Genomic DNA, 71,926 nt, shown 5'->3' with positions numbered 1-71,926 from the left:
CTCGTTCTCTCTTAGTGTTGTTCTTGCTAATCTCGCTCTCTCTGGTAATGTTACTAAACATGTTTATATCTCTTTATGACTTGTTTTGTAAATGTCTCGCTCTTTCTTGGTGTCTCTCTCGCTAATCTCCCTTTCTATAGTAACGTTACTAAACATGTTTATATCTTTTTATGACTTGTTCTGTAAAAGTTTCGCTCTCGCTAATCACGCTCTTTCTAGTACCGTTACTTGATATGTTTATGTATCTTTATCATTATTTCTGTAAATGTCTCGCTTTCTCTTAGTGTCGCACTCACTAATCTCACTCTCTCTTACTTAAGATGTTAGTAAGACTACACTGACAATTTATATACATAACATGTAAAATTATATTGAGATTTGTATACATCACATGTAAAATATATATTAATAATATGGAGTGTTCGCCTACAGGTGACATGCCAACTACATTCTATAGTCACTCATATTCTTCTAAGTGATTACAGAATGATCATTACCTGTCACCAAATGCTCTAAAAATTTGATTGCAAATATTCCATAATCTGGTGACTCCTGTTGTGTGTTCATAATAGTAGGTCAGGATATTTTCCAACGAGATGTTTCTATGTTCGGCTTCCAACGTTTGAAATCACAGTAGTGAAATAGCGATGGTAGGGTGTAAGTCAATGATTCAAGGCGAGACTCCAACTTCTTCTTTGATGTCATGGACGGTAGTGAATCAAATACGAACAACCAACCTCTATTTAGGACAAATGCAATCAAAATCCAATGTTCATCGATGTTTGTTGCCGTATACACAAAATCCATATCTGACTACTTGACGTCAGTTTTACCTATGACATAATCCTTATACGTTTCTTCTTCCCCTCATACTACGATAGTGTGCAATGTCGACTTGATCTTAATCTGTTTGTAGATCCCATCTTGAGCATTAAGGTGACTCTTTATAGTGAATTCAACATTAAAAACACGTAATAATCAACCAATGTAGTTCTAATTCATAAATGCAGTAAATGGTTATTGTTATTCCAATTGGTAGGATGGTGAACTTATTCATGCACATCTTCGGTCGCCTGTAAAATTTATCTTTTACGAATCGAAATAGAATATTTAGGGCCTGTATCCAGAATAAGGTATATATTAAGAGAGAGAAGTTCACTTATTTAATTGTAAAAAGGGACAAGGATCGTAAACTTACGTCACACTCAACCCATGAACTTGTTCGATCAATTCTTGAAAAAATGACTTGGATAATGATCGAAATGCATTTTCTCGAACCTCGTGGTCTATATTTGTATCGGCAATCCAATTCATCATTTCCGTAAATATAGCAGTTGGAACCTTATATGCCAAGGAGTATTGGACCGTCGCTTTAAACAGTGTCGTAGGTACTTCAGGGAGAGTGTATTTAATTGATGGACATTCCAAGGGAAGTTGTACCTTACTTTTCTTCTGTTTTGTTATTTTCTTCTTTGGTTCAGCCGAAGGTTTATACTTGTCAACAATCTTTCTCTTACTAGTGGTTTTTCGACTCTTGAACATAACCTACATAAATATAAAAAAATGGTGAACATGTCGAATAAAAAATATAAAAGGCAATGGCTCTAGTAGACATTGTTTTTTTTTCAAAAGGTAGAGGTTGAATGTCCTCTCTACTCATATCTAGAGGTGGAAGGATAGTAGGAAAGGAAACAGTTGAGGTCTCGAGGTGAGAAATAGGCGAGGATGCGATATTAGGCTTTGTGGGTGGAAAATTGATAGGTGAGGTCGTGATATCAGGCTTTGCTGGTGGAAGAGGAATGGGTGATGTGGATGTATCAGGTTGTACAGGTTTGTTGGGTGACCGAGGTAGAGTTAGGGTGGGTGACCTAGGTAGAGACTGGATGGGTGACCAAGGTTAGGGTGAGACATGTGACCTAGGTAGAGGCTTGATGGGTGACCTAGGTAGAGGCTAGATGGGTAACCTATGTAGAAGTTGGGTGGGTGACCGAGATAGAGAAGGGATGGGTGACTTAGTGGCATCGTGGTCTGTCTGTGGAGTGGGTGACCTCATAGCCTCAAACACCGTGGAACCCTTCATAGACTGTAACAGAGACATAATGACTGAAAAATTGTGCTTTGATGTCCCTTATGTTTCCCTCGAGGTTTGATACATAGCCATCGAAACTCGATATTGAGCTGTCAATACTCTGTAAGTACGAATATACAGAAGGATTAACATTGGCTCCCTCCTTGTTTCCTGAAACCTCAGGCTCACAACGCTCATCCTCAGGCTTAGAATGCTTCTCCTTAGGCTCAAGACATACATGACCCACCAACACATCATGAAACATATCCTCGCTGAGGGTGTAAATGGACTGGTGGATGTTTATGTCATCATCAGACTCGTCATCCCTCACTCCACCTTCGGCATTATCCTGCTCATCACTATCCCTACCTTCTGAACTATCCTCCCTATTCGAACGACCGCAACTTTCTGAACTACTAGAACTTCCTAAACTCCCAGAGTCAGAATGTACTTGTCTTACAATCGGTGTATCAACTGGGGTGTCCCGGAACGCTTTCTTAGCATCGGACATGACAAGACCCTTTTTGACTTTTGTCTGCATTAAGAGTCCAACCCAGTAAAATGATTAGTGTCAATTTAACAACCAAATAAACATATTGTGGGTAGATTACACTTACATTTTAAGACTAAAAAATGTCTATCTTGAGTACTTTGAATGACACCGAGTGGGAGCATGACCACCGTAATATACGAGGCACAACTACCTTGCTCTTTCGAGCGACAATGTTCCCTGCTACTGATGATAGGATCTCATACGTCCATTCCTAAATATGACACAACACATATTTATAACTATGTTAATGTTAAACCAAAGATAAAATTATGTTGAGGAACATCTACCTGGAATGCTTGGGGAAATCCATGCAGCGAGTACTTCACAACATAATTTTTATTTTCTCTCACCTTCTCCTTGTATAAGCCAACTTTATCATTCGCTGCAGTCTTGAGGGCGTCGAGTGTTCTCTCATATTTATGCTGGACTTGACAAAGAATACAACCCAATAGTGTGTGTGATGCATCGTCGAGATCTTACTTAGAACAAGATTCAATATGAATTCCTTGCGTATGAACAAAGGCATGAAAAACAGCAAGAACTGAAAATAAATGTGACAGTTAATCAAGTATTGATTAGTCAACCTACTGCTAACTATGTCTCTCTGGATAAATCCAAGACCTCTTCTCCAAACAATTTCAATCCTTCTTAAGGAAATCGTGGAACAACAACAACAACAATAACAACTCTTTCAGTAGAGAAGGTGGTAGAAACAAAAGTAAGGGTCATTATTCTCCCTATCCTTAACAAAATAGGTAAGCTTGTCAAATCTGTGGCAAGTATGGACATAGTGCTATTGTTTTTCGTTACAGATACGAAAAGAATGATTCTCTAAACACTACCAACATTTCTCCTACCAACCAACTAAATCCCACAGCTCTCATGGCTTACCCAAAAACTATTCAAGACTCCTCCTAGTATCTAGACGGTGGGGCAAGTAACCACTGATTTGGAAAGAATGTCTTTAATGGGTAATTATTCTGGCTTAACAACTATTATGGTTGGAGGTGGTACTAAAATTCCCATTCTTGCTTATGGTAATTCATATTTACCAAGTAAAAGCATTTATGTGATACTTAAAGACATTTTTTATGTTCCTTTTATGAGGAAGAATTTAATCAGTATCTCAAAACTAACCCAAATAATGATGTTCTGGTTGAGTTTCATGATGTGTTTTGTTTTGTTAAGGTAAGGAAGTCCAAGAAAATATGCCTCATGAGGAAGCTTGAACAAGGACTCTATCGCTTGGAAATAGCTTCATCCAAAGCCTCAACCAACTACTCTATGAATAAGGAACTCGAGTTGTGTATGATAACTTGTAGAAATACAAGTTATTCTGCCTCTTTTATCTAAAACAATTACAAAAAAGATCTGAAAATGCGACAACTTGATAAGGAATTCATGAAAATAATTGCATCATGCGATCATACACACACAAAACCTAATTTGTCTACAAAAGGTTAAAAATCATAGTTTGTTTAGTGCAAAAAATCTGCTGATGCGATCGCATGAGTTCTTAACGCCAATATATGATCGCATACTTGGCCAAGTCGGTGGTTTCAGATGAAGAAATATGGCACGACATATGGGTGGTGGAAGTCAAATCAAAGGTCAAGTTGGTAGCTGATAAGAAAGCTTCATTGTAGAACAAACGAACTTCTGATGCGCACCACGACTCGTTTCTCTATCTTTGTTCCCTATCTTAGAGTATTTATATCGTATAAACGTTGAAAAACCTTTTTTCTCAATATGACGACATATTCAGTCCATATCTCATTCATCTTTTCTATTTTCATTATGGGTAGCTAAATCATTCATGGGTTGAGAAGCATTTAGCTAACATGAACTAAACAATATTTAAACCATGCATTCAACTTGTTTTATGCATATTTATTGAAATGCTTGAATAACTCGAGAGATTATTCTAAGTAGATTAAATCTAGGTTCGAAAGAACTAGAGATTTAGAATTCATAAAACAAGAAGAGAGGTTCTTTAAAAATAAAGAAATAGCTTTTGCAATATACACTCATTGCATGCATCCTAGAAATAGGATATTGTGGCCATGTACGCTAAACTGTGTAGGTTATAACATCGAGTGCACTGCTTGAACCCATGATTTATATATTTGCTTAGAGAATGTTAGTGAATATTCTTCTCGACCATACTATCTCTCATTTGAATTTCACATTCATCGCATACATTGTTTCACTTGAAGTGAAAATCTCATCGCATCCATTACTAAAATTAATCTTAGCATTAGAATAGCATAAAAATCCATCACATGTTTAGTGTTCAAATTGCGTCAAGATCAGAATATTAGTTGTCAATGCATTCACAACGAAGCAATCCCTAAGTTTGACCATAGACTAACCAGGACTCTTGTTGAGCTTATACTTGGGTTTAACTAGATAAAACAGTGCGTTAGAACCCAATTTTCAACATTCATTTCATCGCATAGTATGAACGCATCAGTGTATCTTGGTGAAGCCACTGTTTTGACGAGCAACTCACATCACAAGCCTTTTGAGAATTTGCCTTCTAGGACTTAATATGTTTTTTTTTTTTTTTTTGTCTTGTACCAAGAATGCATGGCAAAGGTTTGACCATCCCTCTTCAAGAATATGAAAACAAATTCTAGATGCTTGTAATGTTTCTGTCAAAAGTAATGAAAGTGCTGATTTTTGTGAGGCATGTAAACTTGGAAAATCTCATCGGCTTCCCTTTTAGACATCTGATTCTCGAACTGATAAACCACTAAAACTTATTCATACAAATCTTTGAGGACCAGCCCAAGTTTAATCCACCAATGTCTTTCAATACTACATTGCATTCTTATATGACCATAGCAGATTCACGTGGATTTATCCCCTTAAAGCCAAGAATGAAGTTGTAACGATTTTTCAGCAGTTTAAGCAGTTAGTTGAAAATTTGTACAACTCTCCATTAAAACTCTTAAATGCGATGGAGGAGGAGAGCTTAAACCAATGATTTAGTTTGCCAAAATCCATGGAAGTTAAACCAATCATTCAGTTTGCCAAAAGCCATAGAATTCTTGTCCAATTATCATGCCCTTATACATTCGCACAAAATGGTCGTGTTGAAAGAAAACATTGTCACATTTTTGAAACTGGCCTTACTTTCTTGGCCCAAGCCCGTATGCCCCTACATCATTGGTGGAATGCCTTCCACACGGCTACTTATCTAATCAAATGGATGCCTTCACCTGTCATTCATCATCACAACCCTTATAGTATTATAAAGGGACGTAGACCCAATTACCAACTTCTTAGAACCTTTGGAGCAGCATGGTATCCTTGTTTGAGACCTCTTTAGCAACACAAACTTGACTTTCACACTGAAAAGTGTGTTTTTATTGGCTACAGTGACCATTACAAAAGTTAGCATTGTCTTGCTCCAAGTGGGAGAGTTTATATCTCTAGGCATGTTTGTTTAGATGAAGAAGAATTTCCTTATCTCACCATCTTTGCCAAGGCTCTCATGCCAACAAAACCACAGCTGATACCATCCTATCTTGGTTGCCTATTCCTTCAAATAGACCATCCCTTAATCCCTTTTTTAGCAGCCTGATTCATCATCTCTCACCTCTGCAAACACACCTACATTCTCATCTCCATCAATCCTTCCTAATTTGTCGCAGACTCCTTCACTCTCTCCCTCCTCTAACTTAAATCCTCTACCCTTATCTTTTTCCCCCTCTCCAAGTCTTAGTTCACTATCATCTTTCCCTTCCATTAACTAACACCCTATGACCACCAGGGTCAAATCTGGCATCACTAAGCCTCGTCAATTGCTTGGCTACCTAACTCAACTTACTTCCCTTCCTGAGTGGTCTCAAATGGAACTTACCCTATTTCGGGATGCCTCCATTCTTTCAGAATGGCATCAAGTCATTAGATGTAGAATTTCAGGCCCTTCAACACAATCATGCATTGGATTTGATCCCTCATTATCCTTCTCAACATGTTGTCGATACTAAATAGGTGTATAAAATCAAACAGGATGTTGATGGACATATCCAACGTTATAAAGCTTGTCTTGTGGTTAAGGGGCTATCTTCAAACTCCTGACATTGACTATGGTGAAACATGCAGCCCTGTCATTAAACCTTCGTCTATTTGGGTTGTAAACAAGCCCCCCGGGCTTGGTATGAAGAATTGAAATATTTTCTTCTCCAGGGCAACTTCACTTAATCAAAGGTTGATCTCTCCTTGTTTATGCATCACTCCTCACGGAGCTCTTTATTTTTACTCATTTATGTTGACTAGTATGATATTATGTACATTGCATTTGTTGCATAAAGGTTAAAAAAAGAATTTAATTATAAATATTTAATAATACAACTATAATATATGAATATGAGAGTTTTATTTTTTCAATAAATCATGAAGAAACATTCATAAAAATTTTGAAAGTTGGGTGAGGAAAAATTAATCGTTATTATAATTGAGTATAAAATGTATTATAAAAGAATACATAAATTAAGCATGTATAAAAGAATATATAAACTAAAATATTTTGTAGTATTTTTTTTTAAAAAAAAATGTGATAATTCATCTCAGTAAAAAAACTATATATTTTATTTTAATCGGGATGATTTGATTATCTTCCTAATTTCAAATTTCAATATGAACAAAAATATTATTATTATTGTTGTTTTAAATTCGTGGACACTTGGTTTAAAAAAATATATTTGATATTTGGATTTGGATTATTTGATTCTCCTCTTAATTTTGTACTTTCCTTGAATTTCGTGATAATTATATCTAAGCTATTTTGTTTTATTTTAATTTTGATGATTTTATTATTTTCTTAATTTTAAACTTTGATTTAAACTATTTTTCTAATTGCATGATAATTATTTTTTCTTGACTTTTTTATTGGATGATTTGACTATCCTCCTACTTTTAAACTTTAAATTAAAACCAAAATAATTATATTTGCCTTTTTTTAAAATCGTGATAATAGTCTCTTAGTTAGTTTTTTTAATTATTTGATTATCTTGTTAATTTCAAACTTTAATTTAAACTAAGATTTAAAAATAAATAATGTGATAATTTTTTCTTATTTAATAAAAAAAATTGTTAGATGATTTGATTAGTCTTCTAATTCAAAACTTTAAATTAAACCAAGACATATATATATTCTTTTTTTTTTTTTTTTTTGGATGGAATGATTTGATTATTCTCTTAATTTTAAACTTTAATATAAACTAAAGTATTATTATTATTTTCGTTATAATCTTATCTATATTAAATTTTTTAATTGATTTGGATAATGTGATTATCCTTTTAATTTCAAATTTTAATTAAAACAAAATATTATTGTTTTCTTTGTATAAAATTTCATAATGATTCTTTCTTAGTTGAAAAAAAATTATTATCCTCCTAATTTCAGTTTTTTTCAAATTTTAGTTTCAACAAAATAATTTTTTTATGCAAACAGAAATCCTAAAAACTTGATATCTTTTAATTTACAACGATTTTTTTCTTGATTTTAAACTTTACATCAAATTATTATGATTTGGTATGTGCTCACAACAAATATGAAAAGAGAAAGAAAAAAAAAAAAGCATGTAAAAAAATAGTAAAATTTATTATAAACTCCTAAACTCATTGATTGCATTTACAAAATTAGAACATGAAAAGAACTACAAAACCATTAAAACAATCACTTTGTTGGCTTCTAAATTACTTGAACTATGAAAAAATTATTGAATCTCAAAAGAAGGTATTTTTACTCACCCTCTTCAATATGTAAGGATCAGTATGTAAATTTGTTGGGTGTATAAAAAAAACTAGAAAAGTATATAAAAAGTTAGAATAAACTACATGTTTTTACAAAATCGAAAAGTGAAAAATTTTGAAAAAGAAGATATAGATTAAATAAAAAGAGAGAGAGAGTGAGGTGATATCTTCTTATAGAAGATAGAAAAATATTTGAAACAGACAAGTTAAAAGAATTAAAAGAAACATTGGAAAAAAAATGTTGCTATTAAAAAAGAATTTAAAAATACCTACAACAAAATTTCTAATAAAAAAAAAAGTTATAGAGAGTCGGTTAACAAAATTAAAAGAAAAAAAAAACAGATACCTAATGGAAAATGAAAGAGTTGAAATTAGCTATTTATAGAGAAAATTTAGATCTCAAATCATAATTTGATTTTTTTTAGGTTATTAGAGATAAAATGTGATTTTTTTTTTCAACAAAAACATCGTAAATAAGAGATAAGAGGATAAATGTAATTTATTTTTATATTTATTTAATTCGAAATAGATATCAGAGATAAAATGTGATTTAAAAAAATCGTGAATAAGAGATTAGAGGATAAAATATGTTTTTCTTATAAAAAAATTCTTATTTAAAGAGAAGTATAGATTATTAAAGATAAAATGTGATTTTTAAAATATTTTTCATGAATTAGATATTATAAAATAAAACATGATAGTTTAAATTTCTTTTTCCTTTATTTAATATGAAGTAGATATTAGGGACAAATAATAATTATTTATTTATTTATTTATTTTAAGATTTGAATGCATATCCCAATGATCATCAACTAAAAAGGGAAAAGGGAAAAATCAAATGTTTCTTAGCCCTCTTAGATAGTATAGATAATTTTATCTTAACAAAAGTTCTTCTACTACCTTACCGATGCTTTTGTTTTGTAGCTTCGGGATGTTGGGATGTTTTTTCCATCAAGGACTTTGGCCAACTTCATTACTTTCTCGGGATTCAAGCTCACTTCATTGATAATTGCTTGAATCTCTCTCAACTAAAGTATATTGAAGATATCCTTAGTCGGCTCAATTTGCAACATATTAAACCAGCCCCTACTCCCATGGTCTATGGCAAGCAACTTTCTTAACATGATGTGAGCCTATGGCCCATCGCAACACTATTGGTTCTATCCAATATTTCCAGCATACTCGCCCTGGTATTGCGTTTGTTATCAACAAACTCAACCAATTCAATCAAAATCCGATCCACCTTCATTAACATGCATTTAAACGTGTCCTTCGTTACCTTCAAGGTATTCTCCACCTTGGGCTCTCTTTATATCCTGCCTCCACTCTTTCTCTTTTAGGTTATTCTGGTGCAAATTGGACCTCTTCTCCTGATAATCGAAAATCTGTTGGTGGATACTTTTATCTTTCTTGGCTCTTCTCTCATTTCATGGAGTTCCAAGAAGCAAGTTGTCGTTGCACGCTCAAGTGTTAAGTCTAAGTATCGGGCTCTTTCTCAAGTTGCTTGTGAGTTGTTGTTGCTTCACACTCTCCTAATGGATCTTTGAGTCCCTCTTCAGTCTCCCTCCATCAATTGGTGCGACAACAGTTCTGTTACTGCTCTTACTCACAATCCAGTCTTTCACGTTCGTACTAAACATATCGAGATTGATGCTCATTTTGTTCGTGATCAAGTTCTGTCCAATCAACTCGTGATTCGTTATGTTCGTTCTCAAGATTAATTTTTTGACTATCTGACCAAATCGTTATCTCCTCATCCGTTTTTAGGTGCCTCGTGACAAACTCCACCTTTGTTGCTCTCCCATACTTCGTTTAAGGGGGGCTGTTAAAACATGGCCATTCTTTGCCACTTTGCAACAACTGTTTGCCTCTATGTTTAGCTTTCCTGTTGTATCTTTAGTTGCTTCTTTTCTTTACATTTATTAGTAGTAGGTAATTAAATCTTTTACCTCACCTAACCAATCGAGTTTCCTCCTTTCTTTCTCATCTGGCTTTTACTAAAATTGTCTTATGACCTGACATACAAAAATTTTGAAAGAAAACTCTTAAGAAAAATAATGTTTGAGGTACATCTCAAGATACACTTATCTTTATACATTCCACTCTTATGACACTCTCATTGAGAAATAGGAATCCATGTTATCAAAGGATTTCCTACGATTATTTCTAGTATGGAATGAATCAATCATCCACTTTGGTATCTTATTGAACATTATAGGAGGTCGAATTTTGATTTTTGTTAAATTATTTCAGTATAATTTTTCATGCCTAAAGTGATTTCTCTTTCCCCTTCAAGTTTACCTACTACGGTACTAGCAAAACAAAATTCTCTTTTACGAGAACGCTAAGTATCACTTCACTATATATATATATAACATATAACGGAACCTTTTTTTTTTTTTTAAGACCGACTCGCAGAAGAATTATGACCTTATTCTTCTAGGAAAAGAACTAAAATATTAAAAAAAAATTGTAAGAATTTACAGTATGTCAAACAATGATTCATAATTTGATGTGGAGATAGGTGTAATATAAAATGCATCTAACTATTTTCTATCATAAAAAATTCACCTTGAGATATGTTTGCCATATTACCTTTGTTTTTATAAGTTATATTTTAACATAACAAGATTTCAAGCATTGGAAACTATTATTTACATGTTTTAGGTTTCACTTGTTTTGATTCACCTCTTTATGAATATCTTTGTGCTAACACTTCTTTGTTAGCTATATAATTCTAGATCATCAAGGTACTAAAACTTTTGTGTCCATTGTTAAATCAATTTCGAATTCAATATAATACAAAAAGTCGTTTTCAATGTAATTTTATTAGTCATAGAGCAGACTACATTTGGGGGACTTTAATTCTTATTCTATAGCTAAAAAAAATAACTTCAGAAGATAGAAAAATTACATTACCCTTTACCCTTTTTAGAAAAATTACATTACCCTTTACTCTTTTTAGTATTCAAGTTTCAAAGAATATATACATTAGGTCACTATGTATTTTCTTAGTGCTTGAGTTTTTAAATCAATTCTTAAGAGTTTTTAGTTCATTTACAACTAAAAAGTAACCTTTTGGAAAAATAATCCAAATCCAACTATTTTAAAAAAATTCAAAAACTAAAACTAAAAGTGTATGTTTCGAAAATCCAAGACTAGATACAAGATCTTTTATTTTAATATTGTAGTTGGTAAAAATATTTAGATAATAGGGTGACTTCGAAAATATTTGAAAAAATATAGTGTCACACCCTGTCACAGATCACCCTACCTGAACCTAAGATGAGATGTGATAACAGTAGACCCCAAATGTGCATGGAGCCTACCATCAAAATTACATGCTTGCTTGAGATGTATATAATAATTCATGTGGGCTCTAACTTGCACCTTAAAACATGTCTCTACTACAACTTATATAACACGTTAAACTACTAACAATGTAAACAACTCAACACCCCAGTTATTTACAATAATTTTACTTTTAACACGAACACAGTACATACAAAAGTAGACATGCAGAACTATATAGGACAGGTGGTAGATGTCACAAAATCAGCTGAAAACTCAAGAAGTGCTACCTGGTAGGAAAAATAAAGGAAGAAAGGTTGAGCTAATAAGCCTAGTGAGTGACGGTTTTATTAAAAAAATACTATAATAACAGTATGAACAATGATTGGAAACCCCAAATAATAGAGATAGAATATGTGCAAATTTTTAACAACATAATTTAAATAAATCAACGGTAAATAAATAAACATAAGTAATTGTTGTTGAAAACATAAACATGCATAACAAAACTTGTCACTAAAATTAGTACCCAAATATGGCCATACTATATACAGAAGAACTTGACGTATATAGTAGAGAACATGGTCATACTATACACCGAACAAGCTCAAGATGCATAGCAGAATAAATGTGGTCATACTATTTACCGAGTAAACTCAAGGTAAATAGCAAAGAAATATGGTCATACATACACGCAGAGCAACCTCTAAAAGGCATAGCACCCCGCTACATGGCCTAAAGCCTATGTGTGTACCAATATGAATCCCAAAAACCTCATGTATATCAGACCTACACTACGAAAACACATTCACGTGAGTGCAATGGGTAATTACCATGGTACAACTTTAGTGAACTAAAACTTAAATCTTAGGACATGCTTGCCACTTTTGAACACTTAAAATCTTCGATACATGATTTCATAAAAGACATAAAACATATCAAACATATTTGAAAATTACAGTTATATTTAGAACAATAAAAATCTCATTAAAATTATAGCATAATTAACAAAAATACAAACACTTCACTTGCTTGGAATCATAAATAATGGTAATTTCAAAAATTTCCTAATAGTTGTTAAACAATAAATAATGTTATAAAATAAACCATTCACCGAACGTTTTGGATCGTAAAATTTGGATCATAAGCCGCTTTGATCTCAATTTGTCCTGGAATATTAATTTAGTTATTGGAAAGGTAATTACTTATTTGATTACCTAAAGTCAAATAAAATCACATTAATATCCACCATAATCTCAAACTCTCCCTCCTCATTGAATTATATACTTTAGAACTTAATTTCCCAAAATTTCTCAACTTCCTAAATTTCTTCCTCTCTCCACTTACTTTGCCAACAAACTCCAATTTTCCTTCGTTAATTTCTCTGTTTTTACATTCTGTCTCTCATGCCAGCATCTTCTTCTCCATTTTATTTCCCTCTTTTTCATTTTTTTTTGAGTGATTTCACCTCCATAGCCGAGAGCTTCTTCATTTTATTCATTTTTTTTAGTCGAACAACTAACCACACTTAATTTTCAATTTCCTATGCAATTTCCTTATTAATTAACTCTTTGGTTTTCTTCTAAATCTCCAAACATAACCCATGTGAACCCCCTTTTTTTTTCCAAAGTTTGAAGACAAATTAAGATTTTAATTTCCATTCCATATTTGAAACATCAAAAAAAAAAAAAAAAAACTCATAAACAAATAAAAATTTGTAAATCAATATAAAAATCCCATAAAACTTAATCTCTTTCAACTTTTTATTTTCATAATTTTGCTTTAAAACTTACCTAAAAATGAAATATCCACCCATGGTCTTCTTCAATTCCCCTCTTTCTTCAAGATTCTTCCTCACTTTCCTCTCAAGCCCATAATTTCCGTCCAAGGTTTGCATCTTCCCCTCCCTTTTAAAGTTTTCATGGATCCCTCAATTGGTTTAATTTTATTTATTTAAAAAGTAAATATACAAAAGCTAAACACCCTCCTTCCTTGCCACATGACACCTACATGTCAACAGCCCCTCCTCAAAAAAAATTCGGCCATAACTTATTATTTTCTTTTTAAATTAATTTTGTTTTCTGTTGCTTTTTCCCCCATCCAGCATCTCACTTCTTACTTTTCGATTCTTTAAGTTTACTTTTTATTTAATTTAATTATTTTTAGTTTTTAACTCAAGGTCATTAAATGGGTTCTTGCATATAGATAAATTAATAATAAATAGATAAAGGTCGAGCTTTGAACCTTTATCCCACCTAAATCAACAACCTTTAATTTACCCAAAAAAGAAAAAAAGAAAAAAGAAAAAAAAAAGCATTTAGCCTATTGGTAGGGTTGGCAACGGGGCTGCGACGGCATGAGGCAGGGGGCTTTCCCCGTTCCTATCCCCACGCCTCCGTCTCTGCTAATTGAAGGTGGGGATGTGGGCATGGATTCCCCGTCGCGGGGACCTATCCTCCAATTTTCCTGTTAATTTTTTGATGGCGACAAATAGCAACAGACAAACTCAACGGCGACAATAACTCGATGACAACAACAACATCAAACAAACTCGATGGCAATAGTAGACAAACTCGGTCGCGAAACCTCAGATTGACGGTGAGTAGAGCAAGATTTGATACTTGATGTTTGATCTGATGTGTTGGTTCCTTGAAGATTGAAATTGAAAGTGGGAGGAAGAAAAGACAAAAGAGATGGGGTTTTCGTATCCCCAAATGAAAATGGCTCAAGGTTCAAAAGCAACGAAACTTGGCACTTTGCTTATGTCAGCAACATGTGAATTTACCATTTTGACTCCAAAAATCACACTTGATCTGGCCTAATGGTTTGATCGCTCTCGCTTCTCGATCAGGTTTTTTACTCTCTCTCTTCTAGATCTTGTTTCTCTCACCTCGATTTACGATTTGGCCTAATGGTTTAATCGCTCTCGCTTCTCGATCAAGTTTCTTACTCTCTCTCTTCTAGATCTTGTTTCTCTCACCTCGATTTACGATTTCATTGTGCTGCTCGATCAAGTTCTTCACTCCCTCTCTCTTAGATCTCGTTTCTCTCTTTCCACTCTAGATCTTGTTTCCCTCTCCACAGTTCATGATTTCTCTTTTATTCTCTCCTCTCTCTAGATCTCGCTTTTCTCTCTTCTCTCTCAATCTCGTTTCTCGCCCCTCCATCTTGTTGGGGTTGATGTCTTAAATCAAGGTTGACTTTTGTAGCTTAAACATGTATGTAGAGACATACAGATGGATCATGTTTAAGTGATAACCTAAATGGTTTGTTTTAGATGGATTAGGCTGGATACCTTATCCTGGTGACACTACTAATATGGCCCACTTTGTAGATGTTACAATTGTCGTAAAGTGCTATAAATGATCTGATCTTGATTATTCATGTAGAGATATATGAGCGGGGGCGTTCTATACAAAAGAGTTTATATAAGACTGGACCACGAAATGAATAATCTCATTATATAATGTCGTTAATAGTCGAGACTTACATTTCACCAGGATTACCATAGGTGACATGACGTGAAACCTGAGTGAGTTGTGAGCTCCTGCCTATGAATGCAGTCATTTGATCAGTGAGAGTGGTCATATCACCAACTCAATAAGCCTATCATTTTGGGGATTTGTCTGATTGGGGAGCTAGAAGTACAATTACATAAGACGAAATTCACTCTTTCCCTAAATTTCGGAGTAAGTAAATAAATTGCTCCCTTAAGGGCTGATTTCGAGGCTTGAACAATGTGGCGTCACGCCCTCTCTTGGCCCGAAAGGGTTTTGGTCATAGTTGAACTATGACTTATTATTCATTGGAGGGATCAATGGTATTTAAGGAGTTAGATAACAAGGGTAAAACGGTAATTTTGACCCAACTGTACTTACGAGCAATTTGTTAAGAGTCATCACACCGTTGACTAGTTATATCCTATGGACATAGAAATATATCTATAGTGCGAAGAGTGCAACTGCCGGTCTTTAGTGGAACAATCAACAATTAATGGATGTTGAATAATTTAATTAAATGAGTTTAATTAATTATTCAAGTACCATTGGAGCTTCAACCCATAGATCCATAAGGTCCCCTTTGTAGCTCAACTGGGATTATTAAGAATTAATTTTGGATTAATTTGAATTGTTCAAATTAATTGAAGATGTGATATACTTAATTTAAAATAATTATATGTGATCATTAATATAATGTATTTGATACTTTATAATATAAAGTACTTGATACATTATAATGTATTTGAGAGGAATTAAATATTTGAATATGATTCAAATATTAATTATATGGATTGGATTCATATAATTAAATTTAGTATGAATGTGATTTATATTCAATACCACAAATGATTGAGAGAATTTAAAACTACAGGTTATATTATATTTGATACAATATAAAAACTATAGGTTATGTGTCATATTTGATATAACATATAGTTTAATATATGATAAGGTAGTTATCATATGTTTATATATAAATTAAATAATTTATTTATTTAATATATTATTTGAATTTTAATATTGGGAGGCAGTTGTAACTTCCTTTCCCCTTAATTCTCTCATATCGTGGAAGTGGAAAAAAGGGATTCAGTTTTTATGATTTTTTATCTTCTTCATAGAAGATTGACAGTGACTCTCTGTATGTGTGTGAATCTATCCCAATGTGCTCTCCATAAAAGAATTCCTCTCCTCTCAAATTTTTCCTTCCTCTCCCAAAAGTAGCAAAGCCTACACCTCCTGTCAATTCTCTACCCAAAAAAGAATACAGAAGGTTCTTCTTGTGGTGATGTCCAAAGTTGAGTTGTTGCGTTTTTTAGGCATTCATGATCATGACTATTCGTGACCTATTGAGAAGGATTTTTGTGAAGATTTTGATTCTTCAAGGGTATGTGATTTCTTACCCTAATCTTTTCTCTTATTATTTTCTAAAGCATGTTGTAATTTTTGATGAATTGCATAATTGTTCTCTGTAACTTAAAGTTTCTGTGAAAATTGTGAATTGGGACAAATCCTGCTTCTGCTGCGGACCTCACAATTTCTTCAATTGGTATCAGGGAGTGGTTCTTGGTCCCAATTTTTATTTTCTAAAATTAAAATTCAGTTGGTTGGTGGTTTTGCATTCTGTATTTTGTTCATATTGATGATTTGTATGGAATGGGAATGGTTTGCAAATGTGGATAATTTCGGGATTGGTCTTTAGATTTACTGATTTATTTTTACAATTTTGGTTTGTAAGGGTCCAGTGTTTTGAGCATAATTAAAGCTATCGAGTCTGTAATTCATCAGTCTTGAGTCATTCGTGCTGATCTGGGTTTTTTCTAGAGAAAACGAGGCCCAAATCGGAGAAGAAATGAAGCAAATTGCAGCTGTACAGTGGACAACTGTAGAGTAGCGTTGCAACGCTAGGTCACAACGTTAAATGCTCTAAGACGGAAAGCTTTTTCTGGTTCACGCGCGGTTCTGTTCGTGGTTCAGTTGGTTTACGTTCGGTGTGCTTGGTTTAAGCAGTTCGTGGGCGGTTCAAGTGTTGAGTGGTCCGGTTAGTGCGATTCAAGACCTGGTTCACCTGTTTTTACTAATTTGACTATTATTTTGTAATAGTTAGTTTTTCATTAATTAAATTAATATGAAGATTATATTAACTTAATTAATTGCTTATGAGTCCAATTTTGATCCAATAATTGTTGTTTAAATTATGCATTTGATGTATGGTTTAATTTTATTTATATATGTCATAATGTATGCCATATAGTAAAATCCCACCATAGGTTATACATCATTTATATTATAAATATTATAATATATAATTACATGATTTAATTTTATAGCATGCTCATATATCATATAATATAAGTGTTATAATACATGCTTGCATGCTTTAATAACATAGTCATGCATCATTTATATTATAAGAGTTATAATATATAGTTTGGATGTATGTATGTATGTATGTTATTAATCATTTCGTTACTTTAGTATATAAGTGTTATGTATGTTTAGTAATAAAATGGGAATTGGATGATGCATGACACTACTTTAGATAATCTTATAATTATTATAATTTTATTAAGTATTTCATTCGATGCAATGTATGATTTTAATTTGTTTTATTTACTTTATAATTATTATAATTAAATGAAAGTATAAATTAAAATTAGTAATTCAGAATTGCGTACAAACTTAAGTTCAAATATTTTTTTTAAATAGTTTCAAAATATGATTCATATAGACCTAAGATCACAAAATTTCTAATGAGATTGGAAATTAGTTTGATCTTTTAATCAGTTTAATAGGATTAAATTGGTTTTAATTAAAATATTAAATTTGTAGCCAACATATCTATAAGGGACCTTTTGTCTAAGGTTAGTTCTATCTAGGCTGGAGTATTTAAGTTGACGGAAACAGAACATCCCTACCAGGGAAAGGTCAATTCGATAGATTTGCTACAAGCATGCAATTATTGATTAAAGTTTATTAAAATGTTTAATAAACATCAATCAAAATTGTTTAACTATCCAAAGTAAGTGTTGTTTTTGGGCAAATTTAAACAATCACTTAGTAAAATAATTAGCCGTATTTTTTAAGTTAAATTAACCCTAGTTAAAACACTCAGTGGGAGGAAAATGGGGTATATGATACTTCATTTTTCCTTTTCACGTCTTTCCTTCAAAGTTCACACCGTGAGATCTATACTCGACCTCAAGGCACTTTTGCTTGTGTCCTCCTACGAATGGTGTTTGTATAGGTTGATATCAAGGTGAATGAAGAGAGTGTTTATAGTAAGCGAGAGCAAGACGTGTATCAACACATCCCGCGGTTTCTGTCATTAGTTTGTAGTAAATTTTCATGCTTGGTCTCGAGGCACCTTTTCTTGTGTCGCCCCTACGGATGACATTAACATTACTCTTTACTCAAACTCCAAAAATGGATAGGAACGCTTTAGTTTTTGCCCTAATCGGTTTTTTCCTACGGTTGGCTCATTGGGCAGAACTCTAGAATATAAAATGAGGGGTTACACTTACAAGAAAATGTTAAGCTAGTTAACAGTTTATATACCGAACAATGGTGACTAATATTTATAGTAACAAGGAGTTGTCTTGTATATTAGTTGAAATGGTCTCATTTCAGTGAAGGGGTACTTGATCACCCTAGGGTGGTTTTTACCTTATCTCACTGAAACATCATTGCAAAATAAATGTCACATAGGGTGCATTAAGTTATTTTGCTAAATTTAATTGGTTTTTCCAAATGGGTAATACTTGAATACTAATATAAATAAATTGTATGTTTCAACAAATTTTACAAAAATGACTTCCACAACGTTAAATATGCTCGTCGCCGATAAGTTAATAGGTGATAATTACATCATCTGGAAAAACGAATAACACTATTCTAATCATCAATGACCTGAGATTTGTCCTGGTGGAGGAATGTCCTCCAGTACCAACTCTAAATGCCGCTCAAAACGCTTGAGATGCATACGAGTGTTGAGTACGAACAAATGAAAAGGACCGAGCGTATATCTTGACAAGCCTTTCTAAGTCTTGGCCAAGAAGCATGAGTCTATGATCACTGCTCGTGAGATCATGGAGTCCCTACGGGAGATGTTCAGACAACTGTCCACTCAGCTCAGGTATGACACTCTTAAATACATCTTCAATGCTCATATGCAAAAAGGGGCATCTGTTCGAGAACACATTCTTAACATGATGGTCCACTTTAACGTGGCAGAGATGAATGGGTCTGTCATTGATGAGGTCAGTCAGGTTAACTTCATCTTGGAAACTTTACTTAAAAGTTTATTGCAGTTCCGTAGCACTGCGGTTATGAACAGGATTGGCTACAACTTGACCACTTTGCTCATCAAGCTACAAACTTTCTAGTCCTTGATGAAAGTCAAGGAACAGAAGGGAGAGGCAAATGTTGTCTCATCCTCTAAAAAGTTCTTCAGAGGTTCGACCTTGGGACCTAAGTCTGTGTCTTCCTCTTCCAGCACCAAAAAGTGGAAGAAGAAGAAAAATAGAAAAGGGAAAGCTAACCCACCAACTACTGCTCAGGAGGGCAAGAAGGCCAAGGCTGTAAAGGGAATCTTTTTTCATTGAAACCAAGATGGACATTGGAAGAGGAATTCTCCCAAATACTTGGCAGAAAAGAATAAGACAAAGTAAGGTAAATGTAATTTACTTGTTTTAGAGATCTACTTAGTGGAGAATGATGATACAACCTGGATAATAGATTCAGGTGCCACTAACCATGTTTGTTCTTCATTTCAAGGAATTAGTTCCTAGCGGTAACTGGATGCTGAGGAGATGCGATGCATATTGGAAATGGGCACGCCGTCTCAACTAGGGCAGTAGGAGGACTTCGGGTTACTTTACAAAAAAGTTATATTTTGTTGGACAATGTATATGTAGTTCCTGATTTAAAGAGTAACTTAATTTATGTAAAGTGTTTAATTTGACAAAATCATTCTGTACATTTTTTTTTTAGTAAAGCATTTGTTTCGAATAATGGTATAGAACTTGGTTCTGCTAAGCTAGAAGACAATCTTTATGTACTAAGATCGTTAGCAACTAAAGTTTCCTTAATATTAAACTGTTTAAGATTGCGGTAACTCAAAATAAAAGACAAAATAATTCTCTTAGGGAAAATGCCCATCTTTAGCACCTAAGATTAGGACACATAAATCTCAATGGGATTGAGACACTGGTCAAGAATGGACTTCTAAGTGAGTTAGAAGAAAATTCTTTACTTGTATGTGAGTCATGCCTTGAAGGCAAAATGACTCAAAGATCTTTTTACTGGAAAAGGTCACAGGGCCAAAGAACCCTTAGAACTTGTACATTCAGACCTCTGTGGTCCGATGAATGTTAAGGCAGGAGGAGGGTTTGAGTATTTCATCACTTTTAATGATGATTATTCTAGACATGGGTATGTTTATCTAATGCAACATAAGTCTAAAGCCCTTGAAAAGTTCAAGGAGTACAAATTTGAGGTTAAAAATGCATTAAATAAAACTATTAGAACATTTTGATCTGATCGAGGTGGAGAGTATTTGGATTTAAAATTCTAAGACTATTTGATAGAGTATGGAATTGTATCCCAACTCTCAACACCTAATACACCTCAGTAGAATGGTGTATCAGAAAGGAGAAATTGAACCATGTTAGACATGGTTCGATCTATGATGAGTTATGCTACTTTACATGACTCGTTTTGAGGTTATGCAGTATAAACTGCAACTTACATTTTGAAGTGTGTTCCTTCCAAAAGTGTTACTAGAATACCTTTGGAATTATGGAATGTTCATAAAGGTAGTTTATATCATTTTAGGATTTGGGGTTGCCCAACATATGTTCTTGAGGCAAACCCTAAGAAATTGCAACCTCATTCAAAATTGTGCCTATTTGTAGGTTACCCTAAAGGAACAAGAGGTGGTTACTTCTATGATCCTAAGGATAATAAAGCCCCGCAGTAAAATCTTGTTGAATGAGTTTTCCAGTGAAACTACTGAACCTTCAACAAAAGTTGTTGAAGTTGATTCATCTAGTAGGTCACTTCCACCTCAAGTGTTGAAGGAGCCTTGACGTAGTGGGAGGGTTGCGAACCCGCCTATTTGTTATATGGGTTTAACAGAAACCTAAGCTATCGTAGCTAATGAAGATGTTGAGGATCCATTGTCTTACAAAAAAAGCAATGGAGGATGTTGATAAAGATGAATGGATCAAAGCTATGGATCTCGAAATTGAGTCTATGTACTTCAATTCAGTTTGGGAACTTGTAGATCAACCCGATGGGGGTAAAACCTATAGGTTGCAAATGGTCCTACAAGAGAAAATGAGGTGCTGATGGGAAAGTGCAAACCTTCAAGGCTAGACTTGTGGCAAAGGGTTATACCCAAGTTGAGGGAGTCGACTTTGAGAAGACTTTCTCACCTGTTACTATGTTGAAGTCTATCCAAATACTCTTGTCCATTGCCTCATATTATAACTGTGAGATTTGGCAAATTGACATCAAGACTGCTTTTCTGAGTGGCAATCTTGAAGAGACCATTTATATGGAGCAGCCAGAGGGATTCACAACCCAAGGTCAAGAGCAAAAGGTTTGCAAGCTTAATCGGTCCATTTACGGATTGAAGTAAGCTTCTTAATCTTGAAATATAATATTTGATACTGCGATCAAATCTTGTGGCTTTGATCAGAATGTTGATGAGCTTATGTTTACAAGAAAATCATCAATAATTCAGTAGTTTTTCTTGTGCTGTATGTAGATGATATTCTACTCATTGGGAATAATGTAGGAATGCTAACTGAAATTAAGAATTGGCTTGTGACCCAATTCCAAATAAAAGATTTGAGAGAGGTGCAGTTTGTTTTGGGCATTCAGATCTTTAAGGATCGAAAGAAAAAACGCAATAGTCATGTCTCAGGCATCGTACATTGACAAGATGCTTGTCAAGTTTTCGATATAGAACTCCAAGAGGGGTTTACTCCTTTTCAGGCATGGAGTTATTTTTTCTAAGGAAGAATGTCCTAAGACACCTCAAGAGGTTGAGAAAATGAGACGGATCCCCTATGCATCAATTGTTGGTAGCCTAATGTATGTGATGTTATGTACTAGATCTGACATCTGCTATACAGTGGGGATAGTCAGTAGATTGTGGAAAAGACCTCCGAGATATGTGGAAAAGCATATTGCACCTCCTAGAAGAGTGGTACAGGTCAGGCGGCGAAGAGTACAAAGAATACCATCAAGAGGAGAACAACGCAGACAAATAAAATGTGGTAGGTGTGGGAACTACGGGCATAATCGGAAAAACTACAGTGAACTACTGACGACCAGGCGACCCATTGACTCTAATACAGATGATTCAAATGTCGGTCGATTGTAGTTGTCTATGTGCCACTTGTCTTTGTAATTGTCTAAACACCACTTGTCTATGTAACTGTAACATTCTATGTGCCACTTTAATCCTCAAAATTGTAATTTTTTATGTGCCACTTGTCATTCTGGAAACTTCTAATGTCTCGCTTATGATTTTGATTACTAGAGTTTGTCTATTCATGAATCTCTTCAGATATCTCACTTTATAAGTTTGATTACTAGAGTTGGGCTATTCTTGAACCATTTTGGAAACTTCTCGCTTTTGCGTATCTCGCTCTCGCGCATCTCGTTGTTATTCATCTCGCTCTCACGCATCTCGCTGTTATTCATCTCGCTTACGCTTATCTCGCTTATGCTTACGCTCATCTCGCTTTTAATTTAACTTGTTGGCAATGAATCCCTTTTATGAAGTGAGCCATACACATGTCTGGTCACCTATAGAATTTTTCTTTCATGAACTCAAAAATGATATTTAGGGTCTGCATCCAGAACAAGATATACGTTAGGAGAGGGTTTATAACTGTATGTACTTGGTAAAAAGGTCAAGGATCGTAAACTTACATCACACTCAACCCATGACTTGGTTCAGTCAACTCTTAGAAAAAGGTTTTTGATAGTGGCTGAATTGCATTTTTTCGAACCTTATTGTCCATGTTCTCATCGGCAATCTAGTTCACCATTTCCTTCAATGTAACGGCTGGAACCTCATGCTCTAAGAAGTATTGGATCATCGCTTTAAATTGCATCGTAGGTACCCCAGGGAGAGGGTACTTAATATTTGGACGATCCAAAGGAAGTTGAACCCTACCTTCCTTCCCTTTTGTTATTTTCTTCTTTAGTTCAATGGGAGGTGTGTACTTATCAACGACCTTCCTCTTACGCGTTGTTTTTTACTCTCGACCATAACCTACATAAATATAACAAAATGCTGAACATGTTGACTAACAAATATGAAGAAAGAAATTTTTGAATCACATAATGATCATACCTATGAATCGAGATGTAAGATGTTAGAGGAGGTCGTGATATCGAGCTGTACATGTGGTGGTGGAGGTGGGATCGGTGGAGGTGCGGTAGGTGACTTAGGTGGAGGTGGGGTAGGTGACTTAGATGGAGGTGGTATAGGTGACCTAAGTGGAGATAGAGGTGGGGTAGGTGACCTATGTATAGGTGGTGTAGGTAACCTACGTACAGATAAGGTAGGTAACCTACGTACAGTCGGGATGGGGGACATAGTGGCATCCTGTGGAGTGGGAGACCTCGTCGGCATCGTGGAACCTTTCATCGACTGTAATAGAGACAAAATAGTTGACAATTGGCCTTTCATGTCTCTCACGTTTGTCTCTAGGTTTGATACACGGGCATCCAAGCTCGATATTGAGTTGTCGATGCTCCGTAGGTAGGCATATACATCAGGTTCAAAATTGGCTCCCTCCCTGCAACCCGAATACTCCGGGACAGAACACTCCTCCTCAAACTCAAGACGTACGTCACCAACTACCAGTATATTATGAAACATATCCTCGCTGGGAGTGTAAGTAGGCTGGTGGATGTTTTGGTCCCCATCATATTCTTCATCCCTCGCTCCACCTTCTGAATGACCCTCTTGTTCACTTTTCTCACCTTATGAACCCTTATTATCTGAACCACCATCACTATTTGGACTACTAGAGCTCCCTGAACTCTCGGTGTCAGAGTGGGCTTGTCTTACCGCCCGTCTATCAATTGAGGCGTCCCGAAACTCCTTCTCAGCCTCGAACATGACAAGACTCTCTTTGACTTTTGTCTGAATTAAGGAACCCAGTAAGATGGTTAGTGTATATTTAACTACCGAATAAACATACTATGACTACATAGATTACACTTACATTTTCATATTAAAAAAATGTCTCTCTCAAGTGTTTTGAATGACACCGAGTGGGAGCATGACCACCATAATATACGAGGAATCGCTACCTTGCTCTTTTGAGTGGCAACGTTTCCTGCTATTGATAAAAGGATCTCGTACGTCCACACTTAAATCCAAACAACTCAAATTTATAACTATGTTAATGTCAAACCAAAGATAAAGTTAGGTTAAGGAACATCTACCTGGAATGCTTGGGGAAATCCGCGGAGCGAGTACTTCATAACATAATTTTTATTTCCCTTCACCTTCTACTTGTATAGACCAACCTTGTCTTTAAGTGCGGTCTTCAAGAAGTCGAGTGTCCTTTGCCAAATGATTAAATCCCAATCAAGAGAGTTGTAGTAGTCTATGTCTTCAACATCATCAAATAGGGTATGATCCATAGCATTCTTCTGCTTGTTTTTACCCATCATTGCAACCTTTGTGTAGTATGCTAGGGTAATTTTTACTGCATCCTCATCATTTTCAAATACCAATTCTTTATATTCTTCTTGAAGCAAATGCAAGTGGAATGCGTCTGAGGTCAACCGACTACCAAAGCACTTGATAAAAAGTTCATGTGAGGACTTCTCACTCCGTCCAACTCGCACAAACCAGTGATCAACAAAAAAGTCATCCTTCGAAAATGTGACGACCTTTCCTCTAACAAAGAAACTGATTGAGTCCATTCCTGAGTTCTTCACTTCCCTCAATAACATATGGTGGATTAGAGGGCTGTTGAATACAAGTTCAATGTCTAGGAATCGACCAAAAACTGTTCTCTTGAACATCTCTAACTGCCTTTCGGTGAGCTTCTGCTTTACAATCTTGTTGGCATTAGCAACATGGGCCATGCAAGTTACTTGCCCGAGAAACCTATCAACTTCACGAATTTTCAAAGATTTCGACATCTTAAATTACTCCTGTATTGTTCAATGAACATTCAATTTATCAGTTAATAGGTCCGTACTAAAAAATCACTAACAAAATATACTGTAAAAGTCTCACTAATCTCGCTATCTCTCGCTAGTCTCGCTTATCTCACTCATCTCGCTCTAGCTTATCTCGCTTTCGCTCGAATCGCTCTAGCACATCTCGCTTTCGCTCGAATCGTTCTAGCACATCTCGCTTTCGATTGCTCGAATCATTCTAGCACATCTCGCTTTCGTTCGAATCGCTCTAGCACATCTCGCTTTAGCTCGAATCGTTCTAGCACATCTCGCTTTAGCTCGAATTGCTCTAGCACATCTCGCTTTAGCTCGAATTGCTCTAGCACATCTCGCTTTAGCTCGAATCGCTCTCGCACATCTCGCTCTCGCAAAAATCGTCCACTAACTTGTCATCTAACTACATCTTCTTCGTCCTCAACAAATGCAGAACACATTGAAACCCAAAATAAAAGACCGATCAAACAATACCACCTAAACAGACCCTAAACATGGAAGACAAAAATTAAATTCACTAACCCAATAGAGAACTTCGGTTATGATAGTGATGGTTTTGCAGAGCGAGATGAACGACACTTGCACGTACAACAATTTTTTTCCCCTAATTTTTAGTGGAGGGGGATGACCGTTGAGTTTGAGTTGAGTGCTATAGACTAGAGGGGCATTTTTGTAATCTATTCCTATGATGACGTAAGCAGAGGGTCAATTGACATTATTTTTTAAAAATGGGTTATTTGACATTTTGGACCCTAAAATTGGGTCATCCGTACAATTTTCCCATGGACTTTTCCACCAGTATCCACCTTCAATTCCATTATCCTCTATGTGTTTGGTGTTAAGCTTAGAGGAAAAGGTGTATTGCATGTTGAAATGGAATAGCTTCAATATCTGTCAACTGAGAAATTGAGATGGAACATGAATTTTTCTGAGATTTTGGGGTTGAAGAAGAGTTCTTCATACATGTACACCAAAATCATTTTTCTTCTCCAAAATTCCCTTAAATTCAACTCATTTTGGATCCCACATTCCAAACTAAGGTCTTAGAGGATAGTAGGGAAGATCAAGTGGTGGTCTACAACATTTTGGAGTGAAGATTAAGGCTGAATTTAAAAATTGAAGAGTTCTTCAAATGTATATCTTCAAAACCCTATTTTTAGTTTATGAACATGCTTGCTTAGTTGCTAAAATTGATGAAATTAGAGTGCTTAAGATCTTAATTGCTTCCGCTAATTGCATGCTAACTCTATCAACATATTTATCTAATGATCGTTTAAGTTTCTCTAACCGATCGTTTAGAAAATACTAAACGCTCGCCTAGGCTTATCTAAACAATCAATTATGAATGAATACATGATCATTTAACAAAAGTTAAGAGATTGTTGAACAAAAGGTGAGAGATCATTTAACAAAAGGTAGGCACGAACCTTAAACTGTTAAAGCTCGAATCAACATGCATTCAAGGAGAAGAGTCACATACCTTTCAGATCACGATAACGGTGGAAAATGCATAGAAACAACCGACGAAAAGGTGGCCAAACGCTCAGATGAAGATGAGAGGCGGGAGAGAAAATAGGAGAAACCTGACAGCAAAATCGCACAATGAGAGAGATAAGCAAAAAGTGTGAACAATCCTTCGTAATGACATCTAAAGAGTTTTTTTAAATTAGGGGTAAAATTTGTATTCCACATGGACAAAAGCTTGGTCATAGATAAGTTTTTAGGAAAAGGTCATCCATAGAAAAGTTTTTGGTTTTTGGGTCATTTTGTGAAATTTTCCTATTAGAAAACTACAATATTATTCTAAATATTTTTAAAAGTACCACACTTTCATAAAATATTTTACAAAATTATAATATAATTTAAATTTGACCCCAAATATATGTATTCCTAAACTTTATGGACTAAAAAAGTATAGAATAATAAATTATATAGTTTAATAGTTTTGTCTAGTACAACAATGCATAGATAGGAGATTGAACCTTCAATCTGAAGAATGTATGTCAATATTATCGAGTCGAAGTCACTTTAACAAATTATATTGTTTAATAGTTAGTTTTATAGTCCATTTGAGTTTAGCTTTAATTGCTTCTATTATCTAGAAAACTTATTCAATATACAACAATAACTTTAAATATGTTGCTTCAAAAAAAAGAAGGAAAAAAAAAAAACTCTAGATACAAATTCGAGGTAGGTTCTATGTTTGTATTCCTCGAATGATCTCTATGCATGCGCGTTTGCTTAACTGGGCAACAAGGTCGCTCGCTTCAATGAGTCTGTGCGCACTATTAGGAGTTGTTCGCTTTTCTGCTCCGTCGTCTTTGTTTATTACCAATTTCAACGCCTTAAATAGAGCATCCATCAACCGAGTCTCCACTGGAACGAAGTTTCGGGCCTACAACACCATGGCTTCATCCATGTCTTCTTCGCCTAACACCAACAAAGACCTCTCAGAGGTAGTAGAACAGCTCCCCAAAATCACTGCGCCGTACGGCTCCTGGAAGTCGCCAATTACTGCTGACGTTGTTACTGGTGCCTCCAAACGACTTGGTGGTACTGCTGTCGACGGCAATGGCCACCTTATCTGGCTTGAATCACGCCCCACCGAGGCCGGGTAACGATATCAATTCACTCCCCTCTTTAGCCATAGAAATGATAAAATCGCTCGAAACATTTTGTTGCAAATAAGTTCAGATATTCAGATTCGTGAAATTCCGTTTAAAATGGTTCAGGAGGGGAGTGCTTGTTAAGGAATCGGAAAATCCAGGGGATGAGCCTAGTGATATAACTCCAAAGGAGTTTTCAGTGCGGAACACGACGCAGGAATACGGTGGTGGTGCATTTACGGTGGCCGGAGACATCGTTGTCTTTTCCAATTACAAGGACCAAAGACTTTACAAGCAAGCTTTAAATTCAGGTGAACTAACAGTCGATTAATCTAGACTTTTATGTATTATACGTGATGGAATGGATGTCCTAGACTTGGTTCTTTTGACTGCTCACTGCCCTGTAAATAAGAATGTGATGTGAAGGACTGATAAGTTAAGTTTTCACGCAAGCAGGTTCGCCTCCGCAAGCACTAACTCCCGATTACGGTGGGCGATCAGTTAGTTATGCAGATGGCGTGTTTGATTCTCGTTTCAATCGTTTTATTACCATCCAGGAAGGTACGTTTTTACGTATAGTGTTAAGAATCCTCGAATTATGTGTTATCAACATCTTTATCATTGAAATTTTTTACTTAGACCACTTGTATAGTCATGCTTAATTTATTTCGTTTTGGTAGATGGACGTCAAAGTAGCTTGAATCCAATCACCACAATTGTGTCAGTGGAACTTGACGGCAAGGATATTAATGGTACGTATATTTTCTCTTGCGCGTTCAAAATTTGTTGAAAGTTCATACATTATTGGTGTTTCTGAGGAATTCAAATTATTGACTACATAATTAGCACCGTAATTTGTGCTAATTTTGGGTATGACTTTCAGAACCGAAGGTCTTAGTTGGAGGAAATGATTTCTATGCCTTCCCACGAGTGGATCCTAAAGGGGAACGGATTGCATGGATTGAATGGGGTCATCCTAACATGCCTTGGGATAAATCAGAGCTCTGGGTTGGCTACCTTTCTGAGAATGGGTTAGTTGAACCATCCTCCTTTGTTGGTTGATCTTACTCTTCTAAGGCGTCTCTTTGTTTTGGGTGTTAAAAGTTACTTTTTCCCGTCATATATGATTTCACATATTAATTTTGTTTTCAATTCTAATTTCTGTTAGAATGCATTAAAATTCCACTAGAAAATAAATTTGATATGCTTGTAATAATAGTTCTCTTAATAGAAGATAGTTATCTCTCTGCCATTCTGAATTGTATAATGTTTTTATATCTGATATGGTTTAAAACTGAAGTTCTGGATTATGATATCGGTGCTTTTGATGCTCTTGCAGAGAGGTCTATAAACGAGTCTGTGTTGCTGGTGGTGATCCAAAGCTTGTGGAATCTCCTACTGAACCAAAGTGGTCTGCTCAGGGTACGTACATTAGCTTTTGAAATGATCAAGGAACTTGTAGTCAGCTTCTTGGCATCGCCCGAGATTGCTGGAAGTAAATTTTCTGAAAAAAGCTGTTAGTTACTTGGATTGGTTCTAGTGTTTCCGTGTCATACGCTACAATGTGTAAACTTCTATATGAGGCCAAGTTAATGTCATGCATGGCTGATGATGCCATTGTCTTCTCCATAGATTTTTTTCCCTGCCTTGGAAGGGCTGTGGATCTTTTACTTAAATGATTCAATTTTAGGGGGTTGTGCTTGGATTTCTTAAACTGGCTATCATGGCTGAACATAATGGTTGAGGTTATCTTAGTTTTTATTTATATATTTTGGGAATGTGCAGGAGAACTATTCTTTATTACCGATAGACAAAGTGGGTTTTGGAATCTCTATAAATGGGTAAAGTTTTCTTTTTTTCGTTTTCTATTACCTGTGTTTTGTTTCAATTGCAAAACAAAACATGCATAGTCTAGTTTGTTTTTCAAATCAAGTAGACAAAAAGATGGTTCCTTTTATTTCATTATTTCTGATTGCTTAAAGTTGATTAATCGTGCATGCATTAATAAATGAACTCTTTCTAATACAAATATTACATTTCCTCGAGAACACACTGAGATCCTTGAGTGAACTTTGTGTGAATACACTTTTGTAGGGTGGATTCTTTAATCATATCATGTAGAGTTATTTTGAAATTGCTCAGGCAAGCAAATAATGGGAAGAAAAAACTAGGTTTGATAACCATTCTATTATCAGATCGTTTAATATGGGCTTTTCCACTACTCTAGCTTTTCCACCCTCTTCAGTTGGAGAGGTCTTTTGTAATCCATCACGGGGGTTTTTGGCACTTTAGAAAGATCATTGATATGGGCATCCTTTGCATTTAGCTAACTACCTGGTTCCATGATATAACTATCGCCACTTGGAGATAATGGCACTTCTAACTCTTGCTTATTATGAAAATAGTTTGAGGCTAACAATGAGGTGGCTCCAATATATTCTTTAAGCGCTGAGTTTTCCCGACCCTTGTGGGTTTTTGGCACAAACTCTTATGAATTCTTAAGGATAAGTGTTGGGAGAAACATCTTAGTCTGCAGCTACAGGTGACTGAAGAAGTTCCTATTTGTATGCTTTGTGCTGCGTTTTTTCCTCTTAAAGTTTTGAAGATATTCAACTACTTTTCCTGCCATGGTGCCTGCAGACAGCAGGGGCGATCATATCTTGGAGTTTTGGATGAGGCACAAAGCTCACTATCCTTGCTCGATATCCCATTCACAGATATTGAAAATATTGTAATACTTTGAGATTTTAATTGGAATTGTCTTAAGGATTTTTTTTTCCCAGTCATATTCTCTTAATATTAGATAAACATGTATGTGCTTTCAGGCTCTGGGAAGTCATTGTATCTATGTGGAAGGATCTTCGGCACTTCATCCATCATCTATTGCCAAGGTTGTTTTTCTTTTTCCTGCCATATGGTGATTTCCATTTTCTTTGCACTGCCTTTTACCTTCTATATTGCTAAAATTTCAAAAGCTCGTCATAAAACTTCGGATACAATACTTTCTGCCTGTCTTTGACATTTGACAATCCCACTTTTCCCATGCAGGTGACCCTAAATGAAAGAACCTGGGAAGTAGTAGGTTTCACTATTATCTGGTCATCTTCACCAGATATTTTGAAATATAAGTCGTACTTCAGCCTTCCTGAGTTCATTGAATTTCCAACTGAAGTTCCCGGTCAAAATGCTTATGCTTACTTTTATCCACCATCCAATCCTCTATACCAGGCTAGTCAGGATGAAAAGCCTCCACTGTTGTTGAAAAGTCATGGTATTCAATTTCGCGGTCATTAACCTTTCATAGTTAGGGGAAATCATTCAAAACATCAACCTGAATTTTTTTAAGATGTTTTGCCTATTAAGTTGGGTGTTGGAATATTTGCCGTTTATTTTAAAGGACTTTTAAAATATTTGTTATTATTTAGTAAGAGACAGGAAAAAGAATGTTTCGTACTTGGCCTTAATGAAGTGCTGCAAAATTAGAATTAATTCTTACTGGCATTTATTTCTAGTTATGGCATATCTCCTTCTGCAAAATATATATTTGATAGATATTCACTACAGGAGGGCCGACTGCTGAAACACGTGGAAGTTTAAATCCTGGCATTCAATACTGGACTAGTCGAGGCTGGGGTTATGTTGATGTCAATTATGGTGGTAGCACTGGTATGTTTGCAACCATTTCATGGCTGAATTTCTGTGTATGTACATGGCTGAGTTGCCTCATAATTGCCAATTAGTCTCTATTGAGGAATAATTATCGTAGTTAACATAGTTATTCACTAAGGTTTATAATTTGGCTATATAGGTTATGGGAGAGAGTACCGAGAAAGGCTTTTGAGGCAGTGGGGAATTGTTGATGTCAATGACTGCTGCAGTTGTGCAAGATTTTTGGTGGCACCCTCCTACAATCTTGCTTTCTTTAGAACTATTGTTTTCATGATTAATTACTGATACACCTTTCTAACCTTGAGTAATAGCAAATGATATTGTTTTCTCCAGGTGGACTCTGGAAAGGTTGATGGAGAACGGTTATGCATAACAGGGGGCTCTGCTGGGGGATATACCACCTTAGCTGCTCTTGCTTTTAGGGATACGTTTAAGGCAGGAGCTTCCTTGTATGGGGTGAGTGTCTAGTCTTATGCTAATATGGTATCTCAGACCAAAATTTATGATATAAATAATGCTCATTTTGTTTGTTGTCGAACAGTGTTCCGTTATACTGCTACTGCCTGCATTGAAACAAAAATTAAAGCCTATGGTGTAGTACGATATGATTTTAAATTTTAACTTAGTCGCCCATTGCCAAAACCAAGTAATGGAAGCATCTGGTACTTATAGAAGTTTAGCTACAACGGTTTGCTGGTGATTTTATTGTTTAAGAAGAGAGATTCCAACTGTTGATTTTCTACGACCCACTACTTTTCCAATTATGTTGATGTTATATATTTTTTTGTCCCAATGATTATATGGATACTTGTTCATTTAGCCCTTTCCTTTTGGTCATAGCTCATATATTTATGATCCGATGGACTTGCCAGAGTGGTTATCGGGTATCAGTAATAACCATGTGTTTCGGCCCGCACACGGGTTTGAATCTTGTCACACATATATATTTATGTTTGCTAAAATTTGAAACTATATACTGTGCAACAGTTGATTGATTGTAGTTCCCATGATCTTTGAATAGATAGCTGACTTACGCTTGTTGAGAGCAGATACACACAAGTTTGAATCTCACTATATTGACAATCTCGTTGGTGAGTTAAAGAAACAAATAAAGAATCTCGTATTTAACTGCCTTCTCATTTGAAAAATTTGAACTCTGATCCAATTATAATGGACTGCAGGGAATGAAAAAGATTACTTCGACAGGTCACCAATCAACTTTGTTGACAAATTTTCTTGCCCCATAATCCTATTCCAGGGATTGGAGGACAAAGTATGCTGATGAATCTTTTCTTTTTCTCCTAATAACGTTGACGTAAAGCATGAAACATTATGGTGATGGAATTTATTTCTTCATGGTAATGAAGGCCTCTGGTTTGATGGGTTTTACACTTTGTATTGAATTTCCAGGTCGTACTACCTAATCAATCTCGTAAGATATATAATGCACTGAAGGATAAGGGCTTGCCTGTTGCTCTAGTTGAGTATGAAGGAGAACAACATGGTTTCCGCAAGGTACATGCTACTGCATCTTTTGAGTGATACTTGAAGAGTTTTGGCATTGAGGTATAGAATGCTAAGTTTGTGTATTTAATACAGGCAGAAAATATTAAATTTACCCTGGAACAACAAATGATGTTCTTTGCACGATCAGTAGGTCACTTCCAAGTTGCTGACGATATTAACCCAATCAAAATCGATAACTTTCACTAAGGATCTCACATGCTGGTATGTATGTTTGGAAACCTTCTACTTTGTGACTTGCATGAAATAAATTTTTTGAGATCTTCTGTAATTAACTGAAACTCAGCATTTGGAGTAACTTTGGTTGGTCTAGAATTTCTTTTTCCATCTGGTTGAGGGAGCCATTTCAAAATTTCTGCATGTAGCTTCATGTCACATACGTGTCACATGATTGTAAAGATCTTCCTGGCTTTTACAACCTCTCCTTCATAGTATCGTTAACTATTTTAGAGCCGTATCTCCCAAGCTTTCTTTGGGATCATGAATAGAATGACCCCATCTTCTAAAACAAAGATTTATTACAATTCTTTTTAGGTACCAATAATCACCTATTTCAAGTTATAAATTGTATGCATTTTGCAAAATTTGAAATTTGGCTTCAACGCTATTGTGGTTGAGGAATGCGCTAGCTCCCAAATAACACGTGATGGAATTTATGTAATGTTACCTACGTGTTTTGACAAAATCATCTAGATTAAGTGCTCTTTTTATTTATTTATTTTTTACTTTCTCATTTTATTTTATTTTATTTGTAACTCTGTGATCTTGCAGACTAGTTGGGGTCATGTAAATTTATTTGGATTGTGTTGGCTTTCTTGCTACAAGTCCATTTATTTACTCTGATGTCGATACGATAGAAGTTTGGAATCGCTTCAAACCATGATGGATGTCTTTGATGGGTTTTATTGCTTTATCTCCAATCTTTTGAAGGATAGTTTTATTGGATATAAACATTTTCATTATGATTACAATTTTGTGAAACTACAATTTTCTTTTTTATTATATGCATAATACTTTGATAAGTCGGGGTATTATTCTATTTGTCCCTTCTATGTATTCCCTTTGGTTGTGGAAATTTCTTTGAAAGCTTTGTATATAGTATTCATGTTTAAAATTTAACCTGTCTTTTGGTAGGGTTAGAGAAGCAAATCAATTACTTGTTTTGAATTACGGGGAGGAGTTACAGAACTGTCAATCAAATCAAACTTTGTTTTCAAACGAAAGTTGGAAGCCCCTAACAGCTGACTACTCTCCTTCCTACCTCACAAATTTTGTGCCTACCAACTTCCTCGTGCATCCTATCACTTTTATGTCCTTTTTTCCAAAGTTATTATGCTACACCCTTTCAGCCATTCTTGCCCTGCTTAGTGTCAACAGCCTTCTTCGAGCATGCGTAAAAATTTACATATGGTATGAGCTTTTTGTTCATTTAGTAGATACACTTTAAAGTTATTTCTATGGGTGCCACTTGCCTTGAGTTTCTCTGGTTCTTTGGTGGAAGTTTGGGGGACTAAGGAAGTCTTTGTGGAAGTAGCCTTTTTCTTGCAGTCTTTCCCAGTGACAAGCTTCAGTTACAAAATATAGAAAGTAGAATGAATTGCTGCCAAGGCGAATAGGTATGGTATGAGCCTTTTGTTCATTTAGTTGATACGCTTTTCTGCTTATCCAGCTTCCCTGTTTAAAATTCCACATCTCCTGTATTTGTCTGCAGTGTTTTTATTAATTGTTGGAGTAGTTAATTACACTCCTAGGTCTCGTCTTGTTTCTGTACAACTGGGCAATAGAGAACGTTGGTGAAGAAGCTTGACCATAACGAATCAGTAATGGAGGTGGTCTGTCCAAAAGTTGGAACCGAGTTACCTTAGTCAATACATGAAATTAAATGTTCATCGGTACTCTGCCGACAATAAGTCTACAAGCAATGTCCATGCTCCAGAAAACCGCCTTTAGTTGTCCACCTATCTTTTGGTGATAAGTCATGATATTATTGGATTGGATACAGTCCCTTGACGATTCGAATGCTCATCTAGAACTTGCTCATGAACATCTTATCCTTGTTTGAGACTGCGGGTCTAGGAATGATGTACAGCCTAATGATCTCCTACAAACAACGTAGTAATGGAAGAAGCAACATAAGGTTCTTGATCGGGAGAAAGTAAGCATATTTGGTCAAATAATCAACCATTACTAAAATAGTTTTCTACTGCCAATTTTGGGAAATTCCCCGGTGAAATCGATAATAAGGTGGCAGCCTAGGTACATTATGCATCTTTGGTCAACTTTTAATTTGTTTCATTTTACTTTTTCTATATGGAGTTCGAATGTTATCATAGTTAGGAATGCATCAAAAATCATTAGAAGATTAATTGAATTCCATGTTGTTGTCCTGGAGATCAAATCAGTTCAAAGCAAATGGACTGGGTCAGATATATGTATATGTGTATATTTGCCTTAACCATTCAATAGAATATTGTTATTATCGAGAATTTTTCTTCCATTCGAGCATTTGGTATGCTGTTGAATGGCACATCAAAAAGTAAAAATGACTCAATTTTGGTCAATGTGGTTTCTTTCTAGATGTTGAAGAAACGAATGAAATTTGAAAAAAAATAAATCGGAAATTGCACTAAAGATGGATTAATCCTGGATCCATCAGCGGGAGGACCTAAAGTTGGTATGCATATGGGATGCTGGATTGAAGAGGAGTCCTCCCAAAATCCCCTTGTAGGGCAGGAAAGTCTTCTTCTTGTCCTCTGATGCTGCTTTACTCAATGAAAAATGTGGCTCATAGATTGAAACTGGTCCATTTCTGCTATTGTTAGACTTGAAGCTCGTATTCTTAAAATCTTCTTGTTTCTTGTATACGGTTGAATATTTCCTTAGAGGATCTTTTCCAGTTCCTCGTCCTTCAGATGCACTCCGGAACAGGTCCTTTAGTCTCCATCTTCTATTACCCTTAGACGAGGTGGAATTGGTACCAGTAGCAGAAGGAGATCCTGGAGTCAACCTCAGCTGTCCAACGTTGTTTTGTAAAGGCTGTTTCTCATCCCATTGAGATGAAGAAACTCTATCAGGAGAGAGCGACCTCACCGCTCTTCGGGAAGCTGAGGACGACAAGGCTGGGTTTCTTCCTCTCCCTCTCTTCTGTTCCTTTTTCCTTTCTGTTTTCTCATTTATCGTTTCTGTTGGATCTTTCCTCCTTTCTGTAGAGTACGCATTCTGAAAGATTTTATTTTGTTGAGATATTGGTGATTGTGGTGGTGTCTCTAGTGGTCGGATTTTGCCATCATCAAATAGCTCGTCGGCTGAGAGTGTGGTTGCCTCCAACTGTTGGCAAATATCAAATGCAAAATCGTCATCCTCCATTTCTGGTTCATCCATTTGGGAAGATTGCAACTCATCAAAGCCCCTATAAAACTCAGACACATGCATTGGACTAGAGGGTGCGCTGTAGAAGTAATTTCCAAAAACTTTAGTTGTAATTGGAACAGTCGAGATCGTAGATCTACCTCCATGGAAATGGTAATCCATGCTTGGCGATGGTGCTGCCACCTCCATTCTAATGATCTTCTCTGACCCCCCCTTTCTTTCTTGCCTCACTTTTGAACAGAAGACAGGCAAGATTGATAGAGAAGCAATTCCAATAGACCAAGCTAGAATTGCCAGTATGTTACTTGAATGAAGAAAAGGAAGGCGAATAAATATGTTGCGGAGTTTGTTGACCACAAAAAGGGAAGCAATGAGGTAACGTCTTTATGGGCAAGTCACACATTATGTTTTTCTTTATACTTGTATGCACGTGTGAACACATGCAATTTATGTATGAAAAATTTAAAAAAAAAACGGGGCTTCTGGATTTAGGATTGTTGGCGAGACTAGACTTCAAAAGGGATACATTTTCAGTCAAGTAGATGGAAGTCGTGCACCTAACAACTACAAGTGAATGATAAAAATTTGTAAATTTTGGTTGGTAAAGGTAAAGCTATTCATTGTCATTTAGCGTTTCTTATTACACAAGCATGACGAAAGCCTACTTTATGTTTTCTAGTTCTCACCATCTCCAAAATGGATCGAACTTAGTTTATTAGTTTGGTACCTGCCTCACCCTCTTGATGGTTATTGATCAAGGAATTTCTGGCGGTGGAATATTTTCTTTGTAAGATATAAACTTTAATATGGGAAAGAAAAATGGTTTGTAGATATGAACTCTTTTCTCGTATGGTTCATATAATATACTATCCTATTAAATTTTATCGAACCTATAGATCCTATTTATATTTTTATTTTGGTCGAGATTGACCTCGTAAAATAAGGAGTATAGCTTTTTTATTTATTAGTATGTACCAAAGTTTATTCACTTGTTTTTTCTTTTATGTAGTTGATTGTATTATGGGGAACGTTTAATTGATTTTATTTTTGTTCTATAGAAATTATAAGGGTAGGTTTGATTTTCAAACTTTTAAATTGTCAACAGGTACTTGGGGAATTCACTTCATATGAAAGCAGCACAAAGGGAAGATTGTGTTGGGGGGAGTGATTTGAAAATCTTGAAATATGATTCTAAAAGATTTTGATAAATTTTCAAATAGAGTGCCATTTCTTCCGTTGCAAATTAATTCAACCAGGGAGTTTTTTTTTTGAAGATGTGTTTTAATAAAATATCTGAAAATTAATGGGTCAGCCTCCGTTTTAGACTCGATCATTCTTCTAGATGGGGGAAGAGTGGTTGAATATTTTAGTCGAAATTGCATTCCATTCTAATGTTGCGTTTAGGTGGCTTCAATTTTCCCATTGGTTAGATGAGGTGGCGAAGTTACTGATTGCCATGTATCATAACTTTTTTAGCTGACCATTCAGTTCATGCGGACAAGCAGGCAAAACTAATTGGGCCAAGTGGGGGCGAAATGGGCCTTGGCCCACATCCTGAACCTTGGAATTTGTGGGCCGACTCAGTCCTTTTCAGGTACCTACTTCCTTTGTTGCCTGTTCTTATCTTGGAATTTCATCTTCTTGGCCCTTTCGGTCAAACCAATAAAAGTCAGCAAGTTTAGACATATTTGGTTCATTAAGGCTTGTGTTATGCCATAGAGTTTAAGCCTGTGTTTGGTTTCTAAGTTTGTATAATTGATGGGCTATATGAAACTTGCATTTTATACTACGTATAACTTGATATATTAATGCAAGTTATACAAACTTAAGTTTCTATAAACTGTTCTTATATACAATATCCAAACATTGATTACACAAATCTGTGTACTTCCTAAGGCTAACTTTAGATTTCATAGACCAAGTTTTAGGGCTTTTAAAATCTCGATCTTTGTTCTTGAGTCAAAATCCCTTTTTAGGGCAATAAGATTATTTGACGTACTAAAAATTTTAAATCAAAATGAACATGGAGGAATGTTCAAGACTATATAAGAAAATGAATTAAAAGTCATGAAATTGAATTCAAGTGACATCTCAAATTTGTATGAAATTTAAATTTGGTTATTTTGTAATGTTTGAGAATTATTTTGAATTTTAGGATTAAATTGAATTATTAAGAAAGGAAAACTTCAGTTTTAAATTTTTGAGGGAAGAATTTTGAATTTTAAGTTTTAAGTTAAAAGGGAGAATCTGGGATTTACTTCCATTTTAATTTAATTCGAAAAATTTAATTAAAATTGGGAGTTTTGGTTTTTTTTTAAAAAAAAAAAAAAAAAATTAAATTTGAAGAAGATAATTAGAATTAAATAAATTGAATTGAGATAATTAGTTTAAAATTTATTTTTCAAAAAGGTTTTGAGATTTTAAATCCAAAAAGATTGTGGATTTGAAATTAGAAAATGAAAAGGAAAAAGAAAGGGTTTTAAATTATTGTGTATATTTCTTTTATATGAGGGTTGAGTTAAAAAAAAAAAAAGAAAAAAGAAAAGGAAAAAGGAAAAAAAAGAAAAAAGAAAAGAAAATTTCTTTTCCCGGAGACCCAACGTTTTTTAAGCACCATTTGGTTGGCAGGTTTTTGCATGGAATTTGTTCACGGTTTTCACCTCTTGTCTGAGAATGGGTTATTTCTAGGCATTCTTATTTTCCATACAAGGTTTTCTATTTCTTCCAAAATTATGGGTTTTCTTTTTTCCCTATTTTTCATTTTATATATGATTTCTCTTTGAATATAGTTAACTAATTAATTAATTAATTAATATTAATTTAATAAAATGATATAAATATTTATTTTAATAAATCAATGATATATTAAAATATTTACTTGACGTATTTTTATAATAAAAATTTATTAAATGAATACAATTATTTTTTTACCTAAATTATTAATTTATTAATTAATAATATCTTAAATATATTTAATTAGTAAACTAGAGTTAATTAAATTTAGTTTAATACTAAACTTTATTTTCAATAATAATAATTTATTGTTTTATATTTTTTAATAATCAAGTAATTTATGGAGATTATTTTTAATTTGATAATTCATTAAGAACATATAATCATCACTGATTATTTATAAAAAGTTAATTATTTATTGTGATTATTTTTTATTACTCCGTTTATTATTAACATATCATATTTACAAAATACTTTTTAGTATTTGTTATTAATATATCGTATTTTTAATTTCATTTTCTCACCTTTTATATAATATATTGTCCATTTAAATATATTTTTCTTATATTAATTAATTAAAAGTAAAATTATTAATGTTGAACTTAATTAATAATAAAAATGATTAAATGTTAGATTATAATTAGTATGACGTTCATTAAATGCATTAACTGGTTAATTTTAATTATAAAATTATAAAAATATTTATAGTTATAATTATAATCTTCAAATATTTATAATTAAAATTATTATTGATTCATAATTAATTATTTTTTTTATTGATATATTGTATATTATTTATTCTTTAAATTATTAATCTATTACAATTATAATAAGATTTTGATGTTTAATTTCATAAACTAAACACAAACACAATTTTTGTTCACACAATTCTAATTGCATTCCCATGCACAACCAAGTATAGTCATCTTTGATTTCTAGATATTCTATTCTCAGACATTTTATTTCTAGACATCTAGAAATTCTTAAACGAAATGGCCCTTTACTGTAGTAGAATAGCAGCCCTAGCTGCCAGTCCCCATTGTTGTTCGTCGCTATTCGCTGGTCGTTGATCATTGTTGCAAGTCTCACCACTCTAGCTGTCGTCGAAGTCCGGACCACCAGAACTTCACCCCACGGTGTGTGTCATTCATCCCAGATATGAAGTTTCCTCAGTCACTCACCGCCACGATCATAGTTGTCGATCGTCGTTGCTTCTACTCAGCCGCTTCACGCTGCCACGCGTCAGTCCAGCCATCCGAGTTGGCCAATAGAATTGAGTTTTGGAATTAATTTTGGACCAAGCCACATTTTCAGTAAAGTAAAATTGGAAGACCTTTGAATTAATTGGTTAATTGGAGTTAGACCCAAAAGATTAATTTCAATATTGGATTTATTATTTTAGGTGTTGTCACACTATTTGACTACATCAAAGTGGTGCATGTCCAAGGGCGCTAGTACATGAAAGAAATGTACTAGGTTGGTATGTATGGAAGAGATACATACCTAGAGGGCACTGTGGTGTACGAAAGAGGTGCACGCTCAATGGGTTATGTGTATATGAAAGAGGTGTATAAATAACCATGTGTATAACAAAGGCGCACATCTCGATACAACCAAAAAGGCTTGAGGTGCACGAAAAAGGTACATGCTAAGTGGGTTCTGTGTATACAAAAGAAATGTATACATAACTATATGTATGAAAGAGGTGCACATCCCTACATTCATAGAGAAGACATGAGGTGTATGAAAGTGATGCATACCCAAAGGGTTCAATGTATGTGAAAGAGATATACATTGGGCTTATTGTGTGTGAAAGTGACATGCGTCTAGGAGAAAGGCAAGAGTGAGTCAAGTAAGAGAAATTTACAGGACCCACTAGTATAGAGTCATAGTTCATATTGCATTTATTGGACATAAATGCTTAGTCTGACTTCAGTAGTGGAGTTAATTACTGAGTATTTTATACCCATTCTTTCTCATGTTTCTTTTTCACAAAAAAGATAAGAGTACACCAGCGAATGACAGGTGGAATCCTTGATCAAGCCACTGGGACCAATCATATGCTTCCGCTCATGTTTTCAGGATTTTATGTTTTAAAATTTTTAGTCTAGATGTTTGAACTTGAAGTTCTGGTATTTGTGCTTTTAAACTTTTTATGAAAATTTTCTAGTTTTGTTTTATGGTATTAAGGGTACTGTTGATTAAAAATTGGAAAACATATATGATGCATGTCTTGTGCTTATGCGTTCGTATCCATGCGTCGGTGGTCATGCGGTGGAATGGAAAGTATGCGTTAATCTCGTATGTAATGACCATGTGTTCCTATCACAAGTTTTCTTGCCTTCTTGTCAAGTATAACGAGAACGCAAATTTCTCGGGTGATCCGAGGTCGAACTTAGGGACTTGTAACTCAATAATGTTTGTAAAGCAATGTGTTTGAGGTGATGAATAAAAGTGAAAAGAAGAAGTTAATGGATTACACACTACTCCTACTTCTAACTAAATAAATTGAGCGATGGAAGACTTGCGATGAAAATTGGTAGATATGCAACAACTGTTAATGCATATTAATGTTTATTATCTTAAGTCGCTCGAGAAATTCCAGCTCGCCATACTAACGCATCGCACACCTCTCGGTGGCCAGCCGCATGCCTATATCTCTATAGTGAATGATTTCGTTGAGCATAAGACCGTGCCTATCTCTAGGAATAATGCATACTCTGCTTTAGTGCGTTCCACCTCTTACCTTCTTAGGCAGTTAGATGCGACTAATTAGCTCATAGAAAAGCATTGCAACAACCCATAGACAAGTGTTGCTACAACCTTACACCAAGCAAAGAGGATTAACTCACTATACTCGCACAACGCACCTCTTGGTGGGTTGCTACATGTGTCTTATCTCTAGGCTATACGATTGAGTATGCGATCGCCTTTGATAACTAAACGATGAAGGTAAACAATGATAAAGATAAAGAAGACGAAGAAGATGACGTTGAAGGAATTAAGATATGCATTGATTACAAAATGTCTTAATATCTTAAGCTAAAATGTAATACAATACAGAGACCAGAGAAGAAGTGAAATGTTCTGTGTCAAGGCTGCTGGTGGTGTCATGGATGAATGTTGGAGAAGTCTCTCTCGAGCTCTATCTCCGGTGAAGACTCCAGTCGTCATTCGAAATGGGTTGTGGGGGTGAAGAATCCTAAAAAAAAATCTCGCTCATGCTCTCATCTGTGATCACAAGCATCTGCCTTAAGGCAGAAAACTCGGATGTTTTGAAGTGAAGGTCCAAGGTGCTATTTATAAAGCTCAAACGCCGATAGCCTTCATGATTGCGTTCTGCCTCACTGCCACTTTTATCACGGTATGGGTAATGTCAACATCATCTTATCTTATTGATACTCCCAAGGTATGCATTCGTGCTTGCTTCTCTTGAGGTGCCAACGCATTCCATCTACCTTTCGAGCAGACTTCTATCGATCTATGGACGCAACATCTCATGCGGCGAACTTAATCAACTCATGTGTTCAACCTTGCGGCGGTCTGGGATCGACGCATGCGATCAATTTCTATAATATCTGCAAAAATGAACACTCTGACCCGAAAAAACGCATGATATAGGGTTAGTGAGGATTTTTGGCGCTGATTGATGGAAGTTCACTTTTCACATGAATTCTTAGTATTATCAACGCATATTCTGCTTTTTAGCCCTCATAATTCTAAGTAAAAGGCCACAAAAGCTTGCATTTCTATGAGCTATTAGGTACCCTGTTAAAAGAAATTTAAGTTATTTACTTTTATTAAAGTTATTTATTTCATGGTATTTAGTTGGTTTTGACCAAATCATGGAAAAGTGTCGATCTTAAATGCATGCATGTCTATAGTAAAGATCTAGTTTAAGTCCTAGGGAGTCGGGCCGTTACAAGTCATGTTTATTTTAGTAAGTATATAAGTATGAAATGATGGTGTTCAACTAAGAATTCTCTAATTTATTGTTATTATTTTTTAGTACAACAGAAGGCAGGGGATTCAATAGGGATAGGGGGATTCGAACTACAGATCTTTTAGTTATTACTTGTTAACACATTCACATGCGAATTGAGTTATGCTTGCTTAGGCTTAAGAGTTCTAATTTACTATTAAAGAAAGAAATCCTGTAATACTTTCTTCTTCTCACAGGGCTATTTACCTCAACAATAGTTCTTATTTTACTTTAATGTAATTTGACCATAAAGATTTTCTATTTTTCTCTTTTGATATCCATGCTTGTTCAAGTCAATTTATACGCACCTCGTAATCTCACGGGACAACCCACTTAATCCTTCAACATTGGGTGTCAAAGAAACTTGTATGATATTAAATCATAGATAAATGACTACCATGAGTTGAATTCATCTCCTCTTAATCCTTTATCAAATTTAATGTCATTTATTTAGCATTAAGTCAACTTATAAGGGTTATAATTTTAATTTTCCTCTTCATGCGACCGGTTTTATTTTAAGTTCAAAATTTTTACTTGAAAACCACTTTTAAGTTTTGCACGTAGATTTTCTCCCACTCCTTTTACTCCAATGGAATGCCGGTAATTTTTCACGATGACCAATCACATGTCGTGGTTTAATAGCTTGACTTCTGAAGGATACAATGTTCAATGTTCTTCGCCAAATCTCAAGAGACAACAAAATCAAACACTGCGTCCTCAAACATTAAACTATTCACCATTTTTCTCATCTTTTGAACTCTGTACGGATAAACCTAATTTCAAAAAATTTAAATAGATGAGAACAACAAAACTCCCCAAGAAGAATTCAAGATGGGCACCTTGTTGATTAAAGCTCAAGTAGACAAGTTTAATCCCAAACTATTATCAAACGAGATCTATAAATTGTTAACACTTTTTACCTGCAGTGTCGTGTTTAATAATATCGATGTTTTACCTCTCACGGGTGAGGGAGATGGGAAAGAAATTGACTTGGAAAGAATATGAGTGGTCACTCTCATGCTTTTAACTTTTATTTGAACTGTGTAGTGATCACACTAAGCAGTTTGTTGTTGCCCTTCAATATGGGTGTCCATTGTGTGTGGTGGGTGAGGTTTGCCCATTTTAGGTAAAGAGGATTGCAAGGACCACTCTACTTGATTAGAATCTAATTTCTTCAGATTAAGACAAAATTGAAACCTCTTCCTCAGCTACCATTCCTTTCAACATACCAAAACTTTGAATCTTCCAGCTTTGTGATTGGATATTTAATCTATATCTCTTTAGTGGGGATGACTAGTTTAGATTCCTTCCATGAATTCTTCCATTATGTACAAGTGGTGTTCAGTATCAACCTTTTCCAAAATTTTGAAGTTTTTGGTATAGGTTAAAGGATTTATTAGACACTTACAAAGACAGCTTATAGGTTGAGTACTTTACTTGTATCTTACCCTACTAAAATAACACACTTGCAAAATGTTACCACATCATATTTCAAAACCCACATCACTGGCATTGAGATTTCTTCTGGATAGAATGAATTAGGAGTACAAGCGAGTGTATTTTAATATCATATTTTATACTAATTTAAATATAACTCAATTAGTTGAAATATTAACGACATATATTTGAACTATCAAAGCTTTTACTTCATACCTTATTTTGTTTCTAAACTAGATCATAGTTCAAGTACTAGTATTATATATATATATATATTGAAAAGGAAAAAAATAATAATGATAAAACTGTGTCCCACAAAGTTTGGAGTTTAAGCATCGGTCTGTGAGGAAGTCCTGAAGACATAATTTCATAGTCTGAAGGCCACATGTGATTTCCTCTTTCACTGTGGAGTGATGACCTGTGGTCTGAGTTGGCAGGTCGATTAAATGAGTAATATTATGTTATTGTTTTCATTCCATCTTCAGCAAAACCTTCTTTGCGTTACAGCCAAATACAGTTGGCACTCCTTTTTTTAATGCTTAAAACCATCAAATCAACGCCATCTGGCATAAGTCAACATCAATCACACACACACACACACACCTTATTCATTCTTTCATCTTCATAACTATGTTCTTTTAAAAACAATATACAAGACCAAGTATTATTTAAAAAACCAAATATTATCCTCTTTGGCGCATATATCATTTAAAATTAACTATATATAATTATACCCTAAATTAATTCCTCAAATTTATATAAATGTTAAAATCATCATAAAATTTAGACTCAAGATTAATATTACAATTTATTACTTCAAAATTTTTCTTTTGTATTTAACTTTTTTTTCTTCAGATCACTGCTCAAAGTCCCAATCTCTTGATTGTAGATATGTCTTAATCGATTAAAAAACAACAAAAAGAAAGCGGAAGTCTGGTGAGTCTTCCAATAAATCGCAAACAGTTGTTAAAATATGGTGTTTAATTTCTCACCCAGCGCTGCAGGAATGCTGCCACCATCAGGCACTATTACAAACAATGTACATATTATTGTACATCGAATCTATATTCTTTAAAGCTATCATACAGTGTACTACTACTAAATCTTAAACCATTACTGCCAAAAAAAACATTCACAAGGAAAAATCAACTGGATTATGGACCGTTATGTGCAGAGAAGGTATCTAAAACTAAATTCATAAGGTATTACTTTAACAAACTGAGAAAGAGGCTGGTTTCTTCTCCCCTCCATCAACTTAATTGCTTCTTTTCCTAATTGACTTGGTAGTTGAAGGCAGACCCAGTCAACCAAGGAGTCCAAGTCTTTAGCAAAGTCTAGCAAATACCAATCCAAAAGCTTTGGGATTCCAAATTTCTCTGATGAAATTCCAACTGCGGCTTGTAAATACTCTCTTTTTGCTAATTCTAGCTCGTTCTCTACTTGGGATGCTGTGTATACTCTCACCTTCATTAAGCAAAAATTTATGAAAATTATAAGTGAATTAGAGGATGGAAAAACATCAGGGTTTCTTAGATCTTATATAGACAACTTGAAAATAATTGGATGAAGGGAACGAGTAGGATACGAGATTTGCCAATATAATTAATGAAAAGATTTTCATTTATTGGGAACTATCTTTAGAAAGAGAATTGCAGAATAATTGAAGAGTAATGTAATCCAGAACCATTACTGTCTTCTGATATGAAGAAAAGGGAAATGGTATTTAAGATTTTAGTCAATTTTTTGCCATCGGATAAAAACTTGAACCAAAAGGAGATGTAAAGATGGGAAATCTGCTGATGTGTTCAAGAACTTACAGCAGGGGAAGACCAGCTTCCACATGATAGTGCGAACGTAACCAATGGTTCTGATAACTCTAAGCCAAAAATACTTCTAAATGTCTTCTCATCATATTTTGCGCTCTTTGAAAAAGCCTGTGATCAAATTAAATCACAGAATTATGTACTTTCTAACTTCAACTGCAAAGTTATCACATTATATTATTGAAATCAGCAGCTTACATATTGTGAATGGTAAGGCAGTCTCAAGATGAAATGCTCAATAGTTATAGCATTTAGCAAGTGCCCGCTCACATTAATTGTTGCCTGGTGGATGCAATATTATTAAGAGTTAGTTTACCAAAATACGAAAAAAAGAACAAAGCTATAGAGTATAAAGTGGGAGCGGAGTAGAACAGAAGGATAATTAATAATCTGTACCTTCTGCATCAAGGCAACAACCATCTCGGGACTTTCTGGTATTCCATGTTCTAGGAATGCCTACAGAAATTCAATCACGTAAATGTTTGACAACGAAATTAGAGGAAAGAATGCCAAAAAAAAAAAAAAAAGAAAAAAAAAAGAAATAGACACTCACAGAGATGAGATGACTAATATTGACTTATGAATGTGGAAAGAAATGACTAACTAGAAGGGTCTCTTAAGCAAAAATTCACAGAAATATTGCATACATTTATCATGCAAGAGTTATAGATGTTGATCCAAAAGGCAAGTTTCTCCTGATGTGTAAGACGTTGCAAGTTGACAGAAGCAAGTTTTCCCAGGAGGAGTCTGAAATTTAGAAGAATTGAGACAAGGCTTAATATTTAATTTCAAAAACCAAAGCATGAAGCGATCTAAAATTATCGGTAGCACAAAACTTACTTCAATCTTTGAAATAGAAACAATGAGTTTGTTGTCCGCTTTGTATTAATTGAACAAGCTTCGACTGTACGCACATTCTTGTATGGACCAATATCTCGCATTCCAAATTCTGAACTTATATCATATGGGTCCTGAAGATCCGTTTCTTCAGTTTGTATTGTAGTTACCATTGAGAATAGATGCAAACTTTCAGTAGCAACTCTATTCTTGATTGAACTCATTCTCAATAGAATGCTTGATAAGCATTTCAAAATATTTTCAGAAATATTGTTTGGACTATCATCACCGGGTGCCTTGTCATCTGGAGCACGTAATTGTCTTGCTTCAGCATTTTCTAGATTTGCCACTCTGTTTTCTAACTGAAAATATGAAGGGAAAAAATGTGTAGAACAATTCTGAAAATGAATGATAACTATATGACACGACATTTTTTAAGATAACTCACATTCAATTTTGGAGAATTTGGCTTCTCTGATGATTTGTGACGAACTGGAGGTTTCTTGACTGGAGTCTTTATCGTGTGGGTTTTCTGGAGAGAGGACCCCTTGTTGTTACTTGTCAAATTCATACGGGATTCGTTTTCCTTTCCCAGAACATTATCTGAAACAGAAAATAGGAAAAGGAAAAAAAAAAGGTTCAAAAGGCTGATTCAACGTTCTTAATTCAATAGCTTCAAGTTCATGTAAAAAAAAAAAAAAAGGCTTTATCATCGTTGCCGATTTGTTACCAGTTTTCTGAACTGAAAGTCTGGATTGAACTTGCTTAGAATTGTTTTTTGGGGAAAGCTCCATGGTCTTCTTGGAGGAGGAAATGTTGACAGCTTCCTGATATAGATCCTGCCTGAAATGCACAACTTGCTCTTCAAGCCGCACTACCTCCTCTTCAAGAACAGCAACTTCAGCAAGAAGTTCTAGCATCTACAATAGTAAAAGGTCTTGCATTAGAATTCTGGTTTTATTTGTATGAGATCGGAGGCAGTTTCACCAACCAAGCATCTGTTTACAATTTCAATAAATCTATTTTCCTGACTACTAGCAAGAATTTTGATTGCCATTGTTTTCAATGATGAACAGAGCAGTAAGAAACAATAAAGAATGAAGGAATTAAGGGATTTCAAATACGTACATTGGGAGGAAGAAAAGGGGGGAGGCGTGGTAAAGCTCCTAGAGGTCTGGTGAAAGCTCTCTTCAAAGCTCGACCTACATTTTCTTCGTGTCTGAGCTTCTTCTTCAACTTGTCAACCTGATAATTCAGGATGTCAAACCCAATATAAAATGATGAAAAGAAAGTCATGGGCGATTTTCATTGGGATCAGACTACGTTAAATTTCGTTCATACGTCTTGTTGTAAAGCCAGTTTTCTCTGTCTGCTTGAAACCCGTCCGCTCGTGGATGCTTTTGCTGCATCAGGTAAATTCGTCTCCAGCATATCCACGTTTCCCTTCAAGGTAATTCAGAATTCAAACTTTTAGCTTTTACTGTAGTATCGCTAGAGTTATTCTAGCCAGAGGTAACAGAATGGGTGACATAATTTGTATAGGAATAAAAAGGAGAATAAATCATATAAATTTAGAACTCAATCAGATGCAGAATAAAAGAGATAACTGGAGGCTGGAGTATCAGAATCAGCCCAAACTAGGCAAAGGAAAAAAGGGTAATAAGCCACTTTCCCAGAAAATTTTGGTCAAGAATGCGAGATTGACAAAAACAAAATGAAATTTGACAGGGAAGAAGAAAGTAAGTTTCGTCAATCTAAGATGCCCAGAGATGCAGAATTCCGGTTGGATAAACCATTCAGCCTACCTCTGAAATTTGAGCTTGTTCTGGGATTTAAATTTTTGTATAGAAGAAGTCAATTTGTTTACATTTTTCATGGCTTTCGCCCATCTACAGGAGAAACCGTTTTTCAAAACAAGCAATAAATAAGGTTAGAAACTACAGCGACCTACTTAGAACTACACACTAGACTTGGAAGTAAGGCTGGGATTACTTTTTCATGATTCGCAGATGCTCTCATAGACTGCAGCCTTGTCCTTCCTTTGCGATCCATCTCTTCAAAACTGCCGGATATCACACCAAACCCAATTCACTACTCAATTATCTTCTCAATATCAATATATCAAACAAAACAATCCCATCGAATGAGACAAAGAAAGGATCATAGCGTATTGAATAGCCTTAAATAGAGATCAGACCTTTCTGAGCGGAAAAGCGTTTCATTTTTTTCATAGACCCCCCCTAAGAACTTCCATGGCGAAAGAGACTAATACAAAGTTTTACCACCCAATCTCGACATTCCTCGATCAGTGAGAAGAAACAAGAATTGAAACTTTATTTTTGGAATAGCAAATTCTGAGGAGTCTCGGACACATGGAAATCTATTTAAGATACTGTTTGTGACAGCCACAGACAACTGGGTCTCTACCGACTCGGGAGTAATTTACCATATCTTCCACCGCTTGAAAAGCTTATCTTAGAGAGAGAGAAAGAGAGAGAGAGTTTACTCACCGAGTGAAAGGGTAAAACAAATGCCTTTGCAGAAAGTTTATGTGCATCTCTGTGCCACAAATAGCACCATAAGCAGCTCTTGCATATCCCTCCCTATGGTCCACAACATGTCTGCGTCATCATGGAACAACGTGTGCCTTCTCTTTCGAAGCCCATCTCCTTTATATCCCTTCTTTCTTGCCCTCTTTTCTTTCTTTTGGGAATAGACTTTCAAAATATAATTAAGCCTGAAAAACAGAGTACAACCAGAGTAATTAAGATTTCATTGGTTAAATATAAATCAAATCCCATGTGGGGTGTGATTGTTAGTGACTTTGGAAGCACAGCTGAGAGGTGATTGCATAAAATATTAATAGGGAATGAATTTGACGGCAAAGGCTGCTAGACTCACATGCTTGCCAACTAACTAATACATTTTTACTCCTTTTGGAAGATCCAATGCAGAAGTGCACAAGAATTGCCTGGTTCGATCATATGTATAATATTGGCATTCGTCCTTAATTACTTACCTAATACCAAAGCTTATTATAACAATCCCTTTCATTTCAAGAAAGAAATAAACATTTTCAGCTTTGTCCTTCATATGAATCGTAACAGATTTGCATTTTCGAGCTGACTTGAAAAGAGGGAAAGAAAACGAAATGTTCACTTAGTATCAATTTATGCCGCTCGAGAGTGCTCCCCACCTACTTTTTCTTCCTTATCCATCAAGCAAGGATAATTGATAACAAATGAAGTCTCTTATGCAATGTCCGATGTCCCTTCAACCTCCTCAATGCATATGTCAAAAACAATTGATTTCTTTAAAAACAAGCTTCTGGCTGGAAAAATAGTATTTAATAATGAAATCTCTGTTTATGAAAAGCAATTTTGGCTATTTTGTCACTTACACATGGAATGGATGCTTTCATGATACAAATGGCCACTTTTCGACTAAAAAAAAAAGACTTGTGGGAAATAAAGAAAATGAAAAAGGAAAAAAAAAAAAAAAAAATCAAAGCAAGCACTCACAACCACGTGACAGAGACTTCAAAGCAGAAATATTTTAATGCTCCATGATTAACTTAAGTAATAAAGCAATAATCTTTTCAAGTATGGGAGGCATTTAATTATTGGGGACCCTATTCTAATCGCAGTTGGGATGAGACTATTGCTTATTTGAATTCCAAAAGGATCGGGGCTGCTGAGTTCTTCAAGGAGGTTTTAAATGTTTTGTGTACTTGAATCATTAAAACTCCACATAATGAATAAAGTAGGTAGCCAGAAGTGTTTACTTGTTTCTCAGAGGCATTTCAACAGTAGCCCCAGCTGCAATTCCAATATCAAAATCGATTTGCATTTTGTCGAACAGTTTATGCGCATCCATACGACGGCCCATCAAAGCACAATTGGCAAGCTCTTGTTCTAAAATTCCAAACTTCAAACAAAATTAATTAGTAGGAAATTGCAGTTGGAGAGTGAAAGGTTGTCATATTCGATTGTAGATGAACGATTTTGCAGGACAAATGAGAAAAAGAGGGCGATTATACCTGCTTGTTCTTCAGAGAGTAAATCAATGGGGCAATTGGTATTACCTGAAGCAATCTTAAAAGCGAAAGCGTTAGATTGAAGAGGAAAATGACACATGCACGACCTAACAAATTTTGCAGTCCCTTCACCATCCGTTTGCAATTAATGCAAATTCATTGAAGAACATTGTTTGAGAGCGGAAGCAGAGGCGTAATTGCACTAAACCATTCCAATTATCATTTTCCCGCGTAACTTTGAATTTTGTGGCTCTTTATTTGGTGTTTCAAAATAAATTTGGCTGTCTTTGTATACACAAACACAACTAATAATATTAAAATTAATATAAAAAAATAGAGGTTAAATTAGTTCTTCCAATTTTACGTTTGTGTCAATAGGCCAATTTGAGCATAATGTAGCGGTAATTAAGATGAAAGATTCGATGTTCAATATCTAATATTCAATTCGTTGTGTGTGGGGTAAGTCCAAGACATCGGTGTAAGAAAGTAAGAGAGGTATGACTCTTTCTATTTGCTCCTAATGTCGTTTCTATTTTGTGTGACATAGAGCCTGGGTCTTCGTTGGATCGCTGACATGGTTGAAGGAGCATAATGGTACCAAAGATATTACATTGTTGTTTGTGGTGTTGTGGCGACTTTGGACGCTTCGTAATCAAGTGTTGTTTTGTAGTGGGGGTGTTTCTATGTTGGTGGATTCCATCCATGGTTTTGCTACTAAGTTTGAGGGGCAGGGAAGCTCGGGGAGTGACGCGGCTGGATCTCGATAGCAGGTTGTGCATTTGGAGGATGCGAACCCCCTTGATGGCTTCCTCCCCTCCTTATCTCCTTTCTTTGATGGCCTTCGAGGGGCTATGAAGGGAATTTGTGTGATGCAGGTTGTCGACATGTCCGTATGGAGTTTGACTTGTTGTTGACAGAGGTTTGGGCGATAACGGAAGGATTGACAGTGATTACCCCTCAGGGGCTAGGTGGATGCTCGATCACAGTAGAGTATGAAGTTTGACAGCAATGCGATTGTTGAAGGCGGAGAGCTCAATTTGACTGCTATTAGATCTCTTGTGGAGGAGATTCTTGAGATCGGTAAGAGTGTGAGAATGTGCAGGATTTTCCATCGTTCACAAAATCGATTGCCAAATACTTCGATTGAAAATTCCTGATTGGATCCGCCAGATTTCTAAGTGAAATTTTTGTTTATCTAATTTTGGTTAGTTCATTTTGTATGTTTGTTTTTAAAAAAAAAAAAAATCTCTCCACATCTAGGGTAATAAAACAAAATTAGTCTCTTCCATTGTCAAGATCCTTGTAACCGAGGTATCATCCTATTGCATGGATCTTGACGTTCAAGGAGTTTAGCGTGCGTAGGAATAGAAAGCTTATAGGGGTCACCACTCCATGTCTTTATGTGCCTCCGCGCAAGTCCGATCCTTCCGTTTTACGGAAGCTTCCGCATGCAGCTTCTCCCTTTTCAAGGGGAGTGGATCTCACTCGGCTTGTCATGTAGTAATCCTGATCGAAATATAGTCTGCAATTGGTGCCATCTTATCTCGATTACGGGCTTCCCTATAGCATTGCCATTGTACGTGGGTCCACAATAGGAAGTGAGTAGTCCAACCGAGCTTCATCAACCATTTATGACAATTGCAACTAATATCTTTACGTTAATTAAGGATCTAAATAAGAGATCTGAACTTGATGTATTTGAATTTGATATATAAAATTAAAATTCCCACCTCTATATACTTGTAATTGAATTGTAATACTACTAATAACTTTCAACATCTCAATGATTGAAATAAGAAAATCAATTGGAACTCATTTATAAATCTCAAGACAATTTTTATTTTTTGCCCAAATAATAAAAATAGTTTGTCCTTTTGTTTCTTTCTTTTTCTTTTTTTTAAAAAAAAAACCCTAAAATTGTAGGAGAGCAAGCTTTTTGATGGAGTGGGTCTCCTTTTGTCGGTGTCCTTTGCAACACCAATGAATTGAATAAATCAATACTCTTCATACAAATCCAATATAATGCTTTTTTTTTAAGCTTGGTAAGATGTTCATCAAATCCCTCATTATTATTGAGTTGGTATCATATATATTTAATCAATCAATCAAATTTATTGGTTCATATATATCAATTGCATATAGACCATATTTTGAAATTATTGCATAAAAAACGCATTTTTAAAATCTAGTAAGATAAAAGGAACTACCAACTACAAGTCTACAAGGACAGATTGGTGAGTTTTCTTAAAATGTTCAATTCATAAAAACTAACCAAAGTTAGGTATATAATTACAACAACCATTTTCATTAAGAGTAGAGGATAATCAATTTAGGTGGTTATCAACCATTTTTATTAAAAAAATATCGGTTCAAAAAATAGTATTATCTTCTAAGACAAAATTTTGATAACACATGTTTTAGCAAGCGAGTGAGCCACATTGTTGCAGATTTTGTGACATATCGAGAAGGAAAAACCTTCGACAATAGAGCTTCATCAATGATTGACACTACGATGCTCTAGAGAGTTCTCTTCAATTCTTGAGAGAATTGATGATTTTCATAGTGTTGAGTTTAATAAATAAAAGGAGGATTGAATCTGCTGCTAGCATTTTGAATTAGCCTCAAACCCTGGTTTTTCCTTTCAACTCTCCAATCGGCCAACTTCATCTAACAAGTTGATACCCAACACAAATAGGAGATCCCTAAGAATCACGAGTAACCCATTCGATCTCACATTTATTTAGATATTTGTTCCATGATGCATCTATGGATTTAAAATCGATTGGATGAAAATTAGTAGAATATTGATGTCTATTTTTTTAATCAATGTTCAAATTTTAACACTTCGAAGTAATTATAAATCATTTGCCTCGTTTGATAATCTTTTGAAGACAACCAATAATAAAAAAGAAAGAAAACATGTGCATTATCAAATTTGTAGATATGAAAATTGTGTTGATTTTTTTTTTTCACAATTCATATTAGTTTTCTTTTTAACATGTGCCCCATTGATTGAAAAGTAGTATTCTTTTTAATACATGCTCTTTTTGTATTTACCAACTCATCGTTTTGGTGAATTTGAGGAGAGATTTGGATTTGGGAACCACATGAAATTTTATGGGATTCGATCCTTTAACTTGAAGTTTTTAATCCTATTTAATAACTAAGAAAATTGGTGTTGATTAGACAAATCAAAGAAACTTAATATCTATACGAGTTGTTTTAAATTGGTTCTTTAAATATCTAATTCAAGAAAACTTAAAAAAGGTTAAAAAGAATATATATATATATATTATATTTTCACCGACGTTTGAAGAAAAAGATCATGTCGACGAAAAAATTAGTGCATATTTAAAGGGAAAAAAAATGGTAGACAGTGATGAATGATTGGCATGTCTAATAATGGGCAAAGTTGATACATAAAAATAAGGTGGAAAGGTCCTACTCAGATTCTTTAAAATATTATATTCATTTTTACTTCCACACTTGTACTTGTACTTGTGTTGTGTGCGAGTTCCCCCCCACCATTTCAAAACACTAACAATATCTCATTCTTAATTTTTATAAAATCGGTTAAAATATCGTTTTGGTTTTATGAAAGTTTTTAACTTCACGATTTTTCTAGAGTGAATTTGATTTAGTGGTATTAGTATGACCTCCGTCACAAGATATCAGAACTTCAATCTCCCACCTCACAATTGTTGTACTAAAGAAACTTCATGATTATACTGTAAAACATTAACATTGTATAAAATAATAAATGTCAAGATCTTTGAACTATATGATTTTCTCAATAACATGAGTTAGAGCAACCTATCTTGATTAGGCTTGTCGATGGAGAGAAAAGAACTACGTAATGAAATAGAGAAATGACCAATCTCAATTATTTTTGGGGTAATTGCAACTTTAATAAAAAAAATAAACTAAAAATTGGGCGTGTGTCCCTAGGTTTTTTTTTTTTTTTTTTTTGCAAACATGGCAAAAAACTTCAGCCTGAAAATTGAATTTTGGATCCAATTCGGAATTTTCCTTAGGAGGTATCGGAAAGGAATTGGAATGTAATAATATCGATTCATACAGATACAGAAGAAAAGGTTCTCTATTGATTCAAACACTGTACCCGCGGGATAGGGATAGAGAAAGAGGAAAAAAACGAAGATTTCACATAGTACTTTTGATCGAAGGGAATAAAAATCGGATCTAAAATGATTTAGAATTAAGAAATAGGATTTGGTTTGTTTATATTTAAATCTAAAATATGTCTAATATCGGGCTATTAGCTTAGTGGTAGAGCGCGCCCCTGATAATTGCGTCATTGTGCCTGGGCTGTGAGGGCTCTCAGTCACATGGATAGTTCAATGTGCTCATCAGCGCCTAACCCTGAGATATGGATCATCCAAGGCACACTATCTGATTTCTATGTGATTGTTACGTGATTATTATCTGATTTGTATATGATTGCTATGTGATTGCTACACTTGTAATTACAAGAAAGTTGAAGTCATGACTTTGGTTTCTTAAAATGTATTTGTTATACAATGCAATTTTCCATTATTTTTCTACTTAATTGACCTAACAAAACAATATGTTTAAAAGATAAAATAGCAAATAATGCACATGGGTCACATAAATGATAATATTAAATTTAAATAAAGTAAATTTTAGTTCATCTACTAAATCTAAAATTTAGTCTCCACGGCTAGATTGTTGTAAATTTTTTCAGAAACCTTTTTTTTTTTTAATTATCTATTAGTATTTTTACTATGAATTTTGAAATGTATTCATTATTGTATGAAAAATTACCAATTTTGATAATGGACTAACTTCAAAAAAATTTTAAAAAAATGAAAATAAGAAGTGAATTTCATGTGGGGTTCAGGTTAAAAGCTCATCCAACTTTGTAATTAAAGTATTGTCCTTGTTTTATTTTGAAATAGGTAAAAAACAGAAGAAATAGAAATAAATGGGATTTATTTGGTTGTATGTATTGAATGCCCTTGGATTTAGCTGCCAATTTAAAAGTACTTGTTTTTTCCTATGGTTATAAATACTTTATAAATAAAATATAAATATTTTTTCTAACGTGAAAGTAATATACCTCTCTTTTGTTTGAATTGTAATGAAAATTTTCCTTTTATTTTCTTTTACTCTTGTTCTTGATTTATTGAGACAAAGCTCGCAGCCGACTGTATTAAAAAATAATGATTTCTGTTCTAAGGTATAATTGAAGCATTGTAAAATGAAATTCTTTGCAATTGGATGCTTAAAATATTATATTTTCATTAATATCTTAATATTTTCATCGATTTTCATTATACTATGTAAAATTGATAAAACATTAAAAAGTAATAACAATAAAATGTAGCCTAATGGGACAGTAATATTAAAACAAGTATTTTAACTCATTTAAAAAGTGTAAAATACCCTTTATTTATTAATTTAGATTTTATGTTTTAATTTTTTTTTTAAGTTTTTCAAAAATATTTATCAACCTTTTATAAAATTTAGACCTTAACATTTCTATCAACATCGAACATTTTAACCATTATCGACAAAGTTAAATTTTTTTTTTTTTTTTTTTGAAAGTCTTCAAGAATTACCAAATATTTTCAATTTAAACACTTTTTTTCACTAAATATTAACAAATGTATGGAAAAATATTTAAATCTACAACCCATGAGAAGAGGTAGTAATTTATGATGGTAAGTAAACTTTGGAAGAGTATTAATGAGGTACAAATTTAAAACCTAATAGGGAGAAAACTAATCTATAGTTTGAAAAGGTTATTTCCGACGTTTCACAGAAATCGTCAGACGATATTGTCTCTCACAATCATTTGTAATCAACCCATTAGAAGATATAGTTTAGAAAGAAAATTGCCATATTGCCATCGATTCAATAAAAAACGTGTCAAGAGTTGTATATAATTGTTGATGCTGTTTTTATAGCCATCAGAAGTATATGTTTATCCCGATTTATTGTCTATGGTATCGGGAGATAGGTCTAATTTTCTAACACTATATATATGTCGTAAGGAGATATGTGTTTGATCGACGGTGTTATTTTAAACTCCGTTTTTAATAATAAGAAGATACTCTTTTTCTTATAATACTAGTCTAAGTTAAATAAAATAAAATCTAATTTACCCAATTTAATCTAGCAAATATAACTTAAACATTATTGTCTTTAATCTCTCAGAAGATAAAGGCTGTATTGGGAGATAGGAATTAGAGTGAGGGCCCAAGATTTTGGAGGAACTTTATTGTAAAGTTCACCAAAAAAGGTCATTTCTTACTTTGAAAAGCACATCATCTCACCAGCAATGGTGTTGTATAAAGGCAGCTACTTTTTGGTTTAGCTTTTTAAGGCTTTTTTTTGGGGGGGTTTTGGAACACTTTTGAAAATGTAGAAGTTTATGATTGTGGCTTTAAAATCATTGTACCCTCTTATCTGCTACAGCCTCTGTCTTCTTATTTTGTTGTGAAAATTCCTTTCTTTCCTTATCTGTTATTCTACTTAATTTCCATACTGTGCACATAAAGTATAAACTCAATATCAAATCCCACAATAAAAAACAAAGTCATTTTGATGCAACAAACCTGCCATTCTTCTGTCATCAACTTATCATTGTAACTTCCAATTCCAAATACAATGCCACACACTTCTTAATTTTGATTTTTTTTTTTTTAATCAAGTCAACTATTATTATTTTTTAGACGAAAGAAACCAAGACAACCACATCCATCTACTCCCTCACATCCTCATCATAAATATGGGGGAGAATACAATCAGAAAAGACATCTTTCCAAAACAAAGAACAACTCTGAAAAGATGCCAAAGTTGCAATAGCGTGAGCAGTTTTGTTCTCCTCTAGAGGGATGTGACAAAAGGTAGAGATATTAATAGAGTTTGCAACAAAAATAATATCTTCTATGAGAACTTTGATCTCAGCTGAAGAGTTTTTCTTTCTATTCAACATATTGATCACTTCCAAAGCATCAGACTCTACCTCTAACAATGGATTGGTTCTAGATCACTCGTGCTTGACTGGAGCAAGACTTTCTGAAATAGCTTCAATTTCCAATATACTGATACTCCAATCCTTGTTAATATTCTTGAAGCCCCTAGGATTGACCGATCATCATGATCATGAAAAATTCACCCGAATTCGCTTCGAACCTTTAACTTTAGACCAGGTTGCATCGACATTCAACTTCCAGCAACCAACATGTATAAATAATGTTAGAAGAGGAAAGATTATAATCAAAGGAAGATAATGTTTTTTTCCCTTTTTTCTAAAGATATGTTTTAGTTGCTAATGTTGGAGTATTTTTCTCAAATTGGTCTCTCTTGTCCACAAACTTTTAACCTAGTCCCTTATTTGTTAATGTTTTTCAATTTAGTTCATCAATATAGGTGGATGCTAAAATTGGTTGATGATAAACCTACAAAGTTACATATCATAATATTTAGTAAATTTGATGAAAATTTAAGAGTAAAAATATCATCTAAGATAAGGAAATACAAAAAATTCTACCAAATTATTAGAATTTTATTTTCACTTTTAGTTGACATGTTTATTCTTATAAATTTCAATTGTATTCCTAGACACATACTACCTTAAATTATTTCTTGTTTGTCAATTTTACAACCCATAAAACTCATGCTTTTACTTTTTTTAAAAAAAAATAATGAAATTGGTATCGAAGATTTGAATCTCTGACCTTAACTAAAGCAATATATGTCAATGATATTACTAAATTAAGTAGATGTTAACACTTTTACTTCTAAAATTAGCCATACATTTACGCTCCAATGAAAGCTACATAAGTTCAAGTTTTTGTAATTTATTCCTTTAGGGACACTCAAACTTTATTAAGGTCATGCATCAAACATCCCATAAGAAGTCATAGGCTCTAATACCACTTTGAGTAACTTACATCTACTTATTTCCAATAAGACTTGGGCTAAAATTTAAAGTAGACAAAAGGAAAAAAAAAAAAAAATATACTAATTTGAAGACTACTGTGTGTCTTCTTTTGTTTTGTGTTGCTTTTTCTTTTAACAACAAATTTAAACATTTGATATTTTGGTTAAAAAATATATATAATAGTTTAGCTAGTTAAAATATGTTCAAATTAGAAACCATTTATTTTTACTTTCATAACTCTTTTTAAAAAATTATGATTGACCGAGAGCAAAGGTAAACTGTAAAATTGGTTGTTTAAATACATTTCTATTTCTTGTCTAAATTTATCATATGATGTCTAAACTTTTAGAAAATTCTTAATATGATCCTCAATATTTTAATTTCTCAATTTTTATTTCATGTATTAAAATTTTGAACTTGTTTAAATATAGAAAAATAAACCAACTTATGTATAATATAACAAAATGGTTACTGTTTATTTGTGATAGATAAGTGTATATTACTCATAGATAATAAAATTTTATTATATTAAAAATATTTTTAATAATTTTACTATTTAAAACAATTATTAAAAAAATTCAATTATGTGTATGGAAAGAAAGAAAAAAAATTAAAAAAATAAAAATAAAAAAACTATTGTTTCATTAATATATTTGACAGCTGGACGTACCACTTAAAAAAATGGATTTCGCTGGACAGATTGAATTTCATGTACTTCAGTACGGCCATATGTTTGAATGTGTTTATAAGGTTAAAATATACTTTAATGTTCAATTTTACTTTATATTATCAATAAATCATATAAATCTTAAGTCTGAGATATTTGAGATATTTAAGCGTTTATGCATATATTTAGGCTATAATTAGGTTATCATCATTTCTATATGTAAATCTCAAGTTAATATATATAAATTATTCATTCAAATATTATTTCCACATGGTATCAGAGCCCAAATCCTACACTACTCTGCCATATGCACAAATCCAAAGCTTTCCTGTCCTTTGTCCAATCGCACGTACTTTCGTCCTCGACCAGATTGTGTGTTCTACTCAGATCTGAACGTTTATGTGTGCAACTTCGTTCTAGTGTTGATGTTCAACCATTCAAACTCGATCCAAGTCTTGATCCGGTCTAGAACTCGATCCTCGATCCCCACTGTGAAGAGCTCGATCCGGTCCAAAACTCGATCCAAGTCTTGATCCAGTCCAAAACTCCCCCACTGTGAAGAACTCGATGCTCGCCTAGATCTGCCGCAAAACAAAACTCAGTCGATGCTTTCCCTTGCTCCAATCGGTTCATAACAAAACTCACTCGATGCTTGCCCTTGCTCCAATCGGTTCAGATGAACCGATTGGTTCAATCAACTTGGTTTGGTTTCATTTAGTCAGCTCAGTTAGTTTAACTTAGTCAGCCAAGTTTGGTTCAGTTTGGTTCTTAGATGATTCTTTTATCGATTTCAGTCTTTGTTCAGTTTTCAGATTTTTCAGAGTCTCTGTTTCATTTTATCTTTGGATATTTTCATAGATGTATGTTTCGATTTTATCTTTGAATATTTTTTTAGATCTCTATTTTCAGCTTAGAAGTTCGTGGTCTTCGTTTTAGATCTTTATGAAGGTCTCTGTTTCCAACCTAAAAGTATATGAGTTCCTGTTTCCAGCCTATAAGTTCTCTATCTTCTAGTTCTTCATGGGTTTCTGCTTCTCGCCCAGATCTACCGTGTTTTGGTTTAGAATTACTTCTTCAGTTTCTGTGTTGCTTCAGTTTATCTGCTCACAAACTCGAGTTGTTTCTATCACCTTGAGTTTGAGGGAGAGTGATGAGATATTTAGGCTTTAATCTATGTATTGTGCATATATTTAGGCTATAATTAGGTTATCGTCATTTCTATAAATTTCTTATGTAAATCTTAAGTTAATATACAGAAATTATTCATTCAAATATTGTTTTCACACTAATCATTCACAATTAATTTTTATTAAAATTGGTTCAATAATAATAATATTTTTTATGTAAGAAATGATACTATGTAAATATATTTTTATAATTTATAAAAAAAAACGCTAGTAGAGAGAATTTTTTCTTCAAAGAAATATTAACAATAAACAATATATTAAAAGAAGATGACAAAAAACGAGAGGAAATTAAAAATGAGAACCAAAATAGTATTTGAGCCTAAAAACACTAGATAGAATCATTTTTATAACAAATTTTAACAATTTTTTACAAGATATCCTAATTGAGAATTTTCAATACATTAAAGGTAAAATGAATAATTCAAAGATAAAAGCCAACTATGACAATTTCGTATATTTAAGCTAATTTTTAAATTTATAAGCATAAAATTATTTTGAAAACAATTTCTAAATGAGCTTTAATTAATTTTTTTAATACTGATGTATGCAAGATTAAACACAGGTATTAAATTTCTATCGATATCTCAATATTTTTATATTTTTATGGATTTGATATCAATATAAGAAGTAAATTAAAATTTTCATTATATAGTAGAAAGTTCTACAAAATATAAAAGATAAGCGACTTACGTCTCTAGTGTGTATATATATATACATGTCAACTTGATTAAGAAAAAAACTAAAAAAGTTTATTAATTATTTTAAGTATTTTATTATTATAATTATTTATTATAATTTTTAAAAAAATATCTATCCACATTAATGTATTATTTTATTTAAAATTGATATCTCAACGTCAAATTTTGGGTTATTGATTTAAGCCATCAATTTATAGAAGCTTTAACCTTTGAACCTTGCTCAAACAAACTTGTAGGCCAAAGAAAGGGTTGAATAGCATGGCTGTCAATAATTCAATTTATAGATGGATGACACTAAAAAAAAAAAGATCATACAAGTAAAATAAAAATAAAAAATTTCCTTTTTTTCTTCCAAAAGTGCTTTTCTTATTTTGAAATTAATGATTCTGAAGAAATCTCACTTTTTATAAATTAGTGGCACGAAAAATCTGTCATAAAAAACATTCAAAATATCGCAACTGTCATCAATCATAATCATGTACTTTTACCTTCCTACATTTAACCATGATTATTTTTAGTCTGACATGAAAAAACCGTCATAAATTAAAAAAAAGGAAAAATTCATATTTTTTTATTAAAAATGCGTGATTTTGACTTTAGTGACTGTTTTTTTTTAAATCTTCATCCTATATTTGCCGCGGTTCATGTGTCGTGAAAAACTCCAATCTATCGTAGCGAATGTTGTGATAAAAGGACATAATCTTGGAATTGAGGCATCACAATGTAAAAAGAAAGCCAGCCTAGGGAATTGCTATGGCTACCAATTACTTTCTACAACCGTGGAAGTGGGGGGGGACCCTGCCGTGCTAAAACGCCACGCCGTGGGGGCTGGGCTGGGGGCACGCACCGCTTATTATGCTTTTACCCAGCCGGCAGCCGCAGCAGTTTTGCCGTAGCGGTAGGGCCACGGCGGAGCTATGACATTGACATGCCACAGCCAGCTACCATCTAAATTTTAAAAAGCCTCTTTTACAATTCCCAATTGCATTCCAACACAAAATCCAAACAAACTTAGTGAAGCTTTTGGCTTGGCTTGGCCTGGCCTTGCAGCCTTCAATTTATGGGTCCCTTCTTCTTCTTCTTCTTCTTCTTCTTTCTTCCAATATTAGTTTGAAAGGACACTCAATTTCAATTATGCTTCTGAATCGTCTTCATGATTCGAGCTTCTAAAGCTAAGGGTTTTGCGTAAAAAGGAAGCTGCAGACTTGCAGATGAATAGTGATATAACATTAAAGATGATTAAAGCATAAAGTGACTGTCCAACAAAGTCAATGTGTATTGTGTACCCATTTCATTTCGGAATCTAATGGGACTTGACTGCTGTATTGCTATTTTATCCTATTAGCTTTTGGGATTAAGAAAATTTATTGCTCAATATCGTAAATAAAGATAGTTGGGTGCATTCTAGATTACACCAATTTTTGAACAAATTATCCCATTATCCGTGCAATAATATACTCAAATAATATTGCAAACCGTCTAATTTATATAGCAGCAAGCCATTTTAAATTAAGGGTAGTACATGAATCTATTTTATTGATGGATGAACACTTTTTGATTGAACTAAAATTACTCATTTTTTTAAAAAAATATATCTAATATTATTTTCTTTTAATATTAGATCACAAATAAAAATGCAAAGATTGGAATCGACATAAAAAAAATATTTGCATGCTCAATCAAATTGGAAACAACTAAATGAAATTATAATTTTTTAAAGATTAGAAACAAAATGGAAAAATTACAAAATTGGACAAGTGGAAGATGTTGAGATCAACTAAAATGGTTGATGGAATCAGATTTAGTAGGATAGCGTGCGGGTAGTACCACTCAAATTTTGGCCAAAGTCTCAAACTTGTCCAAACAAAAGGGATATGTATCACATGAAGAAAACTAATTTCACGTCTAAAAAAAATAAATAAATAATTGAGTCTCCCGCTCTAATTTGTCATGAATTAGTATTTTGGTTGCTTCTAAAATATATATATATATATAGATGTTTTTTTTAATGCGTAAGGCACGACAAAGTACAATAGGAAAAAAAACACTTGTGAATAAACTTTAAAGAAATTTTATTATCAGTAAATTCTATTTTTTAGTAAATAAATGAGAAAAAAAATCCTAATTATATTTGTTGGTTCAAAATAGAATCTAACGCTTTGGGCCATTAGGTCAATGCCTAATGTGCAACTCATTTTGTGCACCACACACCTAGGCACCCCTAAATGGGCATTTATCAACATTCATAGAGGACCTAATACAAATTAGACAATATTTATCCATTCATGATCATCGTTAATTCGACTGTTTTTTATCACGTTCGTTACGATTACGATTACTATTTGACCCTAACGATAATAGTAACCGTAATAGTATCGATAACAGTAAATGTGGTGAATTTCTTAATTCTCCTACTGTAGTATTGATAATAGTGTCAATTAGTGGATCCTACGTAATTTTCAAATGCAATCAAATTGATCGCCCTCCAATCAATCAGATTATATACTTTGATTACAAACTTGGAAGTGAATCCTTTTCATAGGATTATGAAACATAGGTAAACAACAACAAACTTAATCGAATGAAGTCCACTTTTCATATTACCATTAATTAATAACGTTGCCTAAACAAAAACACTCAATACTCTTAACTCATTTCTAATCATTAGATACCGACCTAGCCACATATCATTCTCACAGAGTAAATAAAATTCAGACGCCAAAGACGTCCAAAAATTTTCACCAAATAAACACAATAAAAACCAATACTGTATTTTGAAAGGCCCAAAAATTTGATTTTAAATAAACCAAACCAAACCAGAAATCAATGACTGGGAAGTATAGGTAAAACCGAGACATTGTAACATGCATACACTATTGCGAGATCATATATATTCTGCTAAATAAGTTTGCTATCAATCTCAGTAAGAGTAACAATCTGAATGAAATAAATATATAAATATCCCCTACGAAATTAGAGAACTAGCTTAGGTCATCAAAATTCAGTTCCACTAAGCAGATGGAGGATGATTAATATGGAAGGAAAAAAGAATCTAAAACCAAGTGAATTCAGAAGCTAAAGTAACTTCAGCTGTTCTACTTGTTGCTGATGACTTCCATAGACAGTGTAAGCTCCGTAAGCTGCGTGATACATACTTGGATCGTGAGGAGATGGCAAACCATATCCATAGCCGTCATATATGTGCCCTCCGTAGTAAGCTCCATTCCACTGGTTCCCAAAATCTCTAAACTGCCAAACCTCAACAAATGCAAGAAAAACAATACTGTTAAGTTTGTTTATCCAACTAAATCGAACTCTTCAGATGATAACAATTGAGAAGCAATGGTATTTCCCGACCCGTACACGAGATACCACATGAGTTTTTAGTCAGGCAAACACATTTTTTGTTGATGACAAAAGATTAAACGTAGAAATTTGTCAGCAAAAGTAAAGTTCAGACTTAATTGGAATTCTAAAAAAAACTCATTTTTGTTGTTTTCCTATCCTTGCCCTTCAAGAAAGTCGAAATAAATTATGCATAGTTTTTTTGTTATCATTTTTACACAAGGAGAGAAGGTAATTTGCCTGCTTATTTGCTGGATTTCGGCCCCAAGAAAGACGAACAGTTTGCTTGCCAATTACAGTTGCATTTAGTTTCTGCAAAGCCTCTTCAGCGTCACTTCTGCAGAGGAAAATTGAAAAGAATATGTGACAGAAATTAGTAACTCGATAAATTAAGAAAACCAATAACCAAATGGATATATTATTTCATTGTTTATATGATAGGAAAACCTGATTACAAACTTTTTACCTGTTGGCAAATTGGACAAACCCACATCCTTTACCAACTGGTATTTTAACAGAGACTATCTCACCATACTGCGAGAAAGGTTGCCTCAGATCTTCATCGGTGACATTAGGATCAAGCCCACCAACAAATATCTAAAAGAAAAGCTCAGGTTAACCAAACAATACGAGGTGGAATCTCTAGCCATGCAAACAAAAATAACCAAAGCAACTCACAGTTGTATTTGCAGAATCCCCTTCAGATTGGAGACCTTGGCTAAAGGAACCATTTGTTGAATATCCTCCTATAAAAACCAGAGGATAAACATATATATAAGCAGTTCAAAACGGGTAGGGAAGTGCACAATCCTTAAAATTGTCTCATTTGGCGTGAAATGAGAAGAGAAAAGAAGTCATATGCAAACTGACAATGATTTCAAAAAGTTCAATTCTTTGAAGATGCTACTTCAGAACTACTTTTGCTCAAGAAGGATTTTCACAGCAAATTTTCATAAGATTGCTCTAGTAATGTTGTCGAAGGAAAATACCAAAAAAATGGCTCCAATTCAAAACTTGCTAACACAAATTTAACTGGATGGCCTATCTTATTAATAAAAATAACTCCACAAAAGAAAATTGCTTATAAATATGTAACATTATTGGATGCCTAAAAAATGAAAGATATAGCAAATAGATACTATCTCTTCAGATTGATTTATAAGGAGGAAGTAAATGACTTGCAACCCCTGTTTGAGCATATGAGACCACTTGAGTCTGAATTATTACAAATCTACAAAAAGTAAGTCAATATAATGGATAGCTTGTGTCTTCTGTTGTCTAACATGATATTTGACACACAAACATTAACTTCAACAAAATATCTAAGGAGAACAATAAAATCAAACCACAATTTTGTTAGAGAGGAAGACACAGCACATCCTTCTCCAGTAGCATTATAGTTCTCATTTTCAAAACCCTTTTTTGATACATAACCTCAAGTCTTGAACCAAATGTCCGAGGAGAAAAGAAATCTTTCATATTTTTATTTATTCCAGAATTGCAACCCCTCCACCACAAACACTAATCCTAATCCTTCTTGGAAGTTGTTTTAGGCTAAGCACACACTAAAGCATAAAATTTAAATGTACCTTGTGAAGAATGCTGTTGCTGATATCCAGAAGACTTTCTGGGTGTTGCTGCACCAATGCGCATAGGTCTGCTTGAACAATATACACCATTCATTTCAGTCATGGCCTGAGACCTTTCATTGTCATCTCCAAACCGCACAAAACCATAACCCTTTGAACGACCAGTGTTGGCATCAATTACAACTTTTGCTCCTTTAACAGAAGGAAATTTACTAGAAAATGTTTCATACAACATAGAATCAGTAACATCTGCAGCTAAGTCTCCAACGAAAATAGAAAGATCGGGATCATTATCCGATCGCTTGTCACCAGTGCTAAATGTCGCCCAATTCAGGCGGAAAGTCTGCTCTGTACTTGGCATGAACACTCCAGAATAATTCTGAAGAACTTTCTCAGCTGTTGCATGAGAAAAAAATTCTACAAACCCATACCCTTCAGACAAACCAGTATGCTTATTACGAATAACCTTCATAGATGAAATCTGCATCATACAGAAAATAGAACAATCGATGTTCAACGTGATTATGCCAACCAAAGAACAATTCGAGATTTTTCAACAAAAATATATATCTTTAGAGAACACTAAGGGATGTCAATGTCAATTACTAGAGAGTGTAATCTTCCATTTATTAATAACCTGATCTAGTATAGTATAGTATTTCTTTATATCCTTTTCACAATATTTCAATAGGCAGTAAATTTTTGAGGTTAGAAGATACAGTCATTCTAAATGGGACTAAAAGTCATAAGACATACTTCTATTTTGCTTTACCATATACTACAAATTCTCTCATTGAGATTTGTTTAATTGCAAAAAATATTTTTACAAAATATAGTGCTACATTTTTAGGCAGATTCTTCTCTAGCTTACTAATATCAGAAAAAGTAAGTAAATCAAAACAGAGAACTCCAGTACATTCTCACTCCCTCAAAGGTAGCAGAAACCTTTTCTTTTTTTTTTTTTTCCAAAACCAAATATTTGACCAAGCTTATAATTGTCATTTAGTTCTGCATTTATGTTGAAATTGCATAGCAGAATAAGAAACTAAGTAAACGTATTCAACTATAAGAATGAATCGGAAAAAGGAAACATTCGATATTTATGCCCTTACTTTAACGAAGAGAATGTAAATATAATTGAGAACTTCCGATTAAAATTCCAGCAAGTCGATTCATTGTAACGACTTATTAGACTAGTAATGTACAGAGAGTGAATGTTACACATTAATCATCAAACTAAAAACGCGTATAAAAAACATTAAAAATTGAAAAAAAAAAAAAAAAAAAAAAAAAAAAAGAAGAAAGAAAAATGTACCTCGCCGACGGAAGAAAAGCAAGAATGGAGGTAACTCTCGTCCATCCAATGATGCAAGTCACCGATCCAAATCGTCTTATTTTCGCCGCTAGATCGTTGTAACGGTTGCGAATGCTGAATAGGAAGATGATGATGGTGATATTGGTGATGATAATGCATATACGGCGGCGGGAGTGACGGCGCCATGTAATGCTGCGGCGTCATCATATGGTGCGGCATTACCATGGCCGGCGGCGGATACTGCATTGGCATCCATGACTGTGGCTGTTGATGCCGTTGATTTGATTCCTGCGGCTGCGAATCAGAGCCGTTGGTTTGCATCTTATCTTCCTCCGTATTAACAATGGAACAAACGAAACAAAGAATGAAGCAGATTTTAATGTACACCTACACCCTAACCAAAAAGGGTAAAAGAATCAGAATTGAAGGAAAGAAAAAAGAAAAAAAAAAAAAAAAAAAAAGAAAAAAAAAAAAAAAAAGAAGAAGAACAATAAAACAAAGAATCTGAGGAGAGTTTATTAAAAGAGAAACAGAAACTAGAAAGAAAGATGAGTGGATTAGGGTCTAAGCTTGAGGATTTATTTGGAGTTTGAAGGATGACGAAGATACAAACCGGAAGGTTTTTTGGGCCAATGCGGTGGCTATATACACCCTTGGATTAAGGGGCACACTTTAATCTCAGTCGTTGATTTTAGTTTCATCTCCGGAGCTCTGGCTCGATCCGCCGCCAATTACCCTTTTTCCTCTCTAACCCCAACTCTATCTGACGTCAGCTTACTATTTTGTTATAAAAATCAGTCTACACTTTTTTTTTTCCTTCCTTCTTATTCTTAAAATAGGAAATTTCAGAAAAGGTTTTCTATCTTCTCCTTAAAATTAGGAAAAACTCGCTTCTTAAATAACATTTTATAGTTTTATTTATGGTTAAATCTTATTTTAGTTCCACAAGTTTGAATCTTATTTTATTTACATCCTTAAATTTTAAAAAATATTCATTTTAGTTCCTAGATTTTAGAAAATTGTTTATTTTGATCTCTACTACTAAGATTTTGTTAATTTTTTGATGAAATTGCATCTCGCATGTGTTGAGCAAAATGAAAATTAAGTAAAATACAACAACCAACGCATCAAAATACTGAACGACCAAATTTTTAAATGCAAAATGACTTTTAAATTCTATAGGAAATCGATTTACCATTTAATTCAAAATTGAAACCCTTATATTTTTTAGTGTTACTAACTTATTTAGCAGTTTAGTCATCTAAAAACATACAAGTCATCTCATTATTTTGTTTAAGAGTTAACATAGCTTTAATAGCATGGATCAAAGTAAGCATTTTTTAAAAGTTCAAGAATTAGTATAGACGTTTTTAAAAGTTTAGGTCTCATTTGGTAACCATTTAATTTTTTTGTTTTTGTTTTTGAAAATAAGTCTATTGCATCCACATTTCAAAAATTGGCTTAGTTTTTCAAACAAAAAGTAAATTAAAAAAATAGTATTTATAGGCTTAAATTTAAAAAATAAAAACAACAAATAAAAGAATTACCAAAAGAGGTCTTAAATATTAAAATAGAACAAACTTCAAATTTCAAAATCCAAAATAGGATTTAAACCTTTAATTTATTTACTGTAGAAAATTTCTCTGCAATGGACTAATCAATCTTTGATTATTTTACAATCTCTGATTATTTTACACTATTTTATTTTGAAAAAATAATTTAATTATATTTAAACTTATTTATTTTATTGGGCTCTTTTTTGTTTGGATCAAATTCAGTACCTATCAGCCCAAGTAATTATGGATCAAATCCATTATACCTAGCCTGAACTAGGGGATGTCCACCATATTCCATTTTCTGAATAATTTATTAGATTATTTTTATTTTAAACCATAAAAATAAAATTTATGAGTTTACTTTCTAGTCGGCATTTAACTATATAATATTTATATAAAGTTTTGTGCTAATAAGCATATAAATGTAAAATTTTGTTAAAAGAAAAATTTTAAGAAATTAAACTAAAATTTCTCTCATCTCATATTAGATTAGACTTTTTTCCAATATTAATGTACATATATTGATTTATAACAACTTGTGATTAAATATTTAGTGAGCAATAAAATGATACAAATCAAAATGCATCAAGTTATTTTTCTTAGTTGTGTCGTGCTCCTATTGACTTAATAATAATGTATATGTTAATTAAACTGCATTAGATCAATTATGTTGGGAAAAAAAAAAGAAATAAACAAGCAATTTTATGTAGGAAGAAAATATTCTAATAAAAAAATAATATATAATTTAGCATTTTAGGTTCTAAGAAGAAATTTAGTTAGAACACTTTAGTTTGAATTCAACACCATGCTTAATAAAAAGAAGAACAGAACAAAACAAAGAAACAAAAAAATAATAATAATAATAATCACAAGCCAAATTTAAGCATATTTAAAAAATGGATGCAGATGAATTGGTTTACATCATTTGTTATCTGCTTTTTATCAATGATTTAAAAAACAATCCAAATTTTGAGAACTAAAAAAAACATAGTTTTCAAATCATTGTTGTTTTTGTTTTAGAATTCAATCATTGTACTTAAAGAAATATACAGATCATTATTATTATAAAAAATGTAGATGATATAAGTTTAATTTTAAAAAACAAGAAAAAAATCAAAATAATTATCAAACTAGAATTAAATAATATATAAGAGAAGTTTATCCTTGCGTAACTCTCTTAAATGCATTCTTGTAGCCTAAAAAGATGATTTTTTTTTTCTCTGTCAAATAAACGAAACTTGTTGTTACTTAATTTTAGGTGTAAGAAAAGATTCATCCAAAACCATCCATTTGTAGTTAAATAGTCATTTAAATAAATTATTATGTGGCAATTTATTTATTTAGTATTGTTATTTTTTGTGTAAAAGAGAGAATATTAAAATTAAATTAGGTGTAAGCTTGCTCTTTTAAAAGTTGTTCTCAAAATATAAAAAGATTTGTATGCCTATATTGAAAGAGCATGAAAATCGTTATGAATTTTTTTAATATGTTGTGTATTTTAAATAATATTATAATGTTATGAAATATAAAATTATATATTTTGTGATTTAAATATGTTTTTTTTCATATAATTTAAAATAGAAAGTTATGTGAAAATAAGACCATGATATTCATATTATTGTCTCTCAACTATCAAACACTAATTTATTTTTATTTTAAATTTAAATTATTTAAATAATAAAATTAAAATTAATAACTATAAAAATAGTTGAAGTAGGAACAGAAAAAAAAATAATCAAACTTCATTAATTAACAGATAATTAATAATACACAATAAATAACTTTGAAGTACATATATATTTTGCAATATAATAACATTACTGAAACATGCCGTTGGTAATATGAATATATAGAATATAGATATAACTAAACTAAGTTACTAACTATGAATTTATATCATTGCTAATAACATATTTAAGTGATTCATAAAATATCATAATAATCCTAATGAATTTTAGAATCCATAAGGCTGGCTGGTGCAACAGAGTGACCGGCTCCGGGGCTGTGGCCTGGGGTTGTCGGACGGAAGTCGCCGCCGAGCACCTCCGCGTCACTAGCAGCAAACGGAGTGTGGTGATCCAATGCCGGTGGCCCCGACTTGAGAAGAGCAACAGTGGCGGCGGTTTCTAAGATTTTGCGGTGGAGATTTTCGGGAATATCGACATCGTCGGGATGCTCGGCCGGCAGCAACCTTGCTTGGGTGGGTGATATATTGGAGACAGAAGATAAA

The 71,926-nt window shown here is 33.7% G+C and overlaps 5 protein-coding genes across 19 annotated transcripts; 1 reads left to right on the top strand and 4 right to left on the bottom strand.

Moving 5' to 3' along the window:
* Positions 1-24,185: 24,185 nt before the first annotated feature.
* On the bottom strand, positions 24,186-25,360 carry LOC120084963 (uncharacterized). The gene is made up of 2 exons (XM_039040774.1): positions 24,737-25,360; positions 24,186-24,347 (listed from the first exon to the last, which is right to left on the bottom strand). Exons 1-2 carry the CDS (start codon positions 25,358-25,360, stop codon positions 24,186-24,188), a joined length of 786 nt encoding a protein of 261 aa, XP_038896702.1.
* A 2,159-nt stretch (positions 25,361-27,519) lies between these two features.
* Positions 27,520-37,392, top strand: LOC120085177 (peptidase uncH-like). Of its 8 annotated transcripts, XR_016532047.1 has the most exons (23): positions 27,561-28,007; positions 28,126-28,310; positions 28,456-28,560; positions 28,680-28,751; positions 28,883-29,030; positions 29,339-29,421; positions 29,785-29,840; positions 30,405-30,541; positions 30,640-30,730; positions 30,825-30,890; positions 31,048-31,270; positions 31,564-31,665; positions 31,808-31,893; positions 32,002-32,124; positions 32,690-32,759; positions 32,850-32,941; positions 33,079-33,183; positions 33,268-33,396; positions 34,327-34,808; positions 34,904-35,448; positions 35,770-36,714; positions 36,803-36,936; positions 37,054-37,392. XR_016532047.1 is itself a non-coding variant. In XM_039041066.2 (19 exons), exons 1-18 carry the CDS (start codon positions 27,610-27,612, stop codon positions 33,379-33,381), a joined length of 2,256 nt encoding a protein of 751 aa, XP_038896994.2. In that variant the 5' UTR covers positions 27,520-27,609; the 3' UTR covers positions 33,382-33,396; positions 33,964-34,214. The 8 variants fall into 8 exon arrangements, 1 of the variants encoding a protein (XP_038896994.2); XR_016532046.1 differs by having other exon boundaries at positions 34,327-36,714; XR_016532049.1 differs by lacking the exons at positions 35,770-36,714; positions 36,803-36,936; positions 37,054-37,392 and adding an exon at positions 32,509-32,589 and having other exon boundaries at positions 34,904-35,678.
* Positions 35,638-36,750, bottom strand: AR781 (DUF1645-domain containing protein). Its single transcript, XM_039040773.2, has one exon. The coding sequence runs from the start codon at positions 36,748-36,750 to the stop codon at positions 35,845-35,847; it is 906 nt and encodes a 301-aa protein (XP_038896701.1). The 3' UTR covers positions 35,638-35,844.
* An 8,284-nt stretch (positions 37,393-45,676) lies between the features above and the next one.
* On the bottom strand, positions 45,677-52,598 carry LOC120087064 (transcription factor, putative (Protein of unknown function, DUF547)). 7 transcript variants are annotated; one of them, XM_090317873.1, is made up of 13 exons: positions 51,158-52,564; positions 49,884-50,110; positions 49,366-49,435; positions 48,715-48,816; positions 48,502-48,618; positions 48,104-48,293; positions 47,822-47,976; positions 47,377-47,735; positions 47,184-47,283; positions 46,933-46,992; positions 46,735-46,818; positions 46,531-46,647; positions 45,677-46,177 (listed from the first exon to the last, which is right to left on the bottom strand). In XM_090317873.1, exons 2-13 carry the CDS (start codon positions 49,928-49,930, stop codon positions 45,878-45,880), a joined length of 1,701 nt encoding a protein of 566 aa, XP_090173999.1. In that variant the 5' UTR covers positions 49,931-50,110; positions 51,158-52,564; the 3' UTR covers positions 45,677-45,877. The 7 variants fall into 7 exon arrangements, with proteins under 7 accessions (XP_090173999.1, XP_090174000.1, XP_090174001.1 ...); XM_090317874.1 differs by lacking the exon at positions 49,366-49,435 and having other exon boundaries at positions 51,158-52,598; XM_090317875.1 differs by lacking the exons at positions 49,366-49,435; positions 51,158-52,564 and adding an exon at positions 50,275-50,410.
* Positions 52,599-64,756: 12,158 nt separating this feature from the next.
* LOC120084430 (polyadenylate-binding protein RBP47C'-like) lies at positions 64,757-69,012 on the bottom strand. Of its 2 annotated transcripts, XM_090318033.1 has the most exons (7): positions 68,754-69,012; positions 68,141-68,534; positions 66,826-67,306; positions 65,915-65,982; positions 65,703-65,833; positions 65,477-65,573; positions 64,757-65,140 (listed from the first exon to the last, which is right to left on the bottom strand). In XM_090318033.1, exons 2-7 carry the CDS (start codon positions 68,459-68,461, stop codon positions 64,967-64,969), a joined length of 1,272 nt encoding a protein of 423 aa, XP_090174159.1. In that variant the 5' UTR covers positions 68,462-68,534; positions 68,754-69,012; the 3' UTR covers positions 64,757-64,966. The 2 variants fall into 2 exon arrangements, with proteins under 2 accessions (XP_090174159.1, XP_038896136.2); XM_039040208.2 differs by having other exon boundaries at positions 68,141-68,754.
* Positions 69,013-71,926: the final 2,914 nt, after the last annotated feature.

Source organism: Benincasa hispida, chromosome 9 (genome assembly GCF_027475165.1).
Source record: "Benincasa hispida cultivar pf3 chromosome 9, pf3_genome.v1.1, whole genome shotgun sequence".
In the NCBI taxonomy this organism is placed as follows: Eukaryota; Viridiplantae; Streptophyta; class Magnoliopsida; order Cucurbitales; family Cucurbitaceae; genus Benincasa; species Benincasa hispida.
This window is presented reverse-complemented; position numbering and strand designations above follow the sequence as displayed.

Coding starts and splice junctions, on each gene's coding strand:
- LOC120084963 (XM_039040774.1), bottom strand. CDS start 25,360: ATGTCGAAATCTTTGAAAATTCGTGAAGTTGATAGGTTTCTCGGGCAA. Junction 24,348..24,736: donor AGACCGCACTTAAAGACAAG/GTTGGTCTATAC, acceptor TCCTTAATTCAG/ACAAAAGTCAAAGAGAGTCT.
- LOC120085177 (XM_039041066.2), top strand. CDS start 27,610: ATGATCTCTATGCATGCGCGTTTGCTTAACTGGGCAACAAGGTCGCTC. Junction 30,891..31,047: donor ATCCATCATCTATTGCCAAG/GTTGTTTTTCTT, acceptor TTTCCCATGCAG/GTGACCCTAAATGAAAGAAC. Junction 31,666..31,807: donor CAATTATGGTGGTAGCACTG/GTATGTTTGCAA, acceptor TTGGCTATATAG/GTTATGGGAGAGAGTACCGA.
- AR781 (XM_039040773.2), bottom strand. CDS start 36,750: ATGGAGGTGGCAGCACCATCGCCAAGCATGGATTACCATTTCCATGGA.
- LOC120087064 (XM_090317873.1), bottom strand. CDS start 49,930: ATGCACATAAACTTTCTGCAAAGGCATTTGTTTTACCCTTTCACTCG. Junction 48,817..49,365: donor CATCTGCGAATCATGAAAAA/GTAATCCCAGCC, acceptor ATTACCTTGAAG/GGAAACGTGGATATGCTGGA. Junction 46,819..46,932: donor TTGTTGCCTTGATGCAGAAG/GTACAGATTATT, acceptor TGCATCCACCAG/GCAACAATTAATGTGAGCGG.
- LOC120084430 (XM_090318033.1), bottom strand. CDS start 68,461: ATGCAAACCAACGGCTCTGATTCGCAGCCGCAGGAATCAAATCAACGG. Junction 67,307..68,140: donor GCTTTTCTTCCGTCGGCGAG/GTACATTTTTCT, acceptor TGTATGATGCAG/ATTTCATCTATGAAGGTTAT. Junction 65,983..66,825: donor GCAACAGCATTCTTCACAAG/GTACATTTAAAT, acceptor TGGTTTTTATAG/GAGGATATTCAACAAATGGT.